The sequence below is a fragment of the Humulus lupulus genome, chromosome X (genome assembly GCF_963169125.1).
Source record: "Humulus lupulus chromosome X, drHumLupu1.1, whole genome shotgun sequence".
Classification (NCBI taxonomy): domain Eukaryota; kingdom Viridiplantae; phylum Streptophyta; class Magnoliopsida; order Rosales; family Cannabaceae; genus Humulus; species Humulus lupulus.
The window spans coordinates 6,733,550-6,805,638 of record NC_084802.1 but is presented as its reverse complement, the minus strand read 5'-3'; the positions used below and the strand labels follow the sequence as shown (position 1 = coordinate 6,805,638).

General features: G+C 35.1%; 4 protein-coding genes, 1 long non-coding RNA gene and 2 other non-coding genes across 13 annotated transcripts in view; 3 read left to right on the top strand and 4 right to left on the bottom strand.

Moving 5' to 3' along the window:
* The window catches only part of LOC133803609 (probable glycosyltransferase At3g07620), a 4,797-nt gene extending 58 nt beyond the window's left edge, over positions 1 to 4,739 (bottom strand). The window contains exons 1-6 of one of the 5 annotated variants that reach the window (XM_062241709.1): positions 4,619 to 4,739; positions 3,491 to 4,412; positions 3,285 to 3,415; positions 2,459 to 2,807; positions 779 to 1,410; positions 1 to 371 (exon numbers count right to left, since the gene is read on the bottom strand). The exon at positions 1 to 371 is cut by the window's left edge and continues 58 nt beyond it. In XM_062241709.1, coding sequence (XP_062097693.1) covers positions 263 to 371; positions 779 to 1,410; positions 2,459 to 2,807; positions 3,285 to 3,415; positions 3,491 to 4,405 — 2,136 coding nt within the window. In that variant the 5' untranslated portion in view covers positions 4,406 to 4,412; positions 4,619 to 4,739 and the 3' untranslated portion in view covers positions 1 to 262. Of the gene's footprint in view, positions 392 to 694; positions 1,411 to 2,458; positions 2,808 to 3,284; positions 3,416 to 3,490; positions 4,574 to 4,618 lie in introns of those variants that run through there. The other 4 variants (XM_062241708.1, XM_062241712.1, XM_062241711.1 and 1 more) reach the window with 4 other exon arrangements.
* An 11,127-nt stretch (positions 4,740 to 15,866) lies between these two features.
* Positions 15,867 to 17,827, bottom strand: LOC133805448 (uncharacterized). The gene is made up of 3 exons (XM_062243633.1): positions 17,313 to 17,827; positions 17,125 to 17,256; positions 15,867 to 16,848 (listed from the first exon to the last, which is right to left on the bottom strand). Exons 1-3 carry the CDS (start codon positions 17,825 to 17,827, stop codon positions 15,867 to 15,869), a joined length of 1,629 nt encoding a protein of 542 aa, XP_062099617.1.
* Positions 17,828 to 24,796: 6,969 nt separating this feature from the next.
* LOC133805172 (dihydrolipoyllysine-residue succinyltransferase component of 2-oxoglutarate dehydrogenase complex 2, mitochondrial-like) lies at positions 24,797 to 31,540 on the top strand. Of its 3 annotated transcripts, none has more exons than XM_062243279.1 (16): positions 24,797 to 25,098; positions 25,324 to 25,407; positions 27,978 to 28,034; positions 28,195 to 28,272; positions 28,558 to 28,618; positions 28,743 to 28,770; positions 28,911 to 28,981; positions 29,107 to 29,181; positions 29,321 to 29,376; positions 29,491 to 29,535; positions 29,636 to 29,905; positions 29,997 to 30,091; positions 30,360 to 30,450; positions 30,579 to 30,689; positions 30,795 to 30,989; positions 31,101 to 31,540. In XM_062243279.1, the coding sequence occupies exons 3-16, from the start codon at positions 27,999 to 28,001 to the stop codon at positions 31,290 to 31,292; spliced, it is 1,404 nt and encodes a 467-aa protein (XP_062099263.1). In that variant the 5' UTR covers positions 24,797 to 25,098; positions 25,324 to 25,407; positions 27,978 to 27,998; the 3' UTR covers positions 31,293 to 31,540. The 3 variants fall into 3 exon arrangements, with proteins under 3 accessions (XP_062099263.1, XP_062099265.1, XP_062099264.1); XM_062243281.1 differs by having other exon boundaries at positions 24,800 to 25,098; positions 28,201 to 28,272; XM_062243280.1 differs by lacking the exons at positions 24,797 to 25,098; positions 25,324 to 25,407 and adding an exon at positions 26,149 to 26,170.
* Positions 31,541 to 31,570: 30 nt separating this feature from the next.
* LOC133805173 (uncharacterized) lies at positions 31,571 to 33,848 on the bottom strand. Its single transcript, XR_009878877.1, has 3 exons — positions 32,844 to 33,848; positions 32,258 to 32,488; positions 31,571 to 32,000 (listed from the first exon to the last, which is right to left on the bottom strand). It is a non-coding gene; the product is annotated as an uncharacterized LOC133805173 (long non-coding RNA).
* Positions 33,849 to 34,342: 494 nt separating this feature from the next.
* Positions 34,343 to 34,424, top strand: TRNAS-AGA (transfer RNA serine (anticodon AGA)). Its single transcript has one exon. It is a non-coding gene; the product is annotated as a tRNA-Ser (tRNA).
* A 2,968-nt stretch (positions 34,425 to 37,392) lies between these two features.
* Positions 37,393 to 38,052, bottom strand: LOC133805447 (chitin-binding lectin 1-like). The gene has a single exon (XM_062243632.1). It carries the CDS (start codon positions 38,050 to 38,052, stop codon positions 37,393 to 37,395), a length of 660 nt encoding a protein of 219 aa, XP_062099616.1.
* A 1,238-nt stretch (positions 38,053 to 39,290) lies between these two features.
* TRNAS-AGA (transfer RNA serine (anticodon AGA)) lies at positions 39,291 to 39,372 on the top strand. Its single transcript has one exon. It is a non-coding gene; the product is annotated as a tRNA-Ser (tRNA).
* Positions 39,373 to 72,089: the final 32,717 nt, after the last annotated feature.

The following is a 72,089-nucleotide window of genomic DNA, read 5'->3' as shown; positions in this document are numbered from 1 at the left end:
CATGAAATAAAAACCCGTTACATGCATAATTTCATCATGAACAAAATAATGCAACGAAACTAAAGGTGAGATGGCCACCACTTGTGAACTCTGAGACAATGGTGGAGATGGACTATGATAGTTCTTTGAGCTCTGACACCCATTGTGTGCAGGTCACATGAACTGTCACCCTCTCGACTAGCATGGTTGTTTCTAAAGCACTATCGGAGCTTCGCAGATTCTCTCAGTAGTACTGTGGGAACAAGAGTGTCTTGATACTCCTTCAAGCTTCGCAACAATCTGTCATCGGACACGAAATCTTTATCATCTCCAAGTCTCCATTAATGAGATCATTCCGTCCGCTAACAAGATCTAATTCCTTCCCTTGCAGACTAAGAAAAGTGTTTATAAACTGTAAAAATGTAAACATAAAACAGAAATAATGTTTTGAGAAACGGTGGTTTCTGTAAATATCTCTTCATTCAAAGCTCATAGTGCTATTAAAAACCATTTCAAGTGTAGACATGTCAATTACACAATTTCTTTCTCTTGTGTTATATCATATGCTAATAACATAATTCATAAAAAATATAACTGGTTTATTTTAAGTGAAAAACAACTAACGAGTAACGACTATTTCAACTGTATTTTGGTTTTCAGCATTTGTTTTGCTTTTATTTTTCTACACTCATATGTTGAAAGAAGAAACCAACCATAAGAGAACATAATCAACCCCAAAAATGTAATTTAGATTCTTCAAAATTATAATATGGGTCTTATTTGGTGAAGTCTATTATACCAAATAGAGTGAAGTATCATATGAAACATATCAAAATCCACAGGCTTGGCATGCCACAGAAAATGCTGTTGAACCCTTTTCACCATCATCTGCATTTCTCTATATCTCTTCTCTGGGATTGAAACAAGTATCTTCTTCAAGTTGGGAATGTCTTTCTCTAACACAAATACAGCAAAGGATTCCCAGTTCAGAACATCAAAAAATGGAGGCACATAATTGTCAGATATGATCACTGGCACACACTCGTAGAAAATCGCCTCAATGACCCTCGGACTGTTGACTTCATAACCTTTTGCAGAAATACAGTACTTGCTGCTCTTCATGTAACTGGTATAGACATTTTCGTCAGCAGTTTTAGGCAACTTACCAAAGATTTTCATGTCAGGATCTTTATTCTCCCAGTGCTCTAGCAGAATAGGCCTAACGTAACCATGCATTCTCCCCGCAAAGAATGCTAGTGTTGATCTCTCTGAAGCAGGTTTGCCTCCAAGGCCTCTCAGAGTATCATTAGGCAAGTAAATATAGGTTTGAGGAAGAGAAACATCCTTGCCAAAACCAAAACCTCCTCCAACATCAGCATTGCAAAGGGCTCTAATGCACTTGGCCATATATCTACTTGTCTCTTTTGGAGCCTGAGGAGATGGATTTTTTTTGTTAGAACTTCAGTATATACTGTCCAGCATCTGAATTGCATGATACATCATATAATGGCATTGAGATTAAGTCATTACTAATTGGTAGGCAGGATTATTGGACTCAACTTACTTACTATTGGATTGACTTGAACTAAGATAAATGGATTATAGGGATCTCATATTATTTGAAGAATGACTATGAAAAAACATGAACCCCACAATTTTTATTTTGGCAACTACAGCCTACAATATTTGGGGACAAGAAAATTACTACAATTGTTATGCAGGTATCTAGATAGGATTCGAGAATCTCAGACTTTGTGGGGGCAAACCACATAGCTGACCATTTGAGCTACCGTCTATATATTTATAGAGAGAAACATTGATAAAAACCACTAAACTTATACAGAAAATATAAGAACAGACCATCAAGAAAGATAAAGAAGATGATGGAACCTCTCTGATTTTTATTAAAGAAATGCCAAGAACATTACAATAAGAAAATGGCCGGTATTGGAGAGACCTCAAACTCTCCAAAGACCAAATGCTCCACTCAATACAAATTCCATGATATCCCTACTGGTCCTCACACTTTCTATACATACACCCATACAACTCTTTCCCCACCCTACTCGGTAGTTCCAAATTCCAATACAGTCTCTCAAACTGCCTAGAACAATATGTCAGTTACCCTTAATGCTTATCTGGCACATTGCCTAACTGGGGTCTATCAGACATAGAGAAGATATGGGATCCACACGCAATAAATGGGGAATGACTCATCTTACACTAGTTTGAAATATCCCTTCTAGAGTTAAATTCCAGTATATAATGTTTTTTCTCCCACCAAATGACTATCACTTGGCTGATAGATGTGATCCTCAATAGGCTATAGACAATGGACTCATTCAGTTCATGGAAGAAGAAAAAAAAGTTAAGGACCAAATGCTTGAAAGGAAAGAAAAAAATGTATTGAATTGTCAATTAAACATTTCACTGCTCACTAGGGGCTATGTATTAGTATAAAGGAATGAAAAAGGCATACCCAGTCATGGCAGGCAACAAGGAAATGATCTGCTCCGCCTGTCCTTTTCCAGAATGGATATTTTTCCGCAATTGCATCCAAGTAGTTTTTCAGGTATTGTACAATGTTCCTACGATTGTGTGAATTAGGTACGTATAATATTTCCCTCAACATTTGAGAGCTAAAAGGCAAGTAAAACAAATGGGCTTTGTGGGGATCTTTGGTTACAAATTCTTCATTAGCTTCCAGCTGCTTCATAAACCATCCTTCGGAAGCATATATTCCCTGGAGTATTGGTGTGTGTAGTATTGGTCTCTCTCCTTCCTTGTAAATGTAAACTTTAAGTGTCTGTTTCATTAATTCATAGCTTCTGCAAATCAAAAGAAAAAAAAAATTGGAATTCTTAGAGCAATATAAATTTCTCAAAAGCTCTAGTAATTAAATATAAACTTTTCAACACATTTTGTTCAACATCTTTAAATGAAATGAGATCAAATAGATTAGGAAACTTGCAGCCTTCATTACAGAAAATTTATAAATGACCGATTATGTATAAAACAGTACTAACAACAACTGGTAAAGCAAATGATATAAGCTAATATCGGTTGGTATCAGTTATAGGACTAGAAGAGTGTGAGCAGCTCAATCAAACATATTGTTTCACTCATGTACGTAATGGTTACTTGCTTGGAGGAAACGTTTGTGATTACTTAAACAGTTCTAAGAATTCAGTCATACCACCATACCACCCCAACAGGAAAAACATCAAAACCAACTTCCAAAGAAGAATAAATGGTAAATATGAGTACATTTATCTCCCTAAACCAGTACAAACTTAAAAATTTACCTTTTAAAAATGGAAACATTCCTATAAAGAGGGGCATATAGAACTGGATCATTCTGTACAACAGGTGCATTCTCAATCTGTAATGTCACATCTTGCAATTCATGGTCAACTGCTGAGGACCACTGCGCAATCTACACGGAAATATGAAATATAAGAGCAAACTGAAGCATTTCATTGCTAAGAACTTGTGAACTTTCATAACTTACCACTGAATGGTAGGAGGCACGACTCTGAATTAACAAATTGTTCATCTCAGATACTGAATATGCACCAGAAACAGGAATCTTAGACCCATGATTCCTCTTGTAGACTTTGTTCAATGAAGAATTTTTGCCCTTTTTGCTCAAGTGACTATCCACTGACTCGGATTTTCTCTTTTTCTGAGATATGTATGCTCTCTTTTTCTTTACTAAAGAGGTGTTGGAATTACCAGATGTGGCTAGAGTGGTATTATTCTTGTTTTCCTTATCAATGGGAGAATTACTGTCTACTTTGCTCAGGTCACTATACACTGACTCGGAAATTTTCTTTTTCTGAGAAAGTTTTGTTCTTTTTATCCTAATTATGGATATGTTGTAATTTTCAGTTGTGGGTGGAGAGCCAATAATTGAATCTAAAACTACTGATGTTGTATGTAATGATGGATTACTTAAGGTACTATCAACTGGGTCAGATTTTTTCTCCTGAAAAGCAATTGTCTTTAATTTTCCAGACATTGTAGGAGAGCCAATACTTGGCTTTGGTTCTAAATCTATTACTTTTGTATATGATGTTAAACTAGCTAAGGGTATAACAGGAGAAGAAGGGGTTTGAAATTCTCTAGCTTCCTCCTGTAAAAGGCCCATATCCACATATCCTAAATTTGGTGGCTTCACAGTTCTATTTTTCTTCATATTATTACCTATAAACTCAGATTTGGAATAGGGTGAGTCCCCATTTTGCTGAATTTTTAAAGAAGGTAGAATTTTAAAGCTCTGGAACACTAAAATCAGAGCACACATCAACCCCATAATCCAAATCAATCTCCTAGTTCCTACCTGTAAAGTTACAAATTTCAGAACCATTTGGAAAATCCACCTGTGATTTTTGGAGACGACTCTCAAATTTTCAGCACCATACATAACATGCCTGCAAATCACATTGTAATAGTATAAGTTAGCACCCGCAAAAACATTTCATAATTCTTAATCAAATCACAAAAAATGAAAATGGGATTTGTCTAGATGCAAGTAATAAGAATTATATAATCTAAAAGCACATTTCTATTATTCTAATTTGAAACCACGCAAAGTAGAAACTGGGTTGGGCGTTGAGTGTTAAAGTATGGTTCTTACACTGAGCTAACAACAAAAGAGATGAGTCTGGCATGGCTGACTCTGGTTCTGCGTGAAAAATGATTAAAGGGCCCGTTTGAATGAGTGATCTCTTTTAGAGAAGATTAATATAGGGCTTATGATTTTTAGACATATGTTTTGTCTCTTGTGGATTGTATATAGTATTTTTAAGATTCTATATTTTTTTTAAAATAATTTAAATAGACTCGTAAATCTAATTTTGATCAAAGTTATTTTAATTAAAATCGTAAATAATTTATCAAACTAACAATTCAAAACAAAAGTACAGTTGCCTAATAAATGTGTTGTTATATTCAATTTTTTGTTCATCAAAATCAGGTTTAGGAGTCTATTTGAACAATTTTACAAAACACAGGGTCCAAAAAATAATTTGTCAAAACACAAGGTCCAAACAGGTAATGAGGCAAAACACAGAATCTAAAAATGTCATAAATTCAAATAGATAAATGTTCTACATAAGATATTAACATTTACGTAAATTTTTATGGTAGGGAGTAGAGCTGTAAATACGGGCTGGACTTTTTAGCATGACGCGAAACCGACACGAGCACGACACGGCATGAAAAAATATGGGTTTGGGCCAGGCACGACACGAAAACACGAACAAACTCACGATAAAAAGCTCGATATTTTGACATTAATAATGATAATAAATTTTTATTTGTCAATTAATAATAAATTAAAATTATAATAAAAGTCTATTATTTTTCTCAATTTTATATTTTTATAACTATATTAATTTATTTTAAGATTTGTGAGTTAAAAATTTTAGTATTTATTATTAGTATTCAAATTCTAATAATTATCTTTGATATAATTTTGTGTAAAGTATTGTTAAAAAGTATATAAAAATATCTAAAACTATAATTTAAACAAATAAATGAATTTGGATTGGTGATGAGTTTATTGATCGTTAAAGAAGAGGTGGATGGTTCAATTACTCATTTTTACATTTTTTGGCAATAATAAAATGAGCCTAAAAGTGGGCCCAAATTTGGCGGCCCACATTTATAGCTCTAGTAGGGAGCCCACTCTCTTAACATCTTGAAAATTTTCAGAAAATTTCGAATAATTTACTGTGTCGAAAACTAGTTTAAAAACATGTTGTTGCACGCGTGACTAATTTTTTTATGCGTGTAGAAAATAACATGTTTGAACCTAGTTTTCGGCACTGTAAATTATTCGAAATTTTCTGAAAATTTACATAATATTTTAAATAACTACAAAATACACGATCATAAAAAAAAATCATGCCAAAAATTATTCATATGTCGAACATACAAAAAAATCCCACCATCCCTCGCTTTGGGAAACTTGCTATTATAACAAATCTTCGTTAAAAGGAGCCTCCTACTCCAGTGGAGTGATTCTTTCGACGTTAACTTCCATGTTGACAACTTTATCGGTTCCTTCATTCCCTTCGCAATAGGTTATTCCCATGTTGTTTACGCATGGTCCTTTCTTTTCCTTGACCATTGAAGCATTATAGCATTCTCGTGCCTCCCTTTGGTTATTGTGTACGCATCCTTGCCCTGCGCTTGTGGGAACTTGAATACAAATGCCAGATAGACACTACTGCATGTAATGCCATGAGGAGGGGTCTCGCGTAAGATTCATTTTGAAGCCCCTACCATAGAATACTCCAACATTTATTTTATTTTGTTTATATGACAACTTGAAGTTCAATAGAGGGGAGCACCTGTACACGTTATAGAGAAAAGAAAATTTTCATTAATAAAGAAAAAACTATAATTAGTCAAAGATTATATATATAATTAGGGGAATTCTCCTATAGGGGCTTCACTTTAAGCCCTATTGGTGGGACTCAGTTTTCGACGCAATTTTTTTTAATGACCGTGTATATTGTAACTATTTAGAGCATCCTGTAAAATTTTAGAAAATTCCAAATAGTTTACACCACCGAAAAATAAATTCAAACATATTGTTGCACGCGTGACTAATTTCTTTTATGCGAGTGGAAAACAACATGTTTAAACCTAGTTTTCGGTATTGTAAACTATTCGGAATTTTCTAAAAATTTGCAGGATGCTCTAAACAACTACAATATACACGATCATAAAATAAAATCACGCCGAAAACTGTTCACGGGTCGAGAACATTGAGAGCCACACTGGTAGGACTTAAAGTGAAGCCCCTATAGGGGAATTGTCCTATATAATTATACTACAAAGTTTCAGTAACTATAGGACAATCTTAAAGTGGTTAACTAAAAAGAATGTGAAAACAGGTCTCTCGTTTTTTAGAGTGTTTTTGTCTCTCGTTTTTGAGAGTGTGTTTTTACTTTTTGTCTGATCTTGTCTTTGTGTGAATTCGACCTTGTACGTTTCTTCTCTATTGCCACTCTTTTTGGTTTCTATGGCTTCCAGTAGTAGTGTTGATGCCCTACTATCCAAGCAATGGGCTGATATATGCTTGGATGAGGAAGAAGACCAGGAAGCGATCTTTGATGAGGAAAATGCAGGGGAGGGTGAACCTGAATTTGACGATAGATGGTGCCTAGTTGGCCGTCTGTTAACTGGAAAGGTTTCAGATTTCCAAATCTTTCAAAACATCATGGCAGACCTATGGAAACCGGGAAAAGGCATGTATGTTAAGGTTCTTGAACAAAATCGTTTTTTATTCCAATTCTATCATGAGATAGATATTCAAAGGGTGATCACCGGTAGTCCATGGACTTATGATCGAAAGCAACTCATTATTGAGCGGATGAAACCAGGCGATAACCCAAGATCGATTATCATGAATAAATTGGACATGTGGGTTCAGATCCATGATTTGCAAACGGGCTTTAAAACAGATCGGGCTGTTCGTGAGGCCGCGCATTATATCGGCGAGTATATGGAATCGGATCCAAATAATTTCCAAGGTGTTTGATGTGAATATTTACGTGTCCGTGTGCGTGTTAACGTCGAATTGCCACTGAAAAGAAGGATGAAATTCAGACGACGGGGTGGCGAACCATTCTATGCGAATTTCAAGTATGAAAAAGTTCCCACATTTTGCTTTGTTTGTGGGATCATGGGCCACACTGAAAGGTTTTGCGGGAAGCTCTATGATACACCCCTTGATCAAATCGTCAAACCTTATAGTATTCAAATGAAAGCACCGACCAGACGTCAAAACTTTTTAATCGCCTCTCCATGGCTGCGTTCCGGTAAGGTCGAGATTCATGCCGGCGGTGATGGGAAGGAAGTTGACTTACGTGAAGTTAATGCCACTCCATAAGTTTCGGCTATATCAGGGGATGCTCTTGATTCTGAAAGATTGCCAGCCGTTATCAATGAGAATGTGGCTAATCAACATCGTGAATATGCAAAAAAAGATACTGTCTTCAATGAGCAAGTTATTGTGGTCAATGATAGTGCATCTACGTTTTCCACAGATGTGGTTTTAGAAATAACTGAATTGAAAAGAAAGAGGTTGGGCTTAGAATCTCTTCATGGGCCTTCAGTTTCAACAAGTGAGTCCATGGACACTAATATAGTAACTAATAATTTTTCCTCAAAGGATGTTGTTGAGTTACCAAAAAACGGGAAGAAGGTGGGTCCTGGTGTCCAGGCCCACCAAGCATTATGAGCACTATTAGCTGGAATTGCCGTGGGCTTGGGAACCCACGAGCCCAACAATTCCTTGAAGACATTTGTGTCCAAAAGAAACCCAAGTTTTTATTTTTATGTGAAACATTATGTAAAAGAGATGTAGTGGATCGTGTTAAGACCCGTTTGGGCTTTGAAAATTGTTTTTCTGTAGATGCCCAGGGCAGAAAGGGTGGCTTAGCTCTTCTTTGGAGAGTTTCTGACGAGGCCCACCTTCTAAGCTACTCCCACAACCATATTGATATTGAAGTCAGAATCCCAGGTATGGTAAAATGGCGTCTCACCGGTTTCTATGGAGAACCAAATCGGAGCCTTCGAGAGCGAACGTGGAACCTCCTTCGCACTCTATTCTCGGACTCAAACCTCCCGTGGTGTATTATTGGAGATTTCAACAACATTGCAAGTCAGGAGGAGAAAAAAGGAGGGCGCCCGTACCCGTCGTCCCTCATCTCTGGTTTTCAAGCAGTCATCAATGGCTACCAGCTTCATGATCTGGAATTGCGAGGTTATCCCTTCACTTGGGAACGGAGCATGGGAACGAACAAAAGTGTGGAGATCAGACTTGACAAAGCTCTCACATCTCAAAGTTGGCTAGACGAATTTCAAGAGGTAATTCTTACAAATCTGGCTTTCTCTTCCTCCGACCATTCACCCATTTTTTTGGAGCCTGAACCTCATTGTCGTGGTACTGTGGTCAATCATTTTCGGTACGAAAACGCCTGGTCCCGTGAGCCTTTATGTGCCCAGATTGTTATGAACTGCTAGGATCTACACAGCCAGCTTTCCATTGTCGAAAAAATTAAGATTTGTAGTTCAAAACTTGCAACTTGGGGCCGAACACTTACTGGAAATTTCAAGCAGCGCATCACAAAGAGTAAGAAGCTAATGGCTGAGCTGAAAAATTCTGATGTCCCTCTTGATTATCCTAACTTTGTTTCCGAAAAGAATAGCTACTTTGAGATTTTGGCACAACAGGAAATCTACTGGAAACAGAGGTCGAAACAATACTGGTTACATGCGGGAGATAAGAATAACAAATATTTACATGCTATGGCTAGTGCTCGGAAAAGGTCTAATCAGATACAACAATTGCAAGATGAAGATGGTAATTGGAAGAATTGGGATTCTGGCATCGATCAAGTAATTATTGATTATTTTTCTGGTCTTTTTCAAGCCGATGCTACTTCTTGGTCCTCAGTGGTAAGTGGTATTAGGTGCTCTGTCAACAATTTCCACAATGAGGAGTTGTTGAAACCAATTCTTGAAGATGAGGTTAAGGTTGCCCTGTTTCAAATGCACCCCGACAAGGCACCTGGTCCTGATGGTATGGGCCCCGGTTTCTTTCAACATCATTGGGGTATTGTGGGAACCGATATTGTGAATATGGTCAAAGATTTTTTCGTCTCTGGGATATTGCCTACTAGTCTCAATGATACAAATCTTGTATTGATCCCAAAAAAGAAGAATTTTTCAACAATGAGTGACCTTCGGCCCATTGCACTTTGCAACGTCCTATATAAAGTAATTTCGAAAGTGCTTGCAAACCGTATGCGTGGCCTTATTGATTAGATTATATCTGACACTCAAAGCGCTTTTATACCGGGTCGTCTTATTTCAGATAATGTGATGGTTGCTTTTGAGGTGATGCACTACCTAAAGCGGAAAAGGAAAGGCAAGAAAGGTTTTATGGCCCTAAAACTCGATATGAGCAAAGCCTACGATCGTGTAGAGTGGGGTTATCTCCGGGCTGTCATGGTTCGTATGGGTTTTCATGAGAAGTGGGTTGATCTCGTTATGACTTGTGTTACCTCTGTGCGGTACAAGATTATACATGGTGGCCATGTTATGGGTCCTATCTGTCCTTCGCGAGGGATTCGGCAAGGTGATCCTCTTTCCACCTATCTTTTCATTATTTGTGCCGAAGGATTGTCCTCCCTAATTCAGAAATTTGAAGCTACTTGGGTTCTTCAAGGCTGCCGTGTGGCTCAACGAGCCCCTTCAATTACTCATATGTTTTTTGCCGATGACAGCTATTTATTTTGTCAAGCAACAAGGGGTGCTGCTGAAAGTGTGCTTACCCTGCTTCACCTGTTCGAGACTGCCTCTGGTCAAAAGGTGAATACCTCTAAGTCCTCAATTTTCTTCAGTCCCAATACTGACACTTCTTCCTGGATTCAGATCTGCTCTATTCTTGGCATGACCGAAGCAACTGAAGGCAGTCTTTATCTTGGCTTGCCTAACATTATTGGGCGTAATAAGAATGCAATTCTTGGGTTCATCAAGAACAAGGTCATATCTAGGATTAATGGTTGGGAGGGGAAGTTTCTTTCTCGAGCTGGTAAAGAAATACTCCTCAAAACTGTTATACAATCTTTGCCTACATATGCAATGAGTGTTTTCCTCCTACCCATCGGCACCTGTAATGATATTGAAAAACTTATGGCTAGCTTTTGGTGGAAGACAAACTCAAGTAAAGGTCGTGGCATTATCTGGATGTCTTGGGATCGTTTGGCCGCGCCTAAGGACGAGGGTGGTATGGGTTTCCGACATATTCATGATTTTAATCTTGCTATGCTTGCAAAACAAGGTTGGAGATTGTTGTGCAAACCTGATTCTCTTGTGGGGAGAGTCTTTAAAGCCAGGTGCTTCCCTAATTCAGATTTTCTTTCAGCTGATCTTGGTCAAAATCCAAGCTTTGTTTGGCGCAGTATTTGGGGTGCTCAAGACTTGGTTCGTTTGGGTGTTGTTCGCACTATTGGCAATGGTGATAACACTAGTATTACTGCCCATCCGTGGCTGCCAGATTCGGACAACAGATTTGCTTTTTCTACTCATCCTGGACTGCTCAATCAAGATGTCAGCTCCTTATTCGAAGTTGGGCGTCGTTGCTGGGATCATGAAGTCGTCCATGATCTGTTCTCAGCTCGGGATGCCGGCTTGATTTTAGGAATTCCTCTGAGTGACAACGCTGATTCCGATTTCTGGTCTTGGTCAGGAGATCGATCAGGCCTATTCACAGTCCGTAGTGCCTACACTCTGTTGCAACTCCAAAAGCCTAAACAACTAGGTTTCAACAACTCTGGATTCTGGCGAAAACTATGGCACTTGAAGATCCCACCTAAAGTTACAAATTTTTTGTGGCGTGCCATTGCTGAATGCTTACCAACATGCTTCCACCTTGTCACAAAACATGTGCAAATCTCAGCAATGTGTCTTGTCTGTAATAACCATGTTGAGACCACCACACATGCCTTGCTCACATGCGATTTCACCAGCTCTTGTTGGTCTTCTTTCGAGGCATCTTCTAGCATGGCCACACTGTCCTCTTTTGGTAACTGGTTTGAGTATATGCAGCAGACTTTCGATGTTGAGGAGGTTTGTCGTGCTGCTATGGTTTGTTGGGCGGTTTGGAAAGCCCGAAATGAAACTGTTTGGAAAAGAAAAACCTCCTCTGTCGAAGAGGTTATTGCATCAGCTTCTGTCACTCTTGATCATTGGCGAAAGGCTCAGGATAAAACAACCTTATTATCACTGTCTCTTGAAAACAATGATGCTAGGTCTGAGTCTTGGATTAAACCAGAAACGAATCAAATCAAGATAAATGTTGATGCATCGCTTTTTCAACGAGAATGTTCGTATGGTTTTGGATTAGTGGCGAGGGATAGCTGGGGCAGACTTATAGAAGCAAAGACTTGCTATCAAGGAGGAGTTTTTCCAGCTGAGGTTGTTGAAGCGATGGGAATTAAGGAAGCTCTTAGTTGGATCAAGAGCAAGAACTGGCATAACGTAGAGATTGAGACCGATAGTATGCTATCTGTTCAGAGCATTCGTAGTAATCAAATCATGTCTTCTATTTTTGGTTTGCTTATTCAGGATTGTCAAATTTTGTTATCTTTTCTACATAATGTGCATTTACGTTTTATTAAGCGATCAACAAATCGAGTAGCACATGCTGTTGCTAGACACTCTCGATTTCTTTCTGGTTGTAGCATTTTTTAGCATAATGTTTGGGCTGATTTACAAGCTCTTTTGTATTCAGAATGGTAATATTTCAATGAAGTTGCTATTTCATTTTCAAAAAAAAAAAACTATAGGACAATCTTCTTATATTTTCTTAAGGGATATTTGTAGCATAAATACCCAATATTTTACACTTGTTACAGATAATTACCTAATTTTTTTTATTTTTACAGCAAAAATACTCAATGTTCAATATATGTTAAAGATAAATACATAATATTTTTATTTGCGGCAAAAATACCTAAAGTTTTTAAAACATTACTTTTTTCAATAGCTCATCTGATGAAGTTGTTAAATGTTGACGCATCAGATATGTATCACTCTGTAATTTAGGTATTTTTGTTATCAAAATATGTATTTTTTAAAATTTATATTAATTTAAAATATCTTTTCAATTCATTTTTCTAATTTAAAATATTTTTTTAAAAAATAAATATAAAATGGATCGATTACAGAGTGACAAATGTCTGCTTAGTCAATATGCTTAACAGTTCCAACACAAGAGGTACTGACAAAAGTAATGTTTTAGCAACTTTAGGTATTTTTACCACAAAGAAAAAAGATTAGGTATTATTTATTTTTAACATATATTGAACATTGAGTACTTTTACCGTAAAAATAAAAAATTAGGTATTTAATTGTAACAAATGTAAAACATTAAGTATTTATGCCGCAAATACCATTTTTCTTAATAATTGAATTTATACTTGTATACATAGATCTTCAGTTATATTTTATCCACTTTTCCCCTTATATTTGATTTTTGGTTATTCTCCAAGGTAACCAACAATTTACAACCATAAAAATTGGAGCTAAACTATATGGACAATATCCAGAGGAAGTGCTTCCCTTCCAACTTGAAGCAATCTGCAACTAGTTAATCAACATAGAATGATCATTTGATGAATTTTATGACATGAACAAGCACCATTTGTTGGAATTTTGTTGAGAAGAAAGGTTTTAACCATGTTACATGTAATTATTATGTAATGTATATTGTTACAAAGAATCATATCTCCTAAAATAAATAAAATCACAACAGAACTAGAAAGTGATACAATCAAAAACATCAAATATGAATATACTCTTTACTGTGGCAAGCAAGATTCAGCTTTAAATAATGAGACCAAATTATTTGATAACCAACTTTTTATAAATTTACCACACTTATTCAATAAGTGCCTCTACCACTTAAAAAAGTGTCACAACCCTTTTCGGCAAGAGTGTAGAGTCTAGCATTTGAGATACGTCTGTTGCATACTCATAATACAAGTATTACAAACTTGTTTAAGACATCTAAACACCATAATAATGCAACTATATTTATAAAAATACAAAAAAATTAAATCTTAAACTTTATTAATAACTTACAACATTTTTGAGACGGGGGATATAAAACTAACTTATTCAATTACACACAATTCGTATACATTAACAACATTGCTATTGAATTCGAAATTCACAAGCTATTCAAGAATCAAGTCATACCTAAATAAGATCGGTATTCAGGTTGAATAACAACGTAATGAGCTAACCCCAGTAAATAAATCTCACTTAACACAACTGGGAGTGTTCATCTAAGCTGATAAATCACAATGGTCGTCTGCACCACAATGTCCCACACCGCAAACCGTAATGTCAAAAGTGAGTTGGTTCAATATGGTTTTCATTTTAGCTAAACCCCTCAGTGCACATACTCATAAATATATCAAAATATTTTTATAGTTTACATAAATGCTATTATTTAGCAATCCAAACCTAGGCCCAATCGTAAGCCCATAGCTTTGAAACTAGGGTTTCATATTATTTCCTTTCCCTCTTCACTTGAGTGTTAAAGTATGGTTCTTACACTAAGCTAACAACAAAAGAGAAGAGCCTGCCATGGTTGACTCTGGTTTTGCCTGAGAAATTATTAAAGGGACCGTTTGTAACGCCCTAACTTTTCTTATATATAAAAAAAAAAACTATTCAAAATAAAATATATAAATAAACAGTAGATGTTGCCATATTTATTAAAAGAAATTTCGACAAAATGGGATCCCAGAAAAAAAAAATAGTCTTAATATAATCATAGCAACAATCTTTATTGGAAATAAATAAATAAAGTTGGCTTGTCCGAGATCTCATCGATTATATGGTCCTCACAGGATACACACACTTCTGGATCGAGTCTCAGCTTATTGCGTCTGCCCTAAAGTTTCACTTTTTATCTGCACAGAAGACAAAGAAAGGAATGAGCAACTAAACCCCAGTAAGGAAGTGCTTCACGCCTACAAACAAAAATTCTATCTTCATAAAAAATAAAAAATAAAATAAATTCATAACATGAACTTTATAGCATACTAACTTTCAAGCAATAATATATCAACAACAATATCACATATCTCTACCACATCAAACAACATATAAATAAGTTGAGGAAGCAAGAGATCCTGATTTTGTTGGGAATAAAATACCCCTGAGACCACACTTGGTCAGAACTGTGAACCTACACGGTCAAATACTGTGAACCTACACGGTCAAAAACTGTGATCTATGTACAAACTCAACAAGTAAGACTAGATTTACATAGAACAAAGACTAGTTCTATCTAACTTCCTTACCTCAAAGAAATCAAAAACTGGCGCAAGTGATTGCAAAGATCAACCCTCGTCTTAATGTGACCAAAATACCCACAATTATTCCTTGCTACTAATCTCTTGAACTCTAATGCAAAAATAGCACCATCAGTAACTTTCTTGAAATATTTTTATATATCACTGAAAATAACAAAATTGTACCTTGAATATTCTACTAGGCCAAATCTAAAGCACCAAAATGTCACTTACGTTCTCTTCATTTACTATCACTTTGAAAGCTCGTTTTATTTTAAAAGCTCTATACAACCTTAGAAAAATATCTATTTAAAATTCCCTAAAATATCTACCAACCTTATCCTCATTGTATCTCTCGGTCAACAAAGAGAATCACCAACAACTCTAAACTATTTGACTATATAAATTTTAAATAAACTTAAGTCTAAATACTTACCACCATTTAAAGAATACACGTGTAACAATCCATTAACTCAAATATCTCCTCAAAACAGATTACTCTAAAAATCCTGTAACATATATAAATTTTATTTGACTAGAACCATTTTTCCCACCTATCTCGGGAGGCTTAGGAATTAGATAATATCCCTATTATTTTCTTATTAAAATATTCACCTAATAATATTGTAATACTTTAGCTACTTAAAATCATTATGATTAAAAAACCACCACTTAATTCCTTAAAATATCCCACCTATCTCACCTATCTTGGGAGGCAGGGCCTTCTCAAGCCTATTAGGAGCCTAGGGCAAAATTTCAAAATGGGGCATTTTTTTCTAAGAAAAAATTAATAAACATTTAAACTTTAAACATAATTAAAAATATTCAAATATCAAAATTCTAAATGTAATTTTTAAAAAAAAAACTTAAGCAACATTATTCAAATATGTAGATCTATTCATCCAACACAAGTGACTTTTCTTCTTCACGTTTTCCTCAACGAACAATCTTCAAATCATAAAACATAATAAGAAGATATAGCAACAAATGAATTATTTAAAAATGTATCTTTCTTGCTTTTTGAGAGGCAAATTTGCTAATCAAATCATCGTAATGAAGTTTATTTAGCAATTTGTTTTCGATAGACAACATAGCTAATCCACTCAATCGTTCTTGCAACATGGTTGATCTTAAATATGATTTTATCAATTTCAATTTTGAAAAACTTCTCTCAGCAGAAGCAACAGTCACTGGAATGGTTAGTAAAATTCGATAAGCAACGAATGTATTTGGAAAGGAACCAATATTTTTTATGTAATCAAGTATTTCAATTGAGTTACTATTTTCATTTGGAAAAATTTTCCTCAATACTTTTAATTCTGAAAACAAATCTAAACCATCAATATCAGACAATCCATTGTATTTCAAAACATCCTCAAGATTTAAAGAGTGATCTTTCAAACCATCTTCATCCAATACTTTTAGTTTCTTCATGTTGAACAAAAAACCAAAAATATTTTCATACACTTGAAATTGTTCAAACCTATTTTTAAGTGAACAAATAATTTGGTCAATCAAGTAAAGAAAATAATCAATTCGAAATGATTCTTCAGCGGATTTAATTATATCAACGTCAACATTTTCATCAAATTGTTTTTTCCTACGAATTAATCGTTTTTCACAAAATTTAGGCTCTATTCTCATCTCAATTGCAATTTTTTTAGCTGAATTCATAGCAACTACAAATCCATTTTGCCTATAATCTTCAAAATAAGAAAGGAGACCATTCAAATCTTTTATATCCTTGTCAATGTCCATGTTCTTACTTTGTAAATGTTTACTAATTGAGTTTATAGGAAATAAAATATCATACCAAATGGTCATGCCCAACAAAAATTCAAAATTCTCTAATTCATAATTTACTAGACTTGAAGCTTCACTCTTTATTTTAGGATCCTCACTTATTTCTGCAAGTTCAAGTAGAGCATCTCTTATATTTGGAGTTTGAGATATAATTGCCTTAACACTATCAATGTGACTTTCCCAACGAGTTTGAGACAATGATTTCACAGTAAAAGTAGATATATTATTTTTCAATATTGTCCATCGTTTGGTTGAAGAAGAGAATAATGAATATATGCATTGTAAAATACCAAAAAAAGATATAGCTTTAACACAAGAATTAGCAACATCACAAATCACTAAATTAAGATTATGACAACCGCAAGGTGTATATAATGCTCTAGGATTTATATCTAATAATATTTTTTGTACACCTTTGTACTTTCCTTTCATGTTAGACCCATTATCATACCTTTGCCCTCTTATATCATTGACGTCAAGTTTCAATTTTTCAATTTCTTTTGCAAGTTCATCAAAAAGACCTTTTCCTGAAGTATCCTCCACATTCAAAAATCCCAAAAAATATTCTTCCACTATTATTGGACTAGATGAAATATCTACACACCTCAATATAAGAGACGTTTGTTCTTGATGACTTACATCAGGAGTACAATCAAGTAAACTGAAAAATATTTAGCTTCTTTAATCTTTTTCAAAATTACATTTGTCACTTCATTTGCCAACAATTGTATCAACTCATTTTGAATATTATGTCCCAAATAATGATTATGAATTTCACTATTTTGAATACGTCGAACATGTTCTTGCATTATTGGATCAAATTCAGCAAGCATTTCAATTAAGCTCAAAAAGTTTCCATTATTTTCTTGATAGATCTTTTCATTACATCCTCGAAAGGCCAAATTGTTCTTAGCCAGATTTTTGACAATTGCAATTATTCTTACTAAAACATTTCTCCAATGCTCTTTCTCTTTATTAAGTCTTTCTTGAGCATCTTTATCAATTGTTTTGTTCTTTGATAATCTCAATTCCAAATCAATCCAAGCACTCATGTTAACTATGTGATCATTACTTGTTTCGTGATTCTTCAACTTATCACCTAGATGTCTCCAATCTTTAGTTCCTTTGTTACCCAATTGACTTACACTTACCATATTAGATCTCTTGCCAAACAATTTACAACAAAAACAATATACTTTTTCAAAATATTTTGAATACACTAACCACCTTCTATCATATTTTTCTCCATTTGACAATATTCTTGTATAATAAGAAGTTGAAAAGTGTCTACCATTTTCATCTTTAATAAGACTGAAATCAATTATTATTCGAATTGGACCCTTTTCTACTAACAAGTCTATTAGTTTATTATCAAGATTTTCCCATCTTCCCAGATCATAAATATAATCTAAATCTTCTTTAAAATTTCTAATTTCCATGATCTCTTCAATTTCAATATTTTCTTGACATTTTTCGATTTCCTCAACCATCACATCATCGCATATTTCATCATCTACTAAATTATCTAAATTTATTGGTTCATTAGTTTCTTTACTTGAGTTACTTTCATCTTTTTTGTTAGTGACAACAAATTTTTCTAAAGCTCCTCTTTGAGAATTAATTAAAGTTTCTATTCTCCTTTTTTTTTTTAAGTTTTTCATTACCCGACATATATTTTCTACTAGACATAGTTGTTTCAATTTTAGGCACAACAAAACAAAACAAAATCACAATGATTTTAATGAAAAATAAAAAATTAAACTATTATTGCATATAATATAAGAAAAGAGCACTATTACTACTAATAAAAAAAGTATATGAAAGAAAGATATAACCTTGAATTATTTCAAATAAAAATAAGTATTCTCTCTTGAATCTTTTCTTTGAATTTTGAAGTTTCCTCTCTTGGAATATTGTAGATAGAGTACCTAATAAAAAATAAATAAAAAAACCTTCAAGTTAAGAAGTATATATATATATATATGTATATGTCAACAATATCAAAATTTATCACATAAAAAGTTAAAAGAAAAAAAAAAGTTGAATGAATATGTAGCTCTATCTCTATGAGACTATGATGATTTGTTTCTTGTATCCAAACTCAATGCCAACTTGCCAATCTCAAGAATAATTGAAAATTTTAGAGCACAAAAGATTAAAAGATATATAGTGTGTAAGAGGTTAGAGGAGAAGAGAAAGTTGATGTAATAAAAATAGAAAAAATGAACATTTATATATAATGGTTTGATTTGAATTTGGGCCTTTGGTTGATATTAAAAAAAAAAAAATTAAGCTTCTTCCAACGGTTGAGACTTTTCATGTCCCAACCAATTGCATTTCATCAATTTAATGACAATGTGGGCTTTTAATACTATTGGTTGGGTTGGGTCTTGTCTTGGGAACTTAAGTTCCATTAATTTTTTTTTTTGTTGGGCTATTCATCAGCCAAGGTTTGGCCCGAGGCCCTAAATGAAATGGTGGAGTGAAAAAGCCCAATTTTTTGGGCTATCATGTAAATAAAAAAAAAATTAAAGGGTCTTTTGGGCTGAGGGGCCTGGGGCAGTGGCCCCTGCTGCCCCACCCTTCAGCCGGGCCTGTCGGGAGGCTTAGGAATTAGATAATATCCCCATTAGTTTCTTATTAAAATATTCACCTAATAATATTGTAATACTTTAGCTACTTAAAAAAAAAATCACCACTTAATTCTTTAAAATAATCGCACTCCACCATAACAGTAGTATTATTTAATATTATTACAACTCAAAAATAAAAATCAATTTTTCTAAGAAGCTAATTCAATGGTATTCTATACAATCATCTCACTTTTCCAACATTAATTAAAATAATACTATAACTAAAAGTATTATTTTAAATTACCACAATTTATGAACATTTAAAAAATAAAATAATTAATTAACTAGACTACTTGAGTTCTACACCGTTTGAATCAATGAGCTTCAAGGTGCACAAAAAAGGGTATGACCGACCAACCTGGCCAACCCAACCCGATTTATGGGCCGAAATCAGCACACTTAACTAGGCCGAAGCCCAATTGTTATAAACAATTGCAGGCCGAGTAAGCACGGCTCGGCCACTGGGTTGAATTTCTTTGGGCCAACCTAGCCCAACCTAGCCGTATAAGGTAATGTCTCTATTTTTGTTTAATATGTATATATATTGTTAAAAAGGTTATTCAGATCTAGCCCTAATTCATCTGTCTCTTGGTAAGACTCCATTCACTTAATACAATTCTCTTTTTCTGTGTTATATATATAGATATGTGTATATATATATAAAAAAAAAAGAAGACTAAGAGAGAGGTGACGAACAATGACAATATTTTTTCATATATGTATATATATGTATATGGTGTTTTTTTATGGAGAGGAGATAAAGACTCCAACTCTCAAACACAAGTAGTCCAAATTTCTAAGTCTCTGTGAGCTATTACATTGATTTTTTGTTAATCTAAAAAATTAAATAGAAAAGTTTGATCTTTGTGAATGCTATATATATATATATATATATATATATAGACACACACTAGCAGAAAGCAACGTGCAATGCACAGGTGCTTAGTTGTATTGAGAAAATGTGTGAATTTAGTTTTATTTATTAAATTTTATTATATAATCAATGCCGCATGTTTCAAAATAATTTGTTTAATATAATGTATGGCATAAATATATTACTAAAAATATTGATGAAATTCAAGCAATAACATTGTTGATAAGTATTTGGTAGTTTTTTTTTTTTTTTCCTAAACGAGTCATTTTGCTAATGAAGAGTTTTAAAGGCTAGACTTTCGTAAAAAAAAATTAAAAAAATTGTCTATATTTTAATAAAGAAGGGGATTTTGTTTGAAAAAAAATAAATAAATAAAGAAGGGGGTTAATTTGTGTTTGTAATTTAGGATGATGATACATCGTTGTTGTCATCTTGTGTGACTTCAATGGACAGAATAGTGAAATGCTTGTATTTGACATTCTTCATTTGCAAACATTTTGATTATCCATTTTTTTGTTGATAATTTCTTCGCAACACTTTCAATGTATTGGAGATTTTCCTACAAGAAAAATTTAGAATTACTTTATATGAATTATGATTTTTTTCATATGTATTATTTTGAAATGTAGTAGTATTTATTCTTACCTCTGTAGAATTTTCCATCAACTGGATTGCAGAACAACCAAATGTCTTTTCTACTACTTCTTTGAATATAACAACATTGAGTTTTCCAGTATTATCTTCTAGTTGCACATATGCCCTAACACTTAAAATGTATTTAAATATATTAGTTTTAATGTGATTATTATAGTACTTTTTTTTAATTATTACTTATTTACAAATTTAATTAAAAATTATAACTTATAACTTATTTATATATTGAACACCAATATTTGAACGTTCAAATCGTAGAGGACTAACATGTTCAATATTGTTCGTATATTGAACACTAATATTTGAATGTTGAGTAATCGGTACTGTCATACGATCATTAACAAATGTGTCAAAATCATCGTTATTTGATGATTCAGTATCATTTATACGAATTGAATTGATTTTTAATGCTTTCTGTTTAACATATCCCTCTCTTTGTTTTCTACAAATCTCTTCTTTTTTTTTTTTCTAGAAAATCTTTATATGAAATTTTTTTGTAGGTGGTTAGTCATGATCTTCAAAAAGGAAAAAAACTCGAATATAAAGTTCATAATTTTTTTGTCGGTTTATAATTTTATTTAAACTATTATTAATGAAATTTTACCATTTCTCATTATGTCAATGAATGTAGTATATGTTTCAACTACAAAAAAATTGTCTACAAGAAAAAAATAACAAATATATCATATTATAGTTTAGATTAAATAATTAAATGATAAAATATGTTTTCAAATATATTAATTAGCTAAATTTTCATATTCCAAGCAACTTTCAATTATTTATGTAATAATAAATAACTAATATTTTACACTCAAAGTGTTGAAGGTAAATAGAGATGGACGTAATATTGAAAGTAAAGTTATAATAATATTAATAAAGTTAAATTTTTAATGTATTTATATTTTTTTTATATAAGAATATGTTAATCCACCAAATTATGTTATATATATATGGAAATTAATAACAGTAATATTTATATTTTTATTAATATATACAATTTATATATTATGAATATTATTATTAATATATATCCAATTTGTTATCCAAAATAACCTAATTATTAATACTACTAGGTAGAAGCAACGTGCAATGCACGTTTGCTTAGTTTTAAAGTTGTAAACATTATCTATATTTTTAATAAAAACTTTTTTAGTGTTTTTAAATATATATATATATATACATATATATAATATAATGAATTATAGTTCTATAGTATATATAAATATTTATATAAATAATCTCTACATATATGACATCTAAACGCAGCATTGACATATATATATTTACATGACTACATGACATATATATAAATTACAATAATATTTAAAAAGAAATTAATAATAGAAATAAAATAAGAATAGAAAGAGTCATAGTATAGTAGTATACATGCATTAACTATTTTTAGTTTCGAATGTATCTCGCAATGTCCTTCGGTGAATTTGATGAAGAAAAATAGCTCCAATCACTTAATAAAAAAATAAACTACCACACAAATTTATTAGATAAAAAAATGATATGTATGCCTTTATTATTTTTAAATAAATATGATTTAATTATTTAAATTATCATAAAATATCCTTAGAATATCATATTTTAATTAATTAATTATTTTTTGTTTAAGTTCATGTTTATTCTAATTTTTGAATTTGACAGTAACAACAAGAGATTATATATTATATATTTAATATAATATGAATATTATTTGTGGATTTCAAATTTAAGTTTGTTGCTAGTTGATAGTAGATTATATTATATTATATTATATGTTTAATATGATATTATTATAATATATGAAGTGTAAGTTTAATTAAATTTTATTTAAGTTATTAAACATATAGTTTTATTATTTTTAAATAATTATTATTGTAAAATATCTCAAAAATATCATGTTTACAATCTACCGTTAAATATAAGAATATTCTGTTAAAGTTAACGAAAAAAAATAAAAAACTGTTAAAAATAACAAAATAAAAAACAGTTAAAACCAATAATTTCCGTTATTTATACATTTTTTATATAGAAGAGATATGATGGTAATAATATATTCCAAATTTTGTATACTTAGCTTATTTAATTTTAATTAATTTAGACATATATAAATAAAAAATTTGTTTACCTAAGTTATAAATTTTGGGTATAAATTTTTAGTTATTAATATTTTGTAGTATAATTTTTGGATAGAAATTTTTACTTAAATACAACAAAAGTAAAAAAATTACTATAATAATATCACATATACTATTTACAAAATTATATACAATATATATCATATTAATAAACATAATTATAAAAATCAATCCCACTAATTCAGCTACTTTCCTTATTTGTTTTTTTTATATATATTTGTAACTTTCCATATAAAATATACAATCTCAATAAATCAAATATTAAATATATAATATACCAAAATATTATCTCAATTAAATGAGCAAACACAACAAATAGGCACTATTTCCAACAAATTTGAATTAATATCTTCAAATAACGTGGTGACTAGAATGTATTTAAGCAAGAAATAAATAATATTTTCAAAAAAAAAAACATAAACTTAACTGTATATTATAGAGGTGTTCGTGGTGCGGGTGGTGCGATTTTTCTTTAATTTTTTGGACCGCACCGCATATGCGGTTTGAACAATTTTCTAAACCGCAACTCGCACCGCATAGATCTCAAACTGCATAAACTGCACCGCAAAAATGCGGTATGGTGCAGTGCGGTGCGGTGTGGGCGGTTTATACCTATCGCCAAATAATTTAACAATTAAATATTATAATTAAGAAAGATTCATAATAAGCCTCATAACCATAGAGTGTTTAACAAAATAATTAAATGTACAACAAGCTAATAAACTTTAAGCAAAACAATAAAAATATAACAAACTAATAACAAAGAAAAAATGTAATATAGAAGTAAAGATTATTTTAATTAAGGAGGAATATCTTTAGATTGAAGTAGAATATGTGTTAGCATCTTATGAAACATTATATATTTTTTTCTAAATATTGTGTATATTATATTATACTATATAAATATTTATGTATTAACTTTAAATGTAGTCAAATTGAAAAAAATAATATAAAAAGTTAATATATATAATGATACGGTGCGGTGTGGTTTGAACCACATTTATAAAATTTAAAACTGCAAACCGCACCGCACCACGCGGTTTGGCAAAAATACAAACCGCAATTGCACCGCGAAGGGTTCTAAACCACAAATTACGGTGCGGTGTGGGCGGTTTGTGCGGTGTAGGCGGTTTTATGAACACCCCTAGTATATTCATACAATATTGACGAAATAAACATATTATTTTTCAAAAAATAAACATAAACTTAATTATATATTCATAACAAAAAATATTAATAAAATAAATATAAACATAACTGGATATTCATAAAAAGAAAAAAAAAACAAGATATAAAACAATCCAAAAAATTTAAAATTTAAAATGACATCACGAGCATAAATATAAAAATAAACAAAATTATTACTATTATATTTAAAATAAAAATATACTATTCTATTTATATAAAAAAAATAGTGACATTAACTATAACAAATGATCAATAAAAAATACAGTGTTGAAATAAACTAATATCATAAAATAATGAATGTCAATGTGAAAATATCATGATTTTTATTTAGTGTTTGGCAAATATGTATTGATTTTTTTTAAATAAATGCTAATGTGAAGGGACTTTTAAAATGGAAAGTTTTGATTACAAATCCTTAATTTTATAATTTTAACAATAAATTGTATTAAAAAATATCAGAAAAAAGAATCTTATTAATTAAAATTTAAAAATAGTTAAGATTTATATAAAAAATAAAATTAGTATAATGAGTATTAATATAGTAATATAAAATATTATTATAATTAGTTGTGTAAAAATCATTTTAAAATCTATACATTATTGGCCCAAACCAAAGTAAACAGCTAAGCCCAATAATCAATCCGTAACTATCAACAACCCTTAACCTAGTTTCATTTCTAAACCAGCCGTCACCCCCAAAACTCAACACCACCGCCATCTTCGTGATCCATCTCCCCCGCCGTCCCTCCCTCGCAATCTCCTACCCGAGCCGTGAGGACCCAAGCGCAAGTGTCCGAAGCACCCACGCCCATCTCGGCCTCCCTCGCAAGCGACCCCGAAGCCAGGTGACCCGAACCCAGACGCGACCCCAACTTAGCCCTCACCACCATCTGACCACCCTTGCGCAACCTCACCTCGCCTGTTTCCACACCAAACCCAGACCAGATCAGGTGTGATTTCGGCCTCTCTTCTATTCTTTTCACTTTTTGTCTGAGTATTGTTGAAATAGTTTTACAATTTCATTCTGTTTTTTGGTCTATATGATGTTCCTTAGATTATTCTGGAGAGAAAAGAAAGTTGTGTTTGTTGATGGCTGTCTTCATTTTGCCCGATCATTAATGTCTGTTTTATATCCTATTTTGTTTAGGATAATAACTTTTTTGTGTGGATGTTAGGGATACAAGATACGACCTTAATGTTGTTTTATGCTTATAAAGATTGAGTGCTGCAGAGGACCGCTTGGCAGCTGTTTTTGGCAGGTAAGGGTACTATCTTTATATGATATTTGATGACAAGGGATTGTAAGTCTGTAAGTTTAATTTGTATTTATTGTAAAATAACAGAGGATAGTGAAAGTGATGAACAAGTGGTATATATATAAATAATATAGTGGGATGTTGACTATTTAAACTTATGTATGTATTAATAAGACCAAACATATATAATTTTTTTTATCTAGTTTATGGAGAGTTTTATAACTTGCATTGTATCCATCTAAATACTATAAATTATAGATAGTTTATAGGCATGTTTAGTCTTTGTTTTGTACTTTTGAGAGAAGTGCTTTTGTTTTGTATTTGCTTGATCAATTTCGTGGACCATATTGTTTTATTATTATATTTTCTACATTTTTGTATACATGGGTTCTCCAGCTTATATTGTGAAAGTTGAACTCTAGAGTCTACTCCATGAATCCTTAGTTAATACCATCTGTTATGAACTCATCAATTGGATTTGTTGTTAAGCCTTCTGTTATGAATTCTAAGTCTTGTGCGTTCAGCTCTATTATCCAGTTAATGATTTTTGTAGCTGTTGAGATTATTTCTTTGTGTCTTCTAGCTTTTTACATCCTCGATGATAGATAGATTCTAGAGATTCATTGTACTTTTTCTGCATTTTTCTTGATTGCAGATTTGTTGTGTTATTAAAATTTTCTTCCTGTTCTTTGATTTGAATTTAAAAAACCTAGGTCATGTGCAAAGATATCACCAATTCCTCTACTCTAAACCCCATCTCCAAAATGTAAATCTCACTCACTCCCTCTCTTCTCTTCTCTTCTTTTCACTTTATATTTGTGTATTGTTGAATTAGTTTTACAATTAGATTGTCATGAATCTAATTCCACAGATCTGTCTAAACAGTCTAGCTCTGCCTTTGAAAGTTAAAAAAGTTAAAAATCTAACTTTTTTGTTCATTTTTTGACCTCAGACCACTGCATTTTTCACGAGGGAGATGAATTGTTAATGAAGTTATCAAATTTCTACCCTAGATTATATTAATAATTATTAATGTATGGACTATGGATTGGAGATGAAATTTCTAATGTTTTGGCTCCGAAACCAGATATAGAAGTATGTTTATATTTTTAATGTTTGGCTTATTTTGTCTGGAGCTGCTCCTCTAGCTACTCATGTGGAGGCATACTTACGAGTTGCGACACGTGCTCACTTTTTTCTGTGAACATAGATCTGCGTATGTTTGAATTTTATGTATTTTTTTTGTATAATATATGATATTTTATATTATATAGTGTGACCATGATATAAATCTATACTATGCAATGTGTTATTTATATATATATATTGTGTTTTTTAGTTTTTGTTTTTTGTACTTAATGATTTTTATAGTGATAATACTGATACTATGTAATGTTATTGATAGTATCATTGCACCTCTATTGTATTTACTGAGTTGTAATTTGTAATCTGAAGCAGACCATTGTAGCATTGCACCTCTGTTGTAATGTGTTATCATAAGATGTGAACATGTGTATTTTTTCTTTTATATTTGGTCACTTTGGTTCTTTTGAGTTATTGAATTAGATTCTGTTGACCTGTAGCTTTATTGTGTATCGCATATCTATTTATTTAATATCTTGATCTTTGTTAACCTACAGCCACAAAACTCATCCAAATCGGCCAATTTTTGTGTTCTTTTTTTAACTGAGATAAATCTTGGAGATAATGGATACTGTGTCAAAACTTGATGTCATTCTAGTATCTTATCAGCCAGATTGGTTAATAGCATTAAAATGTTTGTAGTTTCCCCTGACTGTTAGAATTATTGATGATCTAGATCAAGTGACTTTGTTACTCTCTCTCCCACCCTCTCTTTTTTGAAATTTTTGACAACATTTCTTATGTCATTTATCACAGCCTGAGTTGTACTTGTAAGGTGTGTTATCATTCAGATTTGTTAATGTTCATTCTTTTATGTTGATATATTTTCATTAAATAGTATAGTTTTTGGTTTTTGCATTGTAGACGATATAACTAAGGGCAAGGCAGCAACAATAGAGAAGATTCAAACTTTTTATTTTGTTTAAACCTTTTTTTTTTGTATTCACTATTAGTTAGATGACTGTAATAACTTTATTTTGTTTATATTTTTAGGTTTTACGTACTTTCATCATTTTTTTAAATTTCTTATATGAGTTAAATTTTGAAGTGTAAAATTATGATCAACCCGACCAACCCAACCCATGCAACAATGTAGTTAGTAGGGTTGGGTTATACATTAAAAACATTTTGAATGGGTTGGAATTCTTTATGCTGATGTAGTTGGGTTTGCTCATTAAATTGCTCTCAACCCAGCCAACCCAACCCATGCCCAACCCTCTCTAACTTTGGATCTTATTGAATCTTTGCATTTCAATCTTTATATTTTGAGGAAAATTGGTATATTTTACGTTTAACTTGTATGGTTATTAGGGCAAGGAAAAAAAAAATAATTGCTATTTAATGTGGCGTGCAGAGATTGTTTTGTTCTAAATTGAGGACTGTCACTTCAATATGCTGATTTAGTTCATATTTTTCATCTCATTTTTCAGATATTGAAGGATTGAAGAGAAATGATTTGGGGAGTTCTCCGCCGTAGAGTTGCTTCGGTATATCCATATAAGCTTTTTTTTTTTTTGATGTAATTTTGTCATTGGTTTTGTAATGGGCAACCTTTGTTTTGTGCTAGTTCTTTCTCGAAAAATTGTTTGATTTTGAAAAAAATTAGGGATTTTTTTTAATGTTTTCTTTTTCTATATTAATGAATAGTCTCAGGTGTTGGGACAAGCCTGGAAAGCTAAGCCTACAGTTTCCGGGTCAAGCTGTTATCATACTGCGCGTAAAGAGGTACTAATACTTGGGAATTTGTTTCTCTTCCCTTTTGTTGTTTGATAACTGGGTTTTTGATGTGCCATTGAGAGTTTGATTAAAAGGGAGCCTTTTTGGCATAGATTTTTTTTTTAAAAGTATGTTGCGTACTTTTCTCCCTCTAGTTTTCTTCTATGGTTTACAATAACCAATGAGAAATTTAATGTTGATATTGCACCTCCTTACCATGGAGTTGTGAAAATTGTAAGCTAAATGTGTTATTTGCTGTAATTTCACATTCTCAATTTGCTTTTAAATCTGCAGTCCTCCTTCATTTGGAAAGAGATTGCCTGTGTCCAGAGCTCTAGCTACCACACATTTTTAGGTAATTTGTGGACATTATTGTATAAGTTTCTGATTTCGCAGTTTTAATTTGCATCTTTGTCTATGTTCTCTAGTTTCCCAATCTCTAATTTTGTCTTCTTTTTCCCTTTCCCCCTTCATTGTAGGCGGTCATGCCTATCCGAAACTTGGCAGGTTATTGAGTTTTCTGTCACTTTTTTTTATATAAAAAAAAATCTTTGTGCTTGGATTTTGAATTTCCTCTCATTCGATCGTCATTTATAATTTTTCATTTTCTCTCTTGCTAATGTTTACCTTTTGGCGGTTGGCTGCAGGGATGTTAATGCCATATCTCAAACTGAATCTTTTATCAGATTGAGCAATAGATCATTTTCTTCAGATGATGGTATTCCTCATCTGGTTTAACTCACTTGATCTTCATATCATATATCCATACCACGAGGTGGTGACTGGTGATTTTGGCATTACATTTGATACTTTTCCCTTAAATTTTACTGTTGAATTGTGCAGGAGATGTGGTTGAAGCTGCTGTTCCTTTCATGGGTGAATCTATTACTGATGGGACTTTGGCTCTTTTCTTAAAGAGTACGTCAATAGTGGCTGCTTGATTGTCTCTTATCCATTCACTAGTCTAGACGTTATGTTTACTTGTTGAGATTTATAATGTGTGCATGTACATGAATTGATGCCTTGCCTTCTCATGTTTATGGTGCATAACAAGCAGAACCCGGTGATAGAGTTGAAGCTGATGAGCCCATTGCTCAAATTGAAACTGATAAGGTAATTTATCTTATGCAACTTCTATGGTACAAACTTACAATTATTGTATTTGAAGCACTTTGAAGGGTTGTTGAATAACTTTATTGTTTGTTATTCTGTTTTGTGTATCATTAGGTGACAATCGATGTTGTCAGTCCTGTAGCTGGAGTTATAACTAAGGTAATAGTTTTGGAAGCATGGCGTTTTAATTTCTTGAGATCTCGTTGATATACAAGTTACTCTACTCCTCTTGTACTGATTTCTATATAATTGGTAGTAGCTTTTGGCCAACCAAGGTGATACGGTGGAACCAGGCATTAAGGTTGCTGCTATATCAAAATCAGGTGAAGGTGCACCAGAAGCTGCTCCGTCAGAAAAGGCTGTTAGTCAGCCGCCACCGTCTTCCAAAGAAGAGGCCCCCAAAACAGAGACGGCCCCTATCAAGGAGGCAAAGAAAGAGCCATCTCCGCCACAACCCAAATCTAAGGGACTTCCACCACCACCAAAACCCACAGAACCCCAGCTTCCTCCAAAGGATAGGGAAAGACGGGTTAGTTATATTATGCATGTGTAAAATAATATTTTATTTTGGTTGGAATTTCTACAATTTCTTTATTATTATTATTTTTCTATATGTCTAGGTTCCCATGACAAGACTCAGGAAACGAGTTGCAACACGTTTGAAGGATTCTCAGAATACGTTTGCTTTGTTGACCACATTTAACGAGGTTGATATGTAAGTTTGATTCATCTATATTATCCAGTGAAAGTTGGGCCTTGTTAGTAGCATTTGCTATGATTCAATGTTCTGCAATCTGTCTTGAGTGTTTCTATGGCGTAAACTTCTTCCTTGTTCTTGTTAACCCAAAACACACCCACACATTGGATACAAGAACATATTTTATATATAATAATGTGAGGATGGTTTGAAAAAAGTGGAAGAGAATATCAATTCTCTGAATGCAGCTCTCTCGCTGTCCATTAACATTACTTTTATAATGCAGGACTAACTTGATGAATATTCGATCAGAATATAAGGATGCTTTCTATGAAAAACATGGAGTGAAATTGGGACTGATGTCTGGCTTTGTGAAAGTACGTGCCTCGTTTTCTTTTTTGTCTGTGTATAGAACTGTCGAAAACATTAAATGTGCCATTACACAGTTTCATAATCTTGCTGTAATTCTTTGGGCATTCCTGAAACTCCCTATTTTGTCTTTTAGGCTGCCATAAGTGCGCTTCAGTATCAGCCAGTTGTGAATGCGGTTATTGATGGGGATGACATCATATATAGAGATTACATTGATATTAGCATTGCAGTGGGCACCCCAAAGGTATGGCCGTTTCATTTTTACATTGAACATCTATAGAGGACTATTTGATTATACCTTTATTTTAACATACGCCTAACAAATAGTAAATCCTTTTTGTCATCAAAGGGTCTTGTAGTCCCAGTTCTCCGCAATGCTGAAAGAATGAACTTTGCTGAAATAGAAAAGGAAATCAACACTCTTGCTAAGAAGGCAACTGCCGGATCCATATCAATTGATGAGATGGCTGGTGGCACATTTACAATTTCTAATGGTGGTGTTTATGGAAGCCTTTTGAGTACGCCCATCATCAACCCTCCACAGGTATTGCTTTATACTCGCATTTATTGTGGTTGATAAATATGTACCTTTGACATAATTTAGAGTCTATCTCTCATTTATTGACAAATTTACATCATTTAACTGTTGTGGCAGTCTGCTATATTGGGGATGCACTCAATTGTGAGTCGTCCAATGGTTGTTGGAGGCAATGTTGTTCCAAGGCCAATGATGTATATTGCCCTAACATACGATCATCGTCTGATTGATGGAAGAGAGGCCGTCTTCTTCTTGCGTCGCATCAAAGATGTGGTTGAAGATCCCCGCAGACTTCTCCTCGATGTATGAGAAGAAATTTCTTACAGATTACATTTTACAAGATACATGCAGTAGTGCTGCATAAACTAGAATAAATCACACACCTGAGCTTAAAATTTTTGTTTGAGATATCTTTTATTTACTCGTCCATGTCAAGTATGTTGTCAATTGCAACGTCGGAAATTGTTTGCAAGAGTTGCTATATTTAGTCGCTTCAATAAGTTCTTCCAGTGTTGCTGCTGATGTCCTAATCAAACGTCAGATTACATTGATTGTTTTGGTGATGGCTTTAAATTTGCTTTACTACTAGTTCTGTAGTTTGATTCGTCACCCTACATGGTACAATTTATGTAAGAGCGCAAATCATATTGTTTGGTAAGCCCTTAAATTTTAAGACATGGCAAGAAAAACTTCTGAAGCCGATATGCCTTTACCACATCATTATACTAAAAAATCATTCACCACAAAATGCACCGATCACAAAACTTGTACTTGATACCAACTATGTAGGAAAATTATATGTTTTCAAGATTCTTGGCCACTTCAAAGCAGCAGCCCATCAAAAGAAAAAACTATGTACTTGTGCAACGATGTAAATATAAGCCAAAAAACGACAGGGTTCTCCACAGCCCAATGCTAGGGGGCTATTATGGATAATTATCTCTCTAAGTAATAAAAAGAAACTTCATGTCTGCTTCTGTTAATTTTCCCAAAGCTGCTGAGCAACCATCGACGTTACTGTCAAAGGGCAAGGCATTGGGTCATTCTATATTAAATGAGTCATTTATTGCAGTAAATTAATAATACGAGTTCATTTGATCCCCTCCCCTTCCCATACAAATATTCTGGGTATAACACGATGACAAAAACTATGGCAAGTATTTTTAAAAGAGACTATATACAATACATGAATACTTGTCAAATCACGTATCATCTGAGATCACATGAACTAAAGAGTTCAAAGACAATACATGATTTATTAAAATTATACATACCAAAGCCTCAATTCTTGTACTTGTTTGAAAATTGTCAAGTTGAACTCTGGTTAGAATACTTGATGCCTTGAAGCCCTTTGTTGTAGTTTTACTGGTGTGATTCTCATTATCTGCATTTGATGTCAAATCAAGAGTAAGCAGTGTCGAGCAGGAAGGGCATGAGACTTGTCCCAAGGAAGCAGCATAATCAATCAGACAAGCTTTGCAGAAGGCATGTTCACAAGAGGTAACCTGAAAAGAGAGGAAATTCCAAGCAAAACTCAGTCAGTAAAACTAAAAAGCAAACATTTAAATGAAAAATATACACCACTCCAGGACGGACTTATGAAAGAAATCAACAAATGAACATTTAATTTATTTTTAGAAAATAATCTGTTACAACCATTCCTTGGTTGCCAAAGCACTTTAACATTTCAAACCAAAAAACAGCCATGCCATCTATTATCCATATATGTTTTTCCTCGTCCATTTCTACTCCAAAGAAGAAGAAGGTTTAGTTCTTTGACATGTTTCTACCTAAAATGTAACTTAGCTAGTGATAATTTCAACTTTAAAAGCCATAGCTATGCATCACTTAGCATCGTACTTGATCGGACACAGTGATTGTAAAATGTTTAGTCTCATATCTAGAGTTGAACTGTGCCTGACTCTCATTGTACAATGACTCGTAATAATCCTTCCTGCTCCCTGATATCCAGTGTTACGTCCCTCCTCAATGATACCTGTGGTAGAATCAAGATAAGCATTAGTAGAACATTAAGCCTATGTTTGGTAGATTGGATAGAAAATAAGGAGGAGAGAAAAAATAATTGGGAAATAAAAGTCAAAGGAAATAAAGTAAATGTATTTTCTCTCCTATACGTTTGGTAGAAAAAAACTAATTTATTTATTATTTTAATTGAAATTCAGAAAAGAAAAAAAATATTTTTAGACACTTTTACCCTTATAATATTCAACTTTTGAAGGTTAATTTGGTCATATTATCATCAACTACAAAAGTAACACGTTCTCTCCTCACATTTCTCTCCAATTTGGTGAGAAAATATTTGGTATGGGCCCACTCATTTTTTTCTTTCCAATTTTCCTTTCCACTCTATATTCTCTCTTACCAAACTACTCTATTTTTTTACTTCTCCTCACTTTTCCCTCAAAACCTTTCAATCCTCCCACTTTTCTTCCTTAACAAACAAAGGGAAGACAATTTAACACATTGTGGGAAAGTATTGCTAACAAAATCAAACCAAGAACTTAACAGTTAGAAAAACAATCAAAATTAGTAAAAACAGAACAACAAACACTTAAGGAACAAGAACAATAAGTAACTGAAGAAATGTAAAAGACACCACAAAGTATACTGGTTCAAGACCAATTGATCAATGTGATCTATGGCTCTACTCCTGTTTTGGAACACTATCTCTTCCTCTTCTTATTGATTGAGAAATAATCTTGGTACATTACAGTCGAGTAAGAACAATCTCTCTTGGTTTCTCTCAAGTGTATCAATCTCTAACACTCACACCCAAGCTTGTGTATTCATCTACATATGCAGCTTTATACAAAACCCAAATAACCCCTCAATCTTTTCTCTGTACTCTATAATTGCTCTCTTTCTTATGTGAAAACAAAAGGATATAGGCTATTTATAGGCAGCTGACTTGTGATCCCATTTTTGGTTGGAAAGGTTGTTAAGCAAGTTAAATAACTAACTTGTCCTAACATATTGGTGAATAGGATTTATAGGAACTAATACTACACACATCAACAAATGCAATGTGTTATTTAGCTTATAAGTTTATTGAAGAAGATAAATATATTAATTTGTTAAAGTTCTTATTTAGGCAATGCTTCCTTGTTGTTTTGCTTTGCTTTGGTGTCTTGTCTTTAGGATATTTTTCATCCAACTTTGATGTTGATGGCATATATTTAGACTTGTTTTTTTGTTGCTTAGATTGCTTACTCTCATATTCCTCCCCTCATTGGAGTATCTTCTTGTTTTCTTTTTATTTAATTAATAATATTGCTATTATTTATAATTATGGAATTTCATTGAATCAATATAATCTTAATCCTATCCATTCAACATGGGTGGACGTGCCGGAGTGGTTATCGGGCATGACTAGAAATCATGTGGGCTTTGCCCGCGCAGGTTCGAATCCTGCCGTCCACGCCTATTTTTTTTTTTTTTTTTTTTTCAATTAATGTATTGTACATATTTTATTATGCGTATTGTCACACACAAAATTTACATTCGATCATATGTAATATCAACTTAATAATGCTAGTCAAACTACATTTACACAATATGTGTCACAAATATCAACAATATTTGATATTTTTAGGTGGGTTCCTTATAATTTAAATAATATGGTTACAACAAATGATACATCATAATTACACACACTTTAATTAGTCAACGTGTAACACAAGTTTACTTAGTTTTATTTACTAGTTATTTTTATTAAATGTGTATTATTGTCATATAAATTTCAAATAAATAAATAAATATTATATATAAAAGAATGACATAAACAAATTAAATGAAAAATTAAACCAAAATATTATTTATGATTTTTCGGTACCTAGATAGATATAATCCCAATAACATTTATATGACGGTGTACATTGTAGTTATTTAGAACATCCTACAAGTTTTACAGAAATTCTGAATAGTTTACGAAGCCGAAAACATGGTTTAAACTGTCAAATTTTACTTGTATACACAAAAAAACAGGTACACGTGCAACAAACAATTTGACCTTATTTTCGGTAACATAAATTATTCAAAATTTCTTCAAAATTTGTAGGATAATTTAGATTAGATAGCTGCAATGTACACTGTTATATACAAAAGTTTGTAATTATATCTATTTAGGTGCCGAAAATAGAAAAAGGATGTACCAATGTTGTCAAAAAAGTGGAAGCATTGTAGTCACTCCCATTATATGATAATCTTTTTAAACATAAATGATTATTTTTATAATAAAAATTATTATTATAATGATATTTTATAATATTTAAATTTATATCAATATAAGTATTAAATATATAATCTTGTATTAAATATTATTATCATAATAACATTTTATAATATTTTCATATTAATATAATTAGTAAGAAGTTAAAATGATAGATTATTATCATAATAATATTTTATAACATTTAAATTTATATTAATATAATTATTAAATATCTAGCCTTGTATTATATATTATTATAATAATATATATTTTATAACATTTGAATTTGAATTTATATTAATATAATTGATAAATATATATTTTTAATTAGTTTTGAAGGTATATTTCGTTAAATATTTAGAATATTCCATTAAATATTTAGAATATTTCGTTAAAGTTAATGAAACAAAACGTTAAGCCAATAATTTTCGTTATCTATACACTTTTTATATAGAAGAGATTTATAAAATATTCGTGGCAAAATTACCATAAAAAACATTATGAAAAAAGTATATTTCATAATTATTTTGGTACCATCGTTTGTACCTAACGTGTTAAATACGCTTATGTGGCACCAAGAACAAAATTATAAATTTTTCTTGACGAGGCTAATTATGTTTAAAAAAATTACAGGGGTTTTTTCTCCATATTTTTTCTTAAAATCTATATTAAAATATATATTTTTTTGTACTAATTTAATATGGAAAAAAAAATTAGGGGCTTAAGTTTGCATTGCATGGCACTAACCCATTTAGGTGGCACATTTTTATGTTTCCATGTCATTATTTGTAATACCACGTGTATATATTATTTAAACAAAATTAGCTTTCTAGAACCTTTTACCCAAAATTAATAAAAATTTGGTAGTTAAATGCAACTTTAGAAACGACTTGTGTACTTACATAGTATATATTTGTTACACCCAGATTTCGAGCATGAGAAGTTATGATCCCGAAATCTAGGCTCGTTAGGTGTAAGCTCGAAATATGCACGGTTGTCATATGACCCTTTAGTCAGACCGTGTTGCTGTAAATAACGACCTCGAAAGCTCGAAGAGTGCGTAGCCTCGAATATGCTCTGAGCTCGTAATAGCCATGGGTTAACACTTGTATATATTTCTTGATGCATCTCTTGCCTTCAGACAAGATGGTTCGAGCTCGGTAAGTGTAAGTTCGAATGTGATGACTTCATCAATGGATACTTGCTATAAACATAGGTGAAGTAAGATGACGAGCTCGTGATTGACAAATAGTTTCGAAAATGTAATGGATTCCGTATCTGAGCTAATCGGTTACATATGAATGTATTTATTGTTGTAAAATCGCAATGTTTAAGGGATATTATACAATTTGTTATCCAATCCCACATTTTATGGGATGTTTCCGTGTACGTAGGAAAGAAGACATTAAATGTCATTATATTATTTGATTTACAAAATATCCTCCTGAAATATGTGGGAATGAATTTTGAAGCATTCTTTATAAATAGAGAATAAAACTCCATTTGTGGAGGACCGAAATTCTGAGATCTTGAGAGAAAACTCTGGGTAACTATTCCCTGAAAAGTTTCCAGAAAACTCCCAAGCACTTATAACGCAGACTCGTGGACTAGGCATATTTAACTGCTGAACCACGTAAAAAAGATCCTGTTTTCATTTTCTTTTATTTCCTCTGATATATCTTTGTTTAATTGCTCTCCTTTTTAAGTTGACGAAAAACGACGTCAATAATATCCTAATACTTATTCTATAGATTTATCAAACAATAAAATGCAAGTTTCATTAATTATTTTATAACAATTAAGAAATGAAACATTAAAAATAATGTAGTTAAATAAGAGTAATGATATGTGCACCCAAAATATGTACCAAAATATTACATAAAGTGATGTGATAGTTTAATCTAGTCAATCACATTTATCAAAACTAAGACTCACTGTTTTAAAAAACAGTGCCACGCCACTATATGTAATGTTTGGGTACATATTTTGAGTGCACATATCATTACTCATTAATTAAATCATTAATTAAAGTAGCTCATTTATTTGTCACAATAAGACATGTGCACACAAATTAAACAGTAGGTAGGTAGGTAGGTAGTAATAAGCTCTCTTAACAAGAGCTATCTTTTAATATTGTTTATAACATTATTAGCATCATTGTCATCTTCAAGCAAAACCCTAGCTAGGTGGAGGACCGGTCCAACATTGAGACCTGCAACTTCCTGGTTCGCAAAAATCAGATGTGCTGCCACAATATCCATTTATGCTGCAACACCTTCCTGTATCACATGGAATGTTGCCAAAAGCTGGCCCACATCTATGGTCTGGTCTTTCTGGGCCTGGAGGTGGGGGTGGAGCTATTGGGCTTGATGGAGGTGGGCTAGTCCAACATTGATATATGCACTGTCCATCTTCGCAATAAGCAGGGCCGCTGCCACAATATTCAAATATGCTGCAACACCTTCCTGGATTACATGGGCTGTCACCATAATGTGGCCCACATTTGTGATCTGGTCTTTCTGGGCCTGGAGGTGGAGGTGGTGGGCTTGGTGGAGGTGGGCTTGGTGGGGGTGGAGGTGTTGGGCTTGATGGAGGTAGGCTCATGGGTGGAGGACTTGTCCAACATTGATATTTGCACTGTCCTCCTTGGCAATAAGCAGGGCCGCTGCCACAATATTCATATATGCTGCAACACCTTCCTGGATTACATGGACTGTAACCATAATTTGGCCCACATTTGTGATCTGGTCTTTCTGGGCTTGAAGGTGGAGGAGGTGGGCTTGGTGGAGGTGGGCTTGGTGGAGGTGGAGATGTTGGGCTTGATGGAGGTAGGCTCATAGGTGGAGGACTTGTCCAACATTGATATCTGCACTGTCCTCCTTGGCAATAAGCAGGGCCGCTGCCACAATAATCATATATGCTGCAACACCTTCCTGGATTACATGGACTGTAACCATAATTTGGCCCACATTTGTGATCTGGTCTTTCTGGGCCTGAAGGTTGTGGACTTGGGCATGGTGAACTTATAGGAATTCTTGCCGAGACTATCCCAATCCCAACTGAAAGAGAAAATAGTGAGAAAAGTATAAAAATGCTTGTCTTCATTATAATTAGTTTTGAACGAAGATATTGTATATTTGAGATGAGAGTGTGTTTTAATGGAAGAGAACTAATGAGGCTATTTATAGTGTAGTCTTGGGTATTATTAAATTTATATTTGCGTTAATTATTATGCCTCATTAGCTGTTTCTTGTGTCATTTATATATGTATATATATATATATATTAAATTTCCTTTTATGTGTGTTTTCCTTGACTCTAATTCCAAACAAAAATATCTATTGTAAAGAACTATGCAAAGAGAATGAGAAAAGGAATGATTCTTTTTCTTTTTGCAAGTTTCTATATGGACATATGATATGTATTTATGTGGTAAAAGACAACAATGATGAATTAATTAGCTGTTAGAGAGAAAAGACTTTTATTTAATTCTAGAAATAATTAAATATTGTAAATATGTAAGTATAAATTTGCTAACTGGATAGACGGACATGATATGATAAAAAAATGTGTTTAGACCAAGTATAACATGAAGTTTTGAACATGTGTAGATTTTAAGCACAAAAGCTTGGCATGATAGGATCTAAAAAGACGATACATGATTATAGAGACAAACGTAATAAAAAGATAACATGCAAAAGTTTAAACTAATAAGGGCAATAATTATATAATATAGGCACAATTAGTAATAATAATAATAATTAATTTATATGATAAAATTATAATATAATTTTGAGTTAAACCTTTATAAATACAAGTATTTTAATATTATGAGTTAAAACTTTTGGTATATATAGTTTTAAAATTTTGATTTATAAAAGACTGAAAAACAAATTTATAACTATTTTAATAGTAGCTTGGCATGGCTGACTCTGGACCGTTTGAAATAAGTAAGCTCTTGGGTTACGTAAACTAATCATGGTTTGTTTTATTTAATTAACATTATTATTATTATTATAACAATTAGTCAAGATTTTAATGAATAAATATTGTCTTAATCCCATGAGTTCAACAAGAGTGGACGTGCCGGAGTGGTTATCGGGCATGACTAGAAATCATGTGGGCTTTGCCCGCGCAGGTTCGAATCCTGCCGTCCACGTTTCTCTATTTTTATTTCTTATTTTTCTTATTTTGTCCCCGTTTTGACAAATTACTTTTTGCATTTTATATTTTGTAAAATGGTTTAAATAGAGCCCTAAATCCGATTTTGGTCAAAGTTTTCTCAACTGAAATCACAAATAATTAACCAAACTAACAATTCAGAATAAAAATAAAATCATCTTGCTTAAAAACTGTGTTGTTATATTCAATTTTTTCTTAATCAAAATTGAGTTTAGAGGTCTATTCGAACCATTTTACAAAATATAGGGTTCAAAAATAAATTTTTTAAAACACAAGGTACAAACAAGTAATCGGAAAAAACACAGGGTACAAAAACCTTATATATATTATGGAGTTATTGTTCTAATATATATGTTTTTTTAACCATTAAAATGAAAACAACATCCTTTTCTATTTTTAGTTATTTTATTGTAACCTAATCATGGTTTCTTTTTTATGCTTTTAGAATCAAGTTAATTGGTTGTAAAGACTTTCCCATAATTCATCGTCGACAACGAGATTTCAGAGCAATGGTAGACTTTTCCTATAAAATCGTTTTCAAACTTTCCACAATATCGTCTTTGTCTTCTTGTACCATGCATATGCATAAACCTCCAAGTGTTTTTCCGGCGGCGATAATGACATCATCAGGGGTAAAGTCTCCAATAATGGTTTAACTATTTTCATATCTTAGATGGGAAGACTGTGAAACAAATATTGGATAGTGAGATAGAGGAAACAAAGAGTGTTTAATTAATTAATTTATTTTTTAAATAAATTTAAAAAAATAAAAATTAAAAGTTAGGTTACCCAATGTTTGTGATATAATTTGATTAATAATGTGCAAATGTAGTCAGTTATAAAACAAGTAATATAATGCTAAGTTGACTATCGTCTTCACATGTATTGAATTAGCAAATAATTGTGCGCAAATCAATTACCAAATAATTTGAGAGTGGTGAAAAATAAATTGAATACACTTGAAATAGTAAACTAAGATGACAATCTAAAAGCAAGAGAAATTCAATTGGTTAAAATGAGCTTGAATTATTAAATTCATCTATGTCAAGTAATCTGTACGTTTTGCTGTAGCAAAATTCTCAGAGTTAATAAAAATTCAAAATAAGTTCATAGAACTTTCTAAAATCCCATGGTATTAATTCTTTCACCTAATTAAGCATATTCTTATGCCAATCAAGTTTAAGAATTAGCAAATAATTGTACGCAAATCAATTACCAATGTAACGCCCTAGTTACCCCAGAACAGTTACGGTGATCGGTGAACCGGAAATTTGACCTGCTACCCGAGTCCTTTGGTTAAAAACGTGCTTCTAAGTATTATTAACAGGCTAAGGTGGAAAAAACCAATAAAAAGGAAATGATATATTTTATTAAATACATAAAACTGTACATGAGCCCATCAAAACGTTTACAAGTTATTTACATCTCAAAATGGTCATTACTGTTTCAAATTTACAAACCCGCCAACCTAAGCGGCAAAAATAGGGTAAACCCCTAGTTCCTCTGAGAACTCCTTGGCCGTGGGGGTCAAGCGACCGCATATGTACACATCACCACCTAAGCTCTCCACTCAAGGCTGGGTGAGCTTTTCTTTCCCTTTACCTGCACCACATAGCACCCATGAGCCAAGGCCAAGCAAGAAAACTCAATATAGCATGATATAATATCAACAATGATCATAATAATCATTCAGGACTTTCAGTCCAAAATAGATAAGTGACAATCGCAAAAGTCACCAAGATGGGAACAAATCCCTTTAGCCATATGACGATAGGGTCACTGGGGCTTAACAGATAAGTGAACCTTTCACTAACTTAAACAGGATAGGTGCATGATGACTAGTCACCAACATAACCTTCCTCATGACCATAGATTCATAACCTTGGAACATCGTTCTCTAGCCATGTGACAAACGGTCACCTGGGCCTTAGGCCCTGGCTCTGAGTAACTAGCTTAGACTAGCCAAGCGCTTATAAGTTTCATCGACCTTAGGGTCGGTCCAACGTTAATGCCTTAGAGTCATTCAACGCTGATATCGATTAGATCTAATCTTCATTCGACCCTGCATTCAGGACGCTAATGCCGTTTCTGACTCTTAGGTCAGTGATACGCGACCAGTGCCGTCCCTGACTAATCAGTGCCATACACAAGTAAACAACATTTGCTAGCACTTAATATGCAATCCATGTCCACATTTATCAACCAACATGCCTCAAAAATAATCATGGATGTCATATACACGGGGTGCAGTTTTCTTACCTCAGGTTCGAGCGAGAAGTATTATAAGAACGACTCCTGAGAACGATCAACCTTTTAATTCCTTAGCAGTTACCTAATCACAACCAATTATGACCTCCATTAATGAAAATCAACAATGAAAGGGTCTTAACCTAAACCCCACTCTCGGGACCCCGAAACATGCCCACACGGTGAGTAGATTCGATCTCGAGCCTTAAGGATTGAAACCCTGACCCAAAAACCCTTAAAAACACCCAAAACGGGATTCTGAAGGAACAAAGTAGTGCTACAGCACTGCTCCCTAGCGCCCCAGCGCTATTCTCAGAACCCCCAAAATGCCCAAAAGAATCCTGTGTAGCGCTATAGCACCCTAGGGTGGGTGCTGTAGCGCTACCCCCAGACCAGCACTCCCTTGAAACCTCCTTCTTCGACTCCTTCGATTCCAACTTGATTCCAATGCTTCCAAATCCCATTTTTGGTACCCAATGAACCCAAAAACCATCCTAACATACCCCAAACATCACAACCATAAGAACCCTAGCCAAAACTCCCAACAAAACCAAGTATTCAACCTAGAAATCACAACAGAAAACTAGAACCAAAACATGGAAAACTAGAGAATTCATTGGCTAGAAACTTACCCCAAGCTCAGCTTATGATGCTCTTCAAGGGTGGAACACACTCTCAAACTCCCAAGGCTTACTTCCCAAGCTTGAATCCTCAAGAATGGTTAAAAAATCACAAAGAAAGCTGAAAGAGAAAAGGTACCGGAAGGCTCTTGAAGATGCTCTGTTTTTCTACTTCTTTTATAGCCTAAAATGGTTTATATCAATCCTAGGGGTGAAAAGACCATTATACTCCTAGGTCTAATAAGGGTTTCTAAAGGCTCCCAAGGGCAAAATTGGTATTTTCCACTTATTTCGTTAATTATAATTAACGCTCTCCAATTCCCGCTATTCTTGATAATCTCAAACACCAATAATTCATATCCTGTTACCCATTAATTCCCGGAAACGCTCTAATCATTAAAATCACCCCGAGACTCATCCTGAGCCCCGAACTTAAACCTGTTATGACTAGACCACTAATCAATATTCCGTGATCGTCTCATGCCGAATAGCTCGAACAAACCCACATTATAATGTGGTCTCAACAATATGTCACCGGCATGCATACAAATATACAATTATGCCCTCAACATGTCAAATTACCAAAATATCATAATAACTAAATGTGGACTCACATGCATGCATATAAAATCATATTATAATATAATTCACATAAACATGCATATTATCAATTAATGACATAATTAAACAAGTATGGCCCTCCCGGCCTACTAATCCCGCCATTAAACCGCATTAGGGATTCCGGGGCATTACAACCAAACGATTTAAGAGTGGTGAAAAATAAATTGAATACACTTGAAATAATAAACTAAGATGACAATCTAAAAGCAAGAGAAATTCAATTGGTTGAAATGAACTTGAATTATTAAATTCATCTATGTCAAGTGATCTGTACGTTTTGCTGTAGCAAAATTCTCAAAGTTAATAAAAATTCAAAATAAGTTCACAGAACTTTCTAAAATCCTATGGTATTAATTCTTTCATCTAATTAAACATATTCTTATGTCAATCAAGTTTAAGAATTCAATTTTAAGTTTCAATTCACAGTTGTTACACAAGACAAATAACACATTCCTATGCTATTCACAAAACATAATCTAATTAACAAGATTATCTACTTGTGTCATTCAAGTTCCTCCATTATTTTCAAACTTCCCAGCACAAATATAATTAATCATCCTGTCATTAATTGATGACCAAACAACAACAAGAATTCATCACTAAGCACACTTGAATGAACAATGACATTTTTGATAAAATAAAGTGCTAGAAATTGAAAACTAAGACATAAAATCCAGTAATAATTCAAGTCTCAAATGTTTAGGTTCATATCTAAATTCACGAACACAAATCCAAAAAAATCAAATATGCCCATGGGTATTTAAATAACAAAAGATAGAAATTACAAACTAAACGAGATTAAAGAGGAGAAAACAAGTCAAAGATAATGAATCAATGATCTTGTATTCCTCCTATTCCTTTGATTCTCCTCAAGCTTGTAATTTCTTCTACTTTTTCCTCATTTTTTGTGTTCTTCTCTCTACAATGACAACTCTCTCTCAAATGGTGGCTGAGTTCTCTTTTGTATAAAGCTAGGGCCCCACAAATTAGGGAAACTACCCTCTTTTTGCCCAATTTCTTTTGGGGGCTTGATATAAAATGACCCTTAATGGTATGTGTGAAGGTAAGTAAATGTCCATGTTTTTAATTTTGTAGTAAAATATATTACATATTACCAAATATGCCCTTTAGCAAATTACTATTTTATTATAAATATTTTAATATTATGGTATATGTATATTAGTTTTGTTTAATTGATTTTTATTTTAAAGTTATTTTGATTTTTTTTTCATTTTGTTATGGGTTGTTGAAGGATATATCATACCACAAAATACATATACTGAGTTGAAAAATAATATACCAATAAAACTTACAAAATTATTACTAAAAAATGTATATACCATGATAACAAAATTATATACTACCATTAAAATGTATATACCATGATACAAAATTATATACTACCATAAAAAAAAAATATATATATATATATCATACTACAACAAACATATATAGTAGTTGGAAAATAATATACTAACAACCCATAAAAAACTTAAAAAATCAATATAACTTTAAAATAAAAACTAATAAACATATAACACTATATTAAAGTCATATACTCCTAAATAATTAAATGATAGAAAATGACAATTTATGTAATCAACAATGTAAAATTGTCATTTCTCTATAATTTTTAAAATAAGGACATTAACTTCTTGATGCAATTATTTTGGGCTATTTACTATAATTTATCTTTCTTTTGCTATCAAGTGCAAGACCTATTCTCCTCCTTTGGACCACTTAAAACCAGCTCAAATAAGTCATTGTGAACCTCTCCGTATCACATTTAGAATATAGCTCATTAAATGACTTATATGGTGTTCACATCATCTTTTTCAAAGTGTTTGTTGTGTCTTTTGCTACAGAAAATGCTGCAACATTCTTGAAATCCCTGCACAAAAAATTAGCATTTGAAATCAATTTAGTTGTCTTCATATTTACACATAATTGAGGCAAATTAATTACTTAATGGGGGAAACTAAATAAAATAATCTAAAACTAATTAAAACTAATATAAAAATATTAAAATGAATAATAAAATTAATTAAAAGTTACTAAAATAAACTAAAAATGCTTGAGAACAAAACTAATTCAATGCACAAAAAAGCTAAATAACTCTATTTTCATAAAGTTATCCCCGAATGTGTTTTTTGGTTATGTTTTCAAAATTTTCATTAAATAAATAAAACTATTTTTTTAAATGTTACTGAACAACAAACCTATGTTGTTATAATAATTTTTATGATCATTGGAGTTATTGTCATTGTTGGAAATGAAGATAGATTTCCAAGTTCAAGAACCTCAAATGAATCTTAGTGAACCAGAGATGAATCTAAGAACACAAATCAGTAAGACTAATTATCAAATAGTTAGAAAACGAAAAGCATGAAAGCATAAATCAACACAAGTATATATACTGATTCAGAACAAGATCAATGTGATCTTGAACCTAATCCAGTTTGAGGAACCACTATCTCTTCTTTATTCAATCAGAGAAATGAGTACAAAACTTCAATGGAACTTCTTGGAACAATCTTGGATCAAAATCTCTAAACACTCAACCACACAGGTGTTTTCCTCTTAATCCCTGAGCAAGCACTTTCCCAACAATTGTAATTCTCAATATAGTACCCCAAACCCAGCTCTCACAACCTTTCTCAAAACTCAATCTTTATTTCCACACTTGAGCTCTCTCTTCTAATTTGGTGTTTCTCTTGTTTCATCTGAATTTTCTATGCACTAAAAAGTGGAGTGAAGTTGTCCTTTTATAGACCAAGGACTGAAATAACACTTAAGTTAATGGGGTTGTTATGATAGTTGTGAACCAAACAATCCACTAACAGAATTAGTTGAGATTTGGAGAAATTACTTCCACAAATTCCACCTAGATTCTTCATATCACAACCTAAGTGTAGTAATAGAATTCCACTTGTAGAGATAATGATCCTAGAGTTCCAAAATTAGTTACCAAGGTTGAGAAAGTTTAAGCAATGCTTAAACTTGTTCATAGACAGTACCTTAGTTCTTATATCAGCTGGATTATCCTTAGTGCCAATCTTGTCCAATGATATCACCTGTTTCTCTATTTTTTCTCTTATCCAAAGCAAACGAATGTCAATGTATTTGATATTTTCATGGTATACTAGATTTTTACAAAGGTGAATTGAAGATTGAAAATCTGAGTATATCTTAGCTTTACCTTTCATCATCTTTAGCTCTTGTAGCATTCCTTGTAACCTATTGCCTCTTTGAATGCTTCGGTGGTGGCCATGAACTTAACTTCAGTTGTTGATAGTGACACCACTGACTGTAGTTAGGACTTCCAACATATGCAATATCCATTTGTTGTGAATACATATGAAGTAGTTGATCTCCTTATATCCTTACTTGCTGCATATTCTGCATCTACAAAACCTTCAAGTGTAACTTTCTGATCCATCTGCTTGTATCTCAGTAGTTCCCTTTAGATATCTAAGTAGCCACTTAAGAGCATTCAATTGCTCTAATCTAGGGTTTGATATAAACTTGCTAAGAATGCTTAGAGCATGTCCTATGTCTGGTCTAGTGTTGACCATGATGTACATTAAACACACTAGTGCCTTAACATAAAGGACTTTTGCATTTCCTCTGTCTCCTCGATAGTCTTTGGACTTTGATCTTTTGAAAGTAAAAATTGTCCTCCTAAAGGTACTGTGTTGACCCTCAAATTAGCCAACGACGTGGAGTCAAATAAATGACAGGAAAATAGCACGATGCTTGAAAATTCAATCTAATGGAAAGTAAAGAACACCAAGAATTATAGTGGTTCGGCCCCACAGATTGGTAATGACCTACGTCCACTTGATACTATTATTAATGTTGAGCTTCAAAGGTGTGATCAAAGAACTAGGGTTCTTGAGTTTCACAAACCTTAGAAGAAGAAATAATACAGACGATGGATAATAGCAATACAATTCTCTTCTTCTCAAATCAAAAAGAGGATTTGGAAAAAAGATCCCCCCTTGAGCTATTTCTTGTATATTTATATGCTCAAGGAGGGTTACATGAGTCAATTAATCATATCTTTCCTTAATAAACGGATATTCAGGTTATAATGAAGAGATATTCTCGGCTATCATTACAACTATACAAATTTATACATAAATAAATGGAGTATACGACCAGGCTGATCGTATATAAAACTTGAACCCTACATATGAAAGTATCTCTGGTCGATAGGCGAGCAGCATCTCTGCCACGTCATCCACAGCTTTTTGTTGGATAAACATTTTCCCCCAAGTTTATTTATTGCGACCAGCAATAAGTAAACTTAGGAAACTAACTTTTCGTATACCCCACGAAATCTGTCAGAGTCACTCGTGCTTCCTCGAAAAAGGTGACCTAATCACGTCCAATCATGCCTTTTCGGTTTCCAAGTAACCCTTCTGACGGCTATTACACTTCCCCATGCCTCGAAAAAGGTAACTCATGATTACCCCTTTTTATCATATCTCAGCCATTATAAATAATCCCCAAATTTACCTTTTCACTTTTTACTTGCCATTTTCTTGCCAAGAACCCTCAAGAACTTCAACCCAGAGCTCATAAACTTTGAAGATCTTTCGTCACTTGTTCTAAAGATCCTCTGTTCGCACGCCCAAAGTTGCTTCATTTCAGAAACTCCAATCTTCATCTAGGTAAATTTCTTCAACTTTCATGCTCTTTGACATGCCATGCGTACTGTTACATGCCTGTTTTGAGTTCTGAAAATTTTCTTGTTCTTGGGTAGAATTGCATGAGTATTGGCTGTATACCGATTGATGCTTGATAGGGTAGCGTAGTTTTGCTCTGTAGGAGTTAGGAGCCAGTTTGATAGTCAAGATCGTAAGTTTAGGGCGTAAAATCGAAGTAAAAATTTGATTTTTAGGCTAGTTGAAAAACTGGGTTTTTCCCGCCCCTTCGGAGTCGAAAAAGCTTTTTTTCCAATTTTTTTTTTATTTCCGCTTTTCAATCTATTTTTCAAACTGCTCGCATAAAACTTAGTGTTTTTGTTAGAGTACTGCTGGTCGTATGCGCGAGCAACATTATTCCAACTTTCAACATAAGCTCTTAAGCTGTGCGTCTTATCTCCTCATTTCTCTGTTCGTAGTTTTTATGCAAGATCCGTGGGGAGGAGAAAGGTCTATCGACAACGACTTATTGGCTCAACTGCTTGAGGACGAGGAGCAACCAGCGTCACTAATACCTGACATTCCATTTTCTCGTGTCACTTCAAACACTCCACCTGTCCTTACTCAAAATATGGCTCGAGCTAAAACCAAAGCCCAGAAAAAGAAAACCCCCAATCCTTCACATCAGCCTGATCCTCGGGCTGAAATTCCCTCGACCAGTGGTTGAGCTGAAAATATTCCTGACCCTAATATCCAAACACACGCTCAGCCCCGACATGCCATTCAACCAAACGTTGAGTGGTATTTAGTATCCGAGAGCCGAGTGATGATCAGGATGATTGCCAACTACATTAGGAAGTATGGTCTCACGGGGGTGACCTTAGTCCGACCCAACCAAGACCAACGGGCGAACCTGCCCAGAGGCGCCTGGTCGAGGTTCCACATTGAGGCAGGGGCTACCTTGCCTCTTCATTCATTTTTCCAAGGGGTGGCCAACTATTTCAGAGTTGCCCCTTTTCAAATAACTCCAAATGGATATAGAATGCTTCCAGCATTCTATATCCTATACAGCCACAAAAATTGGCTCGTGCCAACTCCTCATGAGGTTAACTACTTGTTTGACCTTAAGTCTAACCCCAACCAAGAAGGTACGGGGTTTTTTCATTTCTATCATCAGGAAACTGGGCGCACCTTCCTGAATGACACCACCCATATATCGAATGTGGGGAGGTACTACTAAGAGTACTTCCTCACGACCGACATGATCGCGGAAAATCTGGCCTTTGCTCAAGGAGGTAAAACCTTTGTATCACTGGCTGTTACTCTTTATTTAGTGTTCTCCTCCACATTCTCTTAATCTTTTAATGCCTTCCAGGCCCATGGCTGCGACCAGACCCAACTCCAAACATGGAGTTGAGATCAACCCTCTTGGCCAGCATGTCTGACGTAGAAAAAAGCGTTAAACATCTGGTCACAGAGGCTAACTTTAGGCCGGTCGACCTTTTGGCCCCTCACCAGGACATGAGGGAGTCAACAGCAGGGAGTGCCATGGGCGAAGAGGAACCCGAGCAGTAACCACCAGCGTCACCTCCACGAAGGAGACAAACCGGGGTCATGATCAGGGAACCTGTTGGCACTCCTCCAGCAGAGAGGCCCTTTGTCCCATTGGGGAAGGGGAAAAAGAAGGCCACCGAGCCTATCGAACACTTGGACGAGTCTTTAGACGAGAATGGTACAGTTATTTCGCTTTTAGATAGCTTGCCAATTCCCTGTCACCTATTTGATGGGGACGGCAATTTTAAATATGCTCCAAATTAAGGTCCAGACTTCTTCATGTCAGAGAGTGAGTGTGTGACTAATAGAGTCTATAGTATAGCGACCAGTAATAATAGCTCGGGTATTTGACTTTGCAATCTTTCTTTATTTCTTTTCCTGATGTAATATACTTAGTCATTTATGCTATCTCACTGTTCAACTATTTGCTTCTTTTCCAGACATGGATTCTGAGAACGTGTTCGACATTTACAGCGCTCCCGAGACTCCCGCGGCTCCCTCGAGCAAAAAGAAAGAAAGCAAAAGGCATCCTGGGGAAAGCAGTAAAGCACCTCAGGCTAAGAAGCCTCGCAATGCAGGCCTCCTGGAGGACGGGCCCTCAGCTAATGCAACTCCACCTTCTCCTCACGAGCAGCAGACTCCCCTACTCCAGCCGGGTCGACTCCATCTTCAGCGGCCCCAACTGACCAGACTCAGCAGGCCGGTCCTGCTTCGACTGGGGGCAACATAACTAGTCGCGCCTTCAGATCGGTCAAGGACAGGGTCGCGAAAATTGTAAAGCATGACTGCTGCCGAGAGGCGATGGTCGCGACAGAGGCGATGGACGTCGACCTGATCTTAAACCGTGCCTTGAACGAGTTTGCCAGTGTAAGTTATCTTCTTTTTGTAGGGATGGCTTCTTATATTCTTTACTGTCAGTCTAAATTTTACTCTGTCCGCAGGCATTTCTGACCCTTACCGCCGGCAAGCTACGCTCGGGTACTATCACCAAGCAGTCTAAATCCTTGGAGCAGAAACATGCTAAAGAACTCAAAGCTGCTGAAGCGAAACATGTTGAACAGCTTGCAGCGGTGCTCAAGGAGAAGAATAAACTGGCTGAGGAGTTGAGGGAGAAGCAAAAATCTCTGGACAAAGCCACCAAGTAGAGGGACTAGTTCAAGGAGTCTAACTGCGTCAATTATTGCGCGGCTAAACAGCTCGAGGAGGACTTGGCTGCGAGTAGACAATAGACTACAACCTTGGAGGGTCGGATCGAGGAGCTTGAGAGAGCAAACGCCAGCAATTTGGAAATGTATAAGAATGCCACTCTCCGATGCTTCTACGATTTCTGGAAGCACAACCAGGGTACCAACTTCAATTACCTTCCTGAGAATGCAAGAAACGTCGAGCTCGCCCGCTGTGCTGCTCGACTGGCAGAGGAAGAAAGAGCGAGGATTCCTGCTTCCCTTGAGATCTCGCTGGCCACTGGGATGGACTGAGGAGAAGCTGATGCTGAAGAAATGGTCAACTAGGATGCTCCCCAAGATCCTCCAGTCCCTTAGTCTTTTTCTATTTTTATTTTTATCTTTTTAATTGCACGACCTACAGGTCGTGATGTAAAGACAATATATATATTTTTTATTGCTGCATGGGCAACTTTTACTTTTATTTGAACAATTACATTCGAGCAGCGACTGCTCGCGGTGTAAAAGGATACATTTTGATATTATAATATATTTGCATCTTATTATAACATCTGTTCGCATGACCGAACTTAGCATAGCACTTTGGTTTGATTTAACAAAATTACAAAATTTTGAAAAATACTCTAAATACCTTAGCATGCTTTCACTTATTTTGCTCATGTGTTTACATACCTTTTAACGATGCTTTGCTTACTTGTACCTTATATGCCCCCTAAGTGATCGAGGAGCTTTAGGTCCTTGGTCACTTGCCTTGACCAGAACCTGTTCGAACATTACTGTTCGGAGCAATATGATTAGAATTATAATACAGCAAAACAACACACGTAATGAGCAAATACTTGTAATAAATACAATAATTGGCAAGAAATGACTGGCTGCGCACAGTCCCTTTTATTTCTCGTAATAAATGGACTAAACATGTCTGTACGAGTGATCAATAAGATCTTACACTTATAAGCGACCGGTCACATAAAATGACCAACCCTTTTTCAAAACTTGTAAAAAGTAAAATTAATACAAGCCAATTCTTTAAGAAGAATTGTTCATTGGTAATACTTGCGCAGGTTTTCTCCATTCCAATAGCGAGGAACGAGATCTCTGTTTAAGCGTGCAAGTTTATAAGTGCCTGGGTGAAGGACCTCATCGATCTGGTATGGCCCTTCCCAATTAGGCTCGAGTACTTCAGCAGCTTGGTCGCGGGTGTTTAGAAAAACTCTTTGGAGTACAAGATCTCTAACATTGAACTTTCTTTCTCACACTTTAGAGTTGAAATACCGGGTGACCTTCCACTGGTACGCAGCTACTCAAAGTTGGGCTTGTTTACGCTTTTCCTCAACCAGGTCTAGGGACTTCAGCAATAATTGGTTATTAGAGTCTTGGTCGTATGTTAATCTGCAATGCGATGGTGGATCTAACTCGACAGGCAACATAGCTTCATACCCGTATGCCAAGGAAAATGGGGTATGACCTGTTGCTGTTTGGTGGGAAGTCCTATATGACCAAAGAACTTCAGGCAACTGCTCTGGCCATGCTCCCTTAGCCTCTTCAAGTCTTTTCTTCAGGGTATCTTTTAAGGTTTTGTTAACTGCTTCGACCTGCCCATTTTCTTGGGGATGAGCGACTGAAGAAAAGCTTTTGATAATACCATGCCATTTTCAGAAGTCCGTGAATAAATCACTGTCAAATTGGGTGTCGTTATCCGAGACGATCTTTCTTGGCAATCCATATCGACAAACGATGTTCTTGACTACGAAGTCAAGCACTTTCTTGGTCGTTATGGTTGCGAGTGGCTCAGCCTCGGCCCATTTGGTGAAGTAATCGATGGCAACCACTGCATACTTTACACCACCTTTTCCTGTAGGCAAAGATCCGATTAAATCTATTCCCTAAACTGCGAAGGGCGATGGACTCTGCATTTGCTTTAACTCGTTAGAGGCTGCTCGTGGGATTTTGGAAAATCTCTGACACTTGTCACATCTCTGCACGAACTCCATTGAGTCTTCATTAATGGTTGGCCAGAAATATCCTTGCCTTAGGATCTTTTTTGACAAACTTTGCCCCCAGCGTGGTCCCCGCAAAAACCTTCGTGCACCTCTTTCATCAACTCTTTGGATTTCTCCTTTGTAATACATCTGAGGAGTGGCAGTGAATATCCCCTTTGGTACATGATTCCATCGACCAGGATATACCTAGCAGCTTGTCGCTGAAGGGTCCTGGCTTTGTTTTTGTCTGCTGGTAGTACGCCGCTTGACAGATACTCTACATATGGTGCCATCCACGTATCCGCCATTTGGATTACCAAAGTGGTTTTTGCCGCTTGGATGCTTAGTACCGATAGTCGTTCGACTGGCACTATGTTCAGAGTATCAACATCCTTCGTACTTGCCAATTTTGCCAAAGCGTCCGCGTTGGAATTCTGATTGCGAGGTACCTGCTGGAGACTGTATCTGTTGAACTGGGCTAACAGATCCTTTGTTTTGTTCAGATAGGCAACCATCTTCAAACCTCGCACTTGGTACTCTCCCAAGACCTGATTCACCATCAGTTGAGAATCACTATAGATGTCAAGCATTTTTATGTTCATATCCTTGGCTAACCACAATCCAGCGAGTAGTGCTTCATATTCGGCCTCATTGTTAAAAGCAGTGAAGTCAAATATGATTGCACAGTGAAATCGATGCCCATCCGGCGTTATCAATATCACTCCTGCTCCTGTGTGGGATTCGTTGGATGAACTATCTGTGAACAATTTCCACGTGGGAGCCTGGATTTGACATTCAGGCTCGTTGGATTCTTTAGTTTGCTCACCACTCATGAGCTCTGTGAATTCCGCGATGAAGTCAGCCAAGGCTTGTCCTTTTATCACTGCTCATAGCAAGTAAGATATGTCGAACTGCCCAGGTTCGACTGCCCACTTTAGCAATCTACCTGCAGCCTCTGGATTTTGCAGGACTTGTCGAAGAGGCTGGTCGGTCAATACCATAATTGGATGAGCTTGGAAGTAAGCCGCAACTTCCTCAAGACCAAAACCAAGCAATAGGCTAGTTTCTCGATGGGTGAGTACCGCTGTTCAGCTCCAATCAGCCTTTTGCTTACGTAGTATACAACCTTCTGCACGCCTTTTTCTTCTCTTACTAAAACAGTATTAGCAGCGTATTCCATGATTTCCAGGTAGATGAACAAAGTTTCTTTATCAACCGGCTTTGACAGGATGGGTGGTTGTGCCATATGTGTTTTTAGTGCTTGAAAGGCCTGTTCACACTCATCTGTCCATTCAAATTTCTTATTGCCTCTTAGTAGATTGAAAAACGGAATACACTTGTCTCTCGATTTTGAAATGAATCTACTGAGAGCAGCAATCCTCCCGGTCAGGCTTTGGACATCTTTAATCTTTACTGGCGATTTCATCTCGATCAGGGCTTTAATTTTCTTGGGATTAGCTTCAATTCCTCTTGAGTTAACTATAAATCCCAAGAAATTTCCTGATCCTACTTCGAAGGAGCATTTATGGGGATTGAACTTCATCCGATATTTATTCAGGACGTTGAAGCATTCCTGCAAATCCCGTACATGCCCTTATGCTTTCTTTGACTTAACCAGCATGTCATCGACGTAGACCTCCATGTTTGTGCCGGTCAGCTCCTTGAACATGTGGTTGACGAGTCTCTGGTAAGTCGCACCAGCGTTTTTCAAACCGAAAGGCATCACCTTGTAATAGTAGAGCCCTGTATCGATTTGAAAGCTAGTGTGATCCTCATCAGGGGGATGCATACTGATTTGATTATACCCAAAGTATGCATCCATGAATGAGAGGATCTCATGCTCGGCAGTGGCATCGACCAGCTGGTCGATCCTCGGGAGTGGGAAACAATCTTTGGGGCATGATTTATTTAGGTCTGTAAAATCCACGCATATACGCCACTTGCCATTCGACTTGGGCACTAGTACGGGATTAAAGACCCACGATGGATAAAACGCTACCCTGATGAACCCATTCTCCTTCAACTTCTCGACTTCCTCTTTCAAGGCCTTTGATCTATCTTTGTTGAGCAGCCTTCTTTTTTGTTGCACTAGTGGAAAGATTTTGTCGATGTTCAAGACATGGCTAATGACTGTAGGATCTATCCCGACCATGTCTTTGTGCGACCAGGCAAAGACCTCCTGGTTCTTCCTTAAGAACTCCACCAGTGTTTGTTTTGTTGTTGTCTCTAAGTTTTTACCGACTTTCACAACTCTGGTCGGATTTTCCTCATTGAGTTGGACCTCTTCAAGGTCCTCGATGGGCCCCACTTCTTCTTCAAAATCCCCAAAGCGAGGATCTAAGTCCCTATCCTCACTTTGGGCAACGCCTTATTTGGTGAGATTATCACCCGAGTGGGCCTGAACATCAGTCGCCATTTGCAACTCCTTTCCGGTGGCATCTCTCGATACACCCTTCTTCGCCTTGGTGATCGAGGCATTGTAGCACTCCCTCGCTTCCCTCTGGTTTCCCAACACGCATCCTACCCCTACGTCCGTTGGGAGTTTCATAGCGAGGTGCCATATAGAGGTGACAACTCATAGGTCGACCAAAATTGGCTTCCCTATCATAGTGTTGTACGCAAAAGGACAATCAACTACTATAAAAGTAGTGAGTAATGTTCTATTAGCAGGTGCAGTGTCTGCTGTGACTGGGAGTCTAATCGACCCTGTTGAGGCGAGCCCTTCTTCGGAAAAACCATAAATGGTTTGGTTGCATGGATCCAGGTCTTTTACGGAAAATTTCATCCTTTCCAGCGAAGACTTGTATAGGATGTTGACCAAACTTCCTGTATCGACCAACACCCTTTTCACCATCATGTTTGCGATCTGTACGTCCACGACCAGTGGATCGAAGTGTGGGAATCGCACGTGCTGGGCGTCGTCGTCAGAGAAGGTGATCAGTTCCTCCTCTGTTCGAGCCTTTTTTGGTGCTCCATCCTCAACACTCATCATCTCGATGTCCTGGTCGTGGCGCAGGGTTCGAGCATATCATTCCCTCTTTTTCCCACTATCTCTTGCAAGATGTGGGCCTCTACAGATGGTGAGCAGGGTACCTGCCAGAGGAGCTAGCTACAAAGGTAGCGAGCGTTGGCGTGGAGGCACCGACTCATTCCCACCTTGAGCCTCTCGCTGAGAACCTTCCGCGACTCGCACAAATCTTCTTAAATGTCCCTGCCTTATCAGGAACTCAATTTCGTCCTTGAGCTGGTTGCATTCATTAGTGTCGTGCCCGTAATCGTTGTGAAAAAGACAGAACTTTGTGGTATCTCTCTTGGAGATATATTTCCTTATGGGAGCGGGTCGCTTGTAGGGCACACTGGAGTTCGTAGCCTGATACACTTCTGCTTGAGATTCGACAAGGGCGGTGTAGTTGGTAAATCTCAGCTCGTAACGATTGCCCTTGGGGCGCTTACTCTCGGATGTCGAGGGTTCATTATGCGCCCGCTTTCCACCATTCTTACCATTGCCATTCCCGTTGCCTTTGCCGTTGCCATTGGGCTTCGACTCGTTGGCGGCTTTGGTGGGTTCTTCCTTGGGCCCCTTGTCTTTTGCTGGCGATTTCCTTTCGTTGGCAATCGCGTCCTCGAGCTTGATGTATCGATCAACTCGATCTCAGAACTCCTGGGTACTTTTAACCCCATGCCTTTTGAGGCTGCTCCAGAGGGGTGAATGGTGCCTAACTCCTGCAGTTAGAGCCATCATCTTGCCTTCATCACCTACTGTTTTTGCTCCAGCTGCTGCCCGCGTAAAACGCTGGACATAGTCTTTCAATGATTCCCCTTCCTGCTGACGTATTTTGACCAGCTGGTTTGCCTCAGTAGGATGTACGCGACCCGCGTAGAACTGTCCGTAAAACTCCTTCACGAACATTTCCCAGGATACTATACTCGCAGGAGGGAACTTAAAGAACCACTCCTGGGCGGCATTAGAAAGTGTTGCTGGGAAGATCCTGCGGCGAGCGTCTTCAGAGACTTTCTGAATATCCATTTGTATCTCAAACTTGTTGACATGAGATACTGGGTCTCCATACCCGTCAAAATTTGGCAGTGTTGGCATTTTGAACTTACTGAGGGTTTCAGCCATAGCAATCCTCTGTACGAAGGGGGTGCCTCTCCTCCGATTGTACTCCATGTGGGATGTTCTCCCCCCAACCAGCTGCTGCACTGCCTGGTTCAGGACATCAATCTGAGCCTGAACAACTTCTGGGATTGCTGGGGCCTCTGGTACCGGGGGAATGTACTCATCGTGCCTTTCTCGGCGGTCGTTAAGTACGTCCCTCAAATCATCGTCTCTTCGCCACTGCTCGTTGGCTCCGAGGCGACTAAAGACATTATTCTGCCTGGGCTGCCCCCCAGCATTATGACCCGCTGGTCGGTCTTCTCTAGGTGGGGGGCTTCTGCCTCCACCTCTTTCTTCATTCCTCCGAACATCATTTCCTCTGCCAGAGTCGGCTTCATTGTAGCTGTGGCCATCTCTGAATCGTGGCTGACTATGGTGCGACCGACTATTCACTCTGTTGCCTCCTTGGGCTGGCATTTCCCTAGCGTTAGGGGGAGGCCTGCGCTGGTCGATGGGTCCCTGTGCATTGTTATGCCGTGGGGGGCCCCTGACTGCAGAGCCTGTCTCTGAGTTCCTCCTGTTGGCAGAAGGACGTTGCCCCCTGATTGGTGGATGCGGCTCTTCATCCCCTGGGCGTCTAGGGATGCGAGGCTGTTGCCTGGCCCTATTCTGCCTCGGGCGCGGGGGATTGCCTCGACCAGCCTGAGATGAAGGCTGCTGCTTAGGATCCCTAGGTGGGACATCATCCTGAGCCATAGGTGGTTGCTCCGCCCTCTGAGGGCTTACTGGCTGGAGCGGAGGACTAGGATTGGGACCCCTTTGAGGTGGCTCGTTTAGTGGCTGATCTGGCTAAGAGGCTGGCGCAGCCTGATTCCTAGCCAGCTGGATGGCTGCTTCAAGGGCAGCCATGGCATCCCTCTGTCGACGGTTCATCTCAGCCTGCCTCTCGCTCAGCTCTTGACGCTGGCGTTCTATTTCCCTTTGTTGCGACGCCATTATCTCGGCAGCGCTCTCTTGATTGGCCCTCAGATTGGCCAACTCATCCTTCAACACCCCCAGTGTTGCCTTCAGGGTCTCAGAATCTAACTCCTCCTCATCAAACTCCAAAACAACCACATTTGGGGGAGGAGGCCGAGATGATGCAGCGCCAGTGGTTTGTCCGGTTTTCTTGGATGTTTTTGCCATTAGATTCTTTCACAGACTCTCAATGAAAGCACCAGAATGTTGACCCTCAAATTAGCCAACGACGCGGAGTCAAATAAATGATAGGAAAATAGCACGATGCTTGAAAATATAATCTAATGGAAAGTAAAGAACACCAAGAATTATAGTGGTTCGGCCCCAAAGATTGCTAATGACCTACGTTCACTTGATACTATTATTAATGTTGAGATTTAAAGGTGTGATCAAAGAGCTAGGGTTCTTAGTTTCACAAACCTTAGAAGGAGAAACGATACAGACGATGGATAATAATATTACAATTCTCTTCTTCTCAGATAAAAAAAGAGGATTCGGAAAAAAGATCCCCCCTTGAGCTATTTCTTGTATATTTATATGCTCAAGGAGGGTTGCATGAGTCAATTAATCATATATTTCCTTAATAAATGGATATTCAGGTTATAATGAAGATATATTATCGGCTATCATTACAACTATACAAATTTATACATAAATAAACGGAGTATACGACCAGGGTGGTCGTAGATAAAACTTGAACCCTGCATATGAAAGTATCTCTGGTTGATAGGCGAGCAGCATCTCTGCCACGTCATCCACAACTGTTTGTTGGATAAACATACTGAAACACTCTTTGAATCCTGCATGTTGAATCTCTGAAGCACCCTCTAAATAAAACTTGCTTGCTTAAGATTTAGAATCCTATATTTTCTGTTTCTTGTCATTTCTATCATAAGTGTCTTTTGGACTTGACTAAACACCTTTATTTCAAATTCGTCTTTCAGCTTGTCTTTGATGCCTTTTATCACTGTTTTGTCCTTCCCCATAATGAGCCTATCATCTACATATAGTAAGAGAAAAAATGATGTAGATTGCTCAAGATTTTTGTAGTATAGGCATGATCAAACTTTGATCTAACAAATCCAATGTCTTGAACATAGGTGTTGGATCTCTTATTCCATTGTTGTGGTGATTGTTTGAGTCCAGGTAGTGACCTTCTAAGCTTGTGCACCATCTCTTTGTTTGCTTGATTCCATCTAAAAACCAGGTGGTTGATGCATATAAATGTCCTCATCTATAAAACCATTTAAGAAGGCAGTCTTGACATCAAGTTGCTCTATTTCTAAATTTTATTGTGCTGCAAGAGATAACATCAATCTTATAGTCTTATACTTTTACTACAGGTGAGAACACTTCATTGTAATCAATACCTTCCACTTGTGTGAACCCCTTTGCCACAAGCCTTGCTTTGAACCTCAAAGGCTCATCCTTACTCAGACCTTCCTTCAGCTAAAAAATCCATTTACATGACATCACTTTCTGACCTTTTGGTTTTGCAACTAAATCTCATGTTCTGTTTTTGCTCAATGAATCCATTTCTTCCTTCATTGCTTGACTCCATTCAACCTTGTTCTTCCCTGAAAGAGCCTCTTCAACACTTTTGGGTCCTGGTGTGTCAGCTTGCTGCACTGCTACAAGTGCATAAGCCACCAAGTCAGCTTGAGCATATCTTGCTGGAGGTTGTATAACTCTTCTCTCTCGATCTCTTGCTAGTTGAAACCCAGACAGATCAGGTTGTTGTTGTTAGGAAAACTTATACATGATCTTTATTTATTTTTATGTAGATCTAATATTAAAAAAATCAATATGAGATAACTTAGAACTTGTTTCTAAAATTGAATTCAAAGAGAAACAATGATAACAATACTTACAGTATACTCAGCAAAATGAATGAGTCCTTCCTTCAATTTCTCTAACACTCATATCCTTTCTGTCATAGAGTATTATCAAGAAACTGAACCGATCTTCTATTATCTTCACAGTCTTTCAAAGTATCCTTAGAATCACCTAGACTAGAGTGGACAATTATCAACACATGAGATAGATACAGAGAGAAGAAAAGAAAATAACAAAGAGGCTTAGAAAATGACTTGTGTTTAGAGAGAATCTAAAACCTATAAGAAAATCTGTGATTAAACTTATCTGTCGTCTGTATTGACTTCTTTGTAAGCACTCCTTTTATAGACTCAATTAGGCCATTTAATTTAATTAACAAATCAATAAAATAATAGCCAATTTGAAGCCCTAGGTCGAAATTATCATGGACTTTAGTCCCGTGAAATTTCCCATTTAATTATAAGCCCATTAGACTTAAAATCAATGCATGTGTTATTTTCTATTGATTTAATTAATTAAATAATTATTTAAATCATTTATCAAATTAATTATTTATAATTTGAACATTGATTTAAACTTATTTGTTAATTTATATACCAATTTATCTTAATTAATAAATCTGCCATAATTTCTATTTTCTTCTCAAAATTACATTACTCTGTGAAACTATCCAAAATTAACCTAGTCAACTTTGATAATTCTAATTGATATTAAATCAATTAATTGAGACTATCTAGATGATTTTATCCAAGGTACAGTGGGGACCATGGACCTATGAAATCAAGCTCAAATAAGTTATCATAAATCTAACAAATAAATTTACTAACATATTAATTCTCTATAGACGGTTACTCAATCCTCTATAGACGGTCTACAATGAGATAGGACTAAAATACCGTTTTACCCCTGATTGTATTTTATCCTTAAAACACTTAGTTCCTTGTAAATGATATTTCAGTAAACTAATTTAATTACTGAAATGAGATCTCTATCATTTAGTACCTTGAACCAAACAAAAAGGAAACCATCATTTCACTTCTTCATCAGAAGCTATAGATGTTCATATCTATGATTAACACTCCCACTCAATTATACTATCGAGTTCCCAAGATGTAAATATGGGCTAGTCCATAGGGTAAGCTGGTAACGAACAAGTCAAAGAACTCAAATAATACAATCAGTTAGAATACTAACCACTCAGAATTGAGATTGAATTGATCTATGGTCAACTATATGACATGACTAGAATAGATAATAACGGTATGTTTACTTATCTTATCAACTGTCAATATCGATCCAGTCCGATGTAACAAATACATCCGATCTTATCTACTTTTCTAATGTTCTGAAAAAAACATAATACTGCGATATATAAGTAGATCATATCGTAGATTGGCAAGTCAGTGTAAATCCTGTGCACTGACTAATCTTAGGACTAACTTATTTTGAACATATAATCATATTTATATTACACTGTGATTACGTCACTATAAATATGATTAACTATATGCTCGAGATTTAATAGAATTTTATATTAATCAAATAATCATGAAAATAAAATATATGAGCAAAGTGATTGACCAAGTTAGAAAACGATTTCTATTCTTTTATTGATAATAAAATGAGATTACAAAGAAATTGAGTTTTAATTAGGACATAAAACCCTAACAGTTATTCTATTGCATCTAGCTCAGTTTCATATTCAATTTGGTCATTCATATTAGCAGTAGCTTGAGTATTTTATTCAAGGTTTCTCAGCTTAACTTCAAACTCAGCCATGTTCCTTTTACTTGTTCCACCTGCATCATTCAAAACACTACCAATCTCGGCTTTTAAGTGACGAAAATCATGCTCATTAAAGATAACATTTCTTGAAATTATAATTCTAGGGTTACCATTTTTATTAACACAAAGTCTATAACCTTTAGTTCCTATAGGGTAACCAAGAAAAATTTCCTTGACAGATCTAATGCCTAGTATATCATTGGATTGGTGTGCATATGCTGCACAACCAAAAACTCTCAAATGTTTAAAGCTTGGGGCTTTTCCATACCACATTTCATATGAAGTTTTCAAATCTATAGATCTATTAGGACTCATATTTATCAAATAGCATGCAGTAGCAAGTGCTTCTCCCCAATAAGATTTAGACAACCTTGAACTTACTAGCAAATGCCTAATCTTATTCAGTAGAGTACGATTCATCATCTCAGCAACTCCATTCTAATATGGAGTACTAACTACTGTCCTATGTCTTGAAATACCATACTCATTGCACAACATGTCAAACTCATGGTTTATAAACTCTAAGCCATTATCGGTTCTAAGAGTCTTAATGCTAGAGTTTGTTTAATTTTGCACCTGATTTTTCCTTACTTTAAATTGTTCTAGACATTCATCTTTAGTCGTAAGTAAATATACCCAAACACATCTAGAGTAATCATCTACTATAGATAGAAAGTAATGCTTACCTGGGTGTGTTGGTATTTTGCTAGGCCCCCATAAATCTGAGTGAATGTACTCCAAGACTCCTTTGGTATTGTGCTTTGCTGTAGTGAATTTAATTTTATGCTGCTTTACAAATACACATGCTTCACATAAAGGTAATGTAATGTCCCAAATTACCTAATAAGGCTTAGGGCCTTGATTAGGGGGCCATGATGGCAAATTATGGAAATTATGTGATTATGTGATATATATGTGTATCATTATGTGATTATGTGAGTTATATCATAATATGACTTGATATGCATGTTTTGGTGTATTAAATATGCATGTGGGCCCATTTATGATTAAAAGGGCAATTTTTGTAATTTGCCCCGTTATGGGTATATTTGACATATATGTGTGAGATCACATTATTATGTGAATATATTTGGGTCACTCGACACGAGACGATCCTAGAGAGCAAGCTAGTGGGAAAGTCACAACGAGACCCATACTTGACTCGGTGTGAGTCAAGGGGTACATTGGGAATTTAGTACATTACCAGGTTATTGAGTAATGAGAATGAATATTTGATGATATATTGGGAGTTAGTGAGATCAGGAGGGTTCTAGGAATTTTGACTATTTTACCTTCAGGGGCGTTTTTGGGACCTTGAGCAGCGGGATTTGTTTGAGGTTACTTAAGCTGGAAAGTAACCTGTTAGAAACATAAAAAGAACGTTTAGTACGTTCTCTCTATCCTGTTATCCCTTTTCGACGTTCGTTAGCATTTTCAAAGGATACTCGAGTTTTAGGACTCAGACTCATGCAAGGATTGAGTCATAACGATTCTAGGAAAGATTAGAAGCTTATTAACCAGAGAATTTAGCGGGAAACAACTTAATCAGAGGTAATTTAAGCGTTGAAATTCTAAGTTTCCATTTCCTGAAATTTCTTAGATTTTGAATTTGGATATTACGTTTTGAGAAGTTTTTGAGTGATTTGAAGCTTGGGTTTTGATGGCTTTGTGCCATTGAGATGATTGAGAACCTTGTTTTTGAGATGTGGGTATGTTTGGATAGGTTTTTGGAAGGTTTTAAAATAGGAAAAGCGGAGTTTCATGGCCGAATTCGTGGTTGGGCCGCAGCCCTTTTCTTGTGTGCCGCGACCTAGCTTGAAGAAGCAGGTGAATTGGCTGTTGGGGGCCCCTTGTGTAACGACCCGGATTTTCAAGACTCGATAATGCAGAAATATAAATGTTTTCATTTAACAAAATGTCTCAAAAACCCGTATAAAAAAACTTTTTAAAAAGTCGTATGGCCATACTTAACATTTATTTACAAACATATTTTATAAAGAGTAGAGTGAGCCTAGTTTAGGAAAATTACACAACATTTCCAAAAATAAAACGGCTTCCCAAAAGATCGGTCCACATGTACATTTGCAAGGTAGACTCCAGCGCTCACTGCTCTGCCTTGCCCTTGCTCTTACCTACAACATGAAACAACTAGGTAAGCGAAAACGCTTAGTAAGTTCAACCTTAAAATAAAGCATGCAGAGAATTAGAGTTCCGGATCCATCCGGACCCTACACAATCAATTTCAAGAACGCAAAAGCATCATGACAAACTTATGGTCATGCCTGATAACCAATGATAAATTATATCCTATAAACATATAAATTCCTGCACTCAGAAAATCCCAGAACAAGCAGATATATTATATCACAACTATATCTTATCAACAAATATATCCCTGCACTCAAAAAATCCTAGAGCAAGCAGACATATTATTTCTCAACGATATCTTATCAACAATTATATCCCTGCACTTAGAAAATCCCAGAGCAAGCAGATATATCATATCATAATATAATTCGAGACCAACGCTCGATAATTTCCAACAATTCAGGCGTAACACGCCCTCCAATATAAATGCTAATCTGTAAGAGACAACCGAGTCTCAACACTAAGATCTAGCCAATAAATATCCCCATCAAGGGTAACTATCGTGTTACCTAGGGTATCGCTACTTATCCAAGAGTATAATCGATTTTACACGGTTTTACAGAGACTTCTATGCTAATCAGTGGTGCTGGTGAGCAGTTGCCCCTAGGGTGTTCAACCTCACTCAAACTTGGCAACCCCTAGTATCTCTAAGCACTCTCACTGAATGGCCAGTATTAACGGCTGCTGTCCGGGAATAACTTATCAGAGCACTTGCTCGGGTTCTAATCGTTCGCTGATTAAGTAAGCATGAGGGCCCCTAGGTCCCATTCATTTTGGAGCCCCTAGGTTTAGCCAGCGATCCTCACTTCTTGGCCACTCGTCGCGGTAGTGAACCGGACATAATAAAATCAAGCAGTGTGACGGGGATCAACCGTCTAGGATATGACGTTTCTCTACCGTTCATAATTTCTAAATTAACACTCACTAGGCTAACGTCTCTAAGCAACTTTCTACGACAGTGTATATATGTGCATGTATCCTTATACTAACATACAATACAATAATCGTTTCATGTTGCAGCCATACAATATAAGTTGACTTACTTGGAGTCCTTAGCACTCAGCAAGTTTTCACCCTCCAACGTTCAGTCCAGTTACGCTTAGCCAATGCTGTAGTTATCCATGCAGTATACTCGGATTAATTAGGGCACTCATAATTCATTATTATTATTTTGGGCAGTTTGGTCATTTTCAAAATCATTTGTAAGGATTAATGATCCTTATTTGGTTTTAAACCCATTAAGGAAATTCATACAAAAATATTTGAGACTAAACTCTAAGTCTCGGGGAGACCTATCCTATGGTCTCGATACCTAGGCTCGGGTATCACAATAGTATTTTCCCACAATCCGCTAAAAATCGTGTTCTTTAAACGCATCGCTATTGATCCGTACTTTCAACAAGTCGGTTAAAATATATAGAAGATTTTAGCCAGTGTTATATCCAGAAAATACTAATTAATTCCTTAATTTTTTTTTAAAGAAAATAAAATCTTAATTTTCCTTTTATTTTTCTTAAGGTTTTAATCTCTAAAAACCGTTTTAAGAAAATAACATAATTTATCTTAATTAGGAAAACCGTTAAAAATTTCCCATCTTGACTAGTTAATTTTCCAAAATCAATTAATCAAGTTTACTTACTAGAAAATAATTCAATTAATCATTTTCTCAAAATATAAGGTTTTAAACCCTCTTTTAATTTATTAGCTATTATTAAATTAAATTTCTTATTTTTTTAAAAGAATAAAAATAATTCACACTATATTCAAAGTGGTAATTTTAGTCAAAATATATTTTCAAGACTTACCAAGTTTTTATCTTACAATAAACAAAATTTTACTTTTTATCTTAAGTTCCAAAATCTCAATTTTACACTAAGTGTGAAAATCCTATTTTTTCACATTTTTAACTACATACTTTGTTAGTTCATAACTTTAAATTTACTTACCCAATTGTTACCAAAATTTCCCAATTCCATTTTTGGTATGCCATTTAGGTCTTTGTAAAATATTAGGTCAAAATGAGTATTTTTTATTGGTGAAATCATTTTCCAACAATGAGGTAAAAATGACCTTATTTTCAAGTCCTTATTTTTTCCAAACTTTGACAGTTAATAACTTTCAAACCGTTTATTATTTTCTTACCAAATTTTACAGTGGAATACTAGGTTATGCCAATAATATGTCCACCAATGTTTAGAAAAAACTGGATTCATTTTCCCTATACAGTGGCTGTCCAAACTTGGTCCCGAAATTAAGAATACGAAAAAACAGTTTTTTACCTAAACTTTGAAATAGCATAACTCACTCATTTTTAAACATTTTTTAGTGTTTCAAAAGCTCAATTTTATGTACTAAATCTCAAAAACGTCACAGTACAATTAAATTTTACAAAATAAATATACAGTGGATGCTTGACCCCTTGGAATTCACAGCTCAAAACAAACATGTATTTTGTTTTAAGGTTTCCTACAAAACCCTTGGGGGTTTTGATCCCTATTTTCAAAACTCAACACACAAGCATCATAAAAATTATAAAACAACTACCATAACCTTATTACATCGCCAATAAGAAACTTTAAGCATTAACTATACAAAATAATGCTTAAAACTAAAAACCCTACAACAAAAATCATAAAAAGTAAACTTTTTACCTCTTGTTGTTCTTGCTTAAGGTTTGGATCTTCCTATCAGCTTTAGCTCCTTCAAAACCCTTTCCAAACCTTAACCAACTCCCCCAACAACATATATAATCGGCTGTTGAAAAATCTATGGTTAAAACTTTACAAGAGTCTAGTTTTTTGAAACTTTACCTTAGGGAAACCCTTTCTAGACCAAGGCTTAGCTTCCAAGCCTTCTTAGTGTTCTTGAGGTTGAAGATGGAGAGAAAACTTGATATAGAGTTTTCAAATAAGATGAGAGTGATTGTGAGAGAGTGAGGGTCGGATTTGGGGGGTTAGAAGGGTTTAGACTACTCTAAAATATCCTAAAACACTTAAGTATTTTTACTATCCACTTGCCCTTATCCCTAATATTTAAAATGAGATTTACAACTTAATTAATTTTGTTCACACCATTTAAAACCCCACATGGCCGGCCACCTCTTCCTATATATGCATTTATATTATTTTTTTAAATTTTTTATAAAGGTGAAACATTTCCTAAGAAGAAAAGTCCAAATTGACTTTCTATACATTTTTCACTCTTATTAAGTTTTAATCACAAAAATTAACATTAAATAATTAAATTAAATGTCTCTCACATTTAATTTAATTAATCACACTATAAAATTTAACCTAAGGTCCATTCATGGAATAAAATTCATCATTTCGGTAAAATTAAGCATTTAACACATAATGCCCTAAAATTTCCATTTTCCCTTAGGTTTATTATTTTTGACCAAAATTTAATTTTTATGAATGTATTTTATGCCCAAAATATATTTTCCATAGTTTTTCATTTTATTTTTTGAGATGTTTACCCGATCATGGTTTTTGTGTCGGTCCATAATTTGGCTAGCAATAACTCATGGAATAATTTCCAAAAAAATATAATATTATTTAAAATAATATTCTTTACTCGGGAAAAATCTCGACCCAAGTCGTTTAAAGGTACTCGAAAACGCAAGACGTTACACCTTGGGCTGCGACACCTTTTAGGAAGGCCGCGACCCATGACACAGATAGTGAAGGGGATGAGCCCCAGTTCTTGAGTAGGCCGTGGCTCAGGATTTTGGGGTCGTGGCCCAAAAGGGCAGTTTTGGCCAAAGTGGGTTTTTAGTCATGGGAACTTAAACCTAAGGGCTTGGAATCGATCTTCCGGTTTTGTAGGATTCGATGTCTCAGAGGCTAGGACTCTATCCGGAAGCCTGTGTTTACTCGTTATTGACAGGATTCTATATTATGGTTGTGACTAAGTTATAGTTAGGGGCTCAGAATTAGGATCGTGCTCGAGGGTTGTTTATTGGTAACCTGTGCTTGGACCAAAGGTAAGAAAACTGCACCCAATATGTTATACATGTGATTATGACATGGCCTAAATGTTGAATATAGAATTGATCAGAGCTTGAGTCTCTGTAAATGTGCATGGTTATTATTATGCTTGTGATTCTGAATTGCTGAACAGTAACATGAATAGGGCATGAATGCCTGAGTATGTACATGATTATTGTTGACCCACGATTTGGCCAACTGACACGGAGTCAAAATATGAATGATATGGACAAATATAAAGAGAATAATATAATGACGAAAGTAAAGAAAACACAGCAATTTATAGTGGTTCGGCCCCAGGATCTGGTAATGACCTACGTCCACTTAGAATTATATTGATATGAAATCAGAAGTGTGATCATAGAACTTGGGTTCAATGAGTTTCAGCACTTCACTTAAAGCAATACAAGTGTTTTTGGAGAAATTCTATCTCTCTCTATGGTTTTTTCTAGTTCAAAGAAAAGTCCCCTCCCCTTGAGCTATATCTTGCTATTTATAGGCTCATAGAGGTTTACAGAATATTGTTGCAGATATTATCCCCTGAATAGTGGGATATTCGGAAGATTGCATGAGATAAATTCGGGATTCACAAAGATCTTCTCACAAATGTTGCTTTGCCAGTGGGACCACCGACCAGTCTGGTCGTGGCAAAGATAGGCTTGTCATGCTTCTGGTGTGTCTCCTGGTCGATACTCTAGCAGATGTTTCCAGGCATCAGCCACGTATCAAGAAATTATTCGCCACGTCACCAATGCTAATTTACCTGATAACAATTATGATTATGATTATGCTTATGATTATTGATTAAGCATGCTGAATGCTTTGTATCTGGATATTTGACATATGATATATGCCTATTTGCATTATCTTATTGAGAAAGGCTTGACTTATTATCAATGATGGAAATAGCGCGCTGAGCGTTGGTCGTTATGGTTATGCTTAACTAGAAGCGCATCATACGCTTGACCGACCTATTGGTCGGGGAAAACTCAGCGTCAGGTATGCTGGATCAGCTCCAAAGCTAGTTTTGTAGAGGACAGGGCATTGGGCCCCGGGGTGACTTATTAGTCCCATATCCTAGCATTGACTTATTAGTCAAGGACAGAACGTTGAGTGCTGGTCATAAAGCATTGACTTATTAGTCAATGATTGAATTAGCACGGTGAGTGTTGGTCGTAAAGCATTGACTTATTAGTCAAGGAAGACATTAGCATGCTGAGTGCTGGTCATAAGGCATTGAATTATTAGTCAAGCATGGCAATAGCGCAGAGCGCTGATTCATATGGTTTAGTCTAACCAGGAGTGCATCATATGCTTGACTGGTCTATTAGTCATAGGAAACTTAGCGCCGAGTATGCTAGATCAGCTCCAAAGCTGGTTATATAGAAGACAGGACAAATGACCTCAGGTTGACTCTATGGTCATCTATTCAGGGCAGAGGACCCCAGGTTAACTCTATGGTCATCTGATTAGGGTTGCAAGCCCCAAAATGATTCCATAATCATTTATTTGTACCTATATGCATTCATGAGTAGGGTTATTACGGCTAGGCATGCTTATTATGATTTGGTAACATGTTATTAATTGCTTATGAGCCTGTTTAAGTTTTCTTGTTGAGCCTTAACTCACGGGTGCTATGTGGTGCAGGTAAAGGGAAAAGAAAGCTGGACCATCCTTGAGTTGGAGAGCTTAGGTGACGATGTGTACATATGCGGCTGCTCGACCACCACGACTGAGGTTTTATAGAGTAACTAGGGTCAAACCCTATTTTTCCGCTTAGGTCAGTAGGTTGTAACTCTTTTATTGTAATTGACCTTTTAAATGTATTTTGGGATCACATGTACAGTAAACATTTTAGTGGAACGTTTGTATCTTTGACAAAAAAATTTAACCCTAAACTGTTAATCACGTTTAGTTACACGATTATGGCCAAATGACTCATTTAGCGAGTTTAACACTATTTAAAATACATAGTGTAACAGTCCCTAGGTAGTAGGGCGTTACAGGTAATGCACATGTATTCAACTTATCTATGCTACCTTGTTTGTGAAGCTCTCTCAGCCCCTGCTCACTGATATGTCCCATCCATTGGTGCCACAGATGTATCTCACTTTCATGAGTCTTAACAACAGATGCTTCAGCAATGGCTATAGTTTCTCCTTGTAGTACATATAGTCCATTAACTTTCTTTCGTTTCATTCACTACTAGTGAGCCACTAGTGATTTTCAAGATGCCATTTGTATACTTGTAGCTGTATCCTTCATCTTCAAAATATCCGAGAGAAATCAAGTTTCTCTTCAATTCTGGTATATGCCTCACATTTGTCAATACCTTGACCTCACTATTAAATTATTTAACAGCTACCTTGCCAATGCCATAGACCCTGCAAGAAACATCATTACCCATTAGTACTTTACAACAATTAATTTCTTTATAATCAAAAAATGATTCTTGATTGGGACACATATGGAATGTGCATCCCGAATCAAGAATTCACTCCCTTGTCATAGTGGTTTCTGAGATAGAGAAAAGTTCTCATTCTGAGACACATTCATCTTCTCCTTTTGCTACAGCAGTTGAATCATTTCTTTGATTCCTTTGATCATGCATTGACTGTTAGGAAAAAATAGATTTGCCTCAATGGAAAAGGTAAGAAAATACAACTCTATGCAATAATATTACAAATAATGATTGATTAAAATGAGTGTTACAACTCTATAACTGAAAATAGAAATAAATATAGAGAAAGAAGAAGAAGAGGATTAAAATAGAAAATACAACTTTTGACAAAAAGATACAAATAAACTTGAGGAAGTAAAAAGAAAGATGTAGATGAGATTACAACTCTTGAGCAAAGATACACGTAAATATAACAAGAATGATAGGAAGAAAAACAATAGAAGAAATAAGAACAAGAACAAGCTAATAAGACACTCTCACTCACACAACCAAAGTGAAGAGTGTTGGGGATCACCAACTTGAACAAGGTTTGAAACCTTTGTCCAAAAGATTATTTCCCCCTAACTCAAGCACTAAGGGATCTCTCACAAATTATAGGAAATGCTTTCTGGAATTATCAAGCCTCAAGGTGTTTCTAGCCAAGTGCTCTAATGGATAGAAATGTTGTGTTTTTCAAGTGAGCTATAGGCTCCTATTTATAGAGTTTAGAGACACCCTTTGAATTTCAAATTCCACCAACCCCCATGGTTGTTACCAATGTTTAATTGGATTAATATGAAATTAAAAATGAGATTTGGGAGTTATTTGGGTTTTTTGAGCCGTTCAACAAAGATTGAAAAAACTGAAAAAATGGTCAGTTTTTGGCCTGTGGCTGCGGCTAGAGACATTAGTGGCCGCGGCGACTACTCTCTGTCCCACAGGCCGCGGCCACCAACATTCAGTGGGCGCGGCCACTAACCATTTTCAGCACTTAAAATTGTGTTGTTTTTCCAAACGGTTCCAAACCCTCCCAAATGATTTTGTAACCCCCAAAACACATTATTGGGGTTAAAATCATATCTCTAACAGTCATTTCACATATGACTTTATGAAATTCATCTCAATATTGTGTAACACCAAATTTACACAATAAAGGGTAATATTTGGAAGTTACAAATTTGTAATACCAAATATGTTACATTATTTGGATATATATCATATATATTTAAATATTGTAACTCTCTATTATATGTTACAATATGTGACACTCTTTGTCACATTTATTTAATCTAAAACATTATATTATAATATAATATAATATTACATTATATTATAAAATAATATAACATTGGAACCATTCTGAAAGTAGTTGTAATGTTGAGGTCGATGATAATGGGGTGTTCTCTTGTCTTGGTTTTGTTTGAACCCTTGCTGATTTTTCAATAGATTACAAAATCTTTTGATATGACCTGGCTTTCCACAGTGGTAACATGTTCTTGAATCCTTTCCTCTTGATTTAGAACGTGAATGAAATGGTGTATGACTTCTTAAAGAGCCTCTCTTTGTTGATCTACTATGAACAAAGTAAGCTTCATCTTTCTTGGATTCTTTCTCCAACTGAAGTTCAAAGTCTTTGGACTTCAATGCTCTAAGAATTCTATCTAGTGAAATGATATCTCTTCCATACTTTATTGCAATTTTCACTTCTTGGTATGCCATTGGTAATGAGCGCAACAAGATTATTGCTTGGCTTTCCTCATCCACCTTGTGCTCGATATTTGCCAAACCTACAATGATTTCATTGAATTTGTCAATGTTTTCATCGAAAGACATAACATGATTCATTCTAAAACCATAAAGCCTTTCAAGTAAATTAATTTTGTTAGAAACATAAGGCTTTAAATATAATTGTTCCATATTATCCCATAATCCCTTTGTCGTAGTCTCTGAAGTCAATTTCCTTCGTACTTCATGTAGAGTCCAAGAACTTTACTTAGCTAATTGTTTAGTAGTGTTATAGTATGTTTAGTGTTATCTTTGTTACTATGGATTTTTGGTTCAGACCGGGAATTATTTGGACACTCATAGTAGTACTTATAGATTTTCTAAGTTTAATCTATAGTTTAAGAATATTAAGTATAACCTAAGGTTTGATTAATGTGACTGATATTAAGGATTATATTTATTATATTATAAGGTTTAGACATCAACCAATAGGATTTTAAGCACATGTTATGAATGGTGATTAAGGATTAAGTATTTTTGAGGATTAAATTTAATAAAGAGTAAAGTTTGAATGTTATAGGGTCAGTCAGCAGCTTTGAGTACGTTGAGGGCTTAGTCAAGGCTGTTTACTCCATTCAAACTTAGCTAAAAATGTGTAATTTTGTGTTTAAATATTCAGCGTGTGCCGATATATCGCAGCTATAGGGGGCGATATATCGCAGCACGTAGATACGGAAAACACGAATCGATGCACGGTCGCCTCGGGAACAATGGTCCAGGCGATATATCGCCTATAGG

Excerpts from the sequence above, each read along its gene's own strand:
- LOC133805448 (XM_062243633.1), bottom strand. The coding sequence starts at position 17,827 with ATGGTAAGTGTAAGTCAATTGGGTAACAAAGGAACTAAAGATTGGAGA. Across the intron at positions 17,257-17,312 it reads TACTTGATTGTACTCCTGAT|TCCAATAATAGTGGAAGAAT; the intron begins GTAAGTCATCAA and ends TATTTCATCTAG. Across the intron at positions 16,849-17,124 it reads AATGATATAAGAGGGCAAAG|TCACATTGATAGTGTTAAGG; the intron begins GTATGATAATGG and ends TCGTTGGGAAAG.
- LOC133805172 (XM_062243279.1), top strand. The coding sequence starts at position 27,999 with ATGATTTGGGGAGTTCTCCGCCGTAGAGTTGCTTCG. Across the intron at positions 28,273-28,557 it reads ATCATACTGCGCGTAAAGAG|TCCTCCTTCATTTGGAAAGA; the intron begins GTACTAATACTT and ends TTAAATCTGCAG. Across the intron at positions 28,982-29,106 it reads ATCATTTTCTTCAGATGATG|GAGATGTGGTTGAAGCTGCT; the intron begins GTATTCCTCATC and ends TGAATTGTGCAG.
- LOC133805447 (XM_062243632.1), bottom strand. The coding sequence starts at position 38,052 with ATGAGCCTACCTCCATCAAGCCCAACATCTCCACCTCCACCAAGCCCA.